General features: G+C 40.3%; 6 protein-coding genes across 12 annotated transcripts in view; 3 read left to right on the top strand and 3 right to left on the bottom strand.

Moving 5' to 3' along the window:
• Positions 1–1856: 1856 nt before the first annotated feature.
• Positions 1857–12584, bottom strand: LOC310717140 (teashirt homolog 1-like). The gene is made up of 3 exons (XM_083524824.1): positions 12104–12584; positions 3056–6288; positions 1857–2925 (listed from the first exon to the last, which is right to left on the bottom strand). The coding sequence occupies exons 1-2, from the start codon at positions 12141–12143 to the stop codon at positions 3323–3325; spliced, it is 3006 nt and encodes a 1001-aa protein (XP_083380950.1). The 5' UTR covers positions 12144–12584; the 3' UTR covers positions 1857–2925; positions 3056–3322.
• Positions 12585–15522: 2938 nt separating this feature from the next.
• LOC310717068 (prostaglandin reductase-3-like) lies at positions 15523–18267 on the top strand. The gene is made up of 2 exons (XM_083524749.1): positions 15523–15864; positions 17249–18267. The coding sequence occupies exons 1-2, from the start codon at positions 15620–15622 to the stop codon at positions 18153–18155; spliced, it is 1152 nt and encodes a 383-aa protein (XP_083380875.1). The 5' UTR covers positions 15523–15619; the 3' UTR covers positions 18156–18267.
• A 6005-nt stretch (positions 18268–24272) lies between these two features.
• Positions 24273–38207, bottom strand: znf407 (zinc finger protein 407). 3 transcript variants are annotated; one of them, XR_014530846.1, is made up of 10 exons: positions 38075–38207; positions 33105–35761; positions 32110–32224; positions 31139–31213; positions 28771–28937; positions 27822–27905; positions 27620–27740; positions 27367–27545; positions 24513–25817; positions 24273–24470 (listed from the first exon to the last, which is right to left on the bottom strand). XR_014530846.1 is itself a non-coding variant. In XM_083525497.1 (9 exons), exons 2-9 carry the CDS (start codon positions 35725–35727, stop codon positions 25018–25020), a joined length of 4164 nt encoding a protein of 1387 aa, XP_083381623.1. In that variant the 5' UTR covers positions 35728–35761; positions 38075–38207; the 3' UTR covers positions 24273–25017. The 3 variants fall into 3 exon arrangements, 2 of the variants coding, with proteins under 2 accessions (XP_083381623.1, XP_083381624.1); XM_083525497.1 differs by having other exon boundaries at positions 24273–25817; XM_083525498.1 differs by lacking the exons at positions 24273–24470; positions 24513–25817 and adding an exon at positions 25898–27097 and having other exon boundaries at positions 27208–27545.
• Positions 38208–39738: 1531 nt separating this feature from the next.
• Positions 39739–50720, top strand: rabgef1l (RAB guanine nucleotide exchange factor (GEF) 1, like). Of its 2 annotated transcripts, none has more exons than XM_083525885.1 (9): positions 39739–39861; positions 40970–41154; positions 41629–41801; positions 43729–43901; positions 44454–44535; positions 44648–44780; positions 44878–44969; positions 46620–46876; positions 47694–50720. In XM_083525885.1, the coding sequence occupies exons 2-9, from the start codon at positions 40976–40978 to the stop codon at positions 48030–48032; spliced, it is 1428 nt and encodes a 475-aa protein (XP_083382011.1). In that variant the 5' UTR covers positions 39739–39861; positions 40970–40975; the 3' UTR covers positions 48033–50720. The 2 variants fall into 2 exon arrangements, with proteins under 2 accessions (XP_083382011.1, XP_083382010.1); XM_083525884.1 differs by having other exon boundaries at positions 40947–41154.
• Positions 50721–50856: 136 nt separating this feature from the next.
• On the top strand, positions 50857–53336 carry LOC310717672 (high affinity immunoglobulin epsilon receptor subunit alpha-like). The gene is made up of 6 exons (XM_083526066.1): positions 50857–50998; positions 51086–51121; positions 51273–51572; positions 51655–51921; positions 52109–52408; positions 52878–53336. The coding sequence occupies exons 1-5, from the start codon at positions 50974–50976 to the stop codon at positions 52396–52398; spliced, it is 918 nt and encodes a 305-aa protein (XP_083382192.1). The 5' UTR covers positions 50857–50973; the 3' UTR covers positions 52399–52408; positions 52878–53336.
• Positions 53144–60948, bottom strand: part of otol1b (otolin 1b) — a 14406-nt gene continuing 6601 nt past the window's right edge. For 3 of the 4 annotated variants that reach the window (XM_083525862.1, XM_083525861.1, XM_083525863.1), the window contains 4 exons: positions 56153–56547; positions 55383–55472; positions 55178–55249; positions 53144–55083 (listed from right to left, as the gene is read on the bottom strand). In XM_083525862.1, coding sequence (XP_083381988.1) covers positions 54200–55083; positions 55178–55249; positions 55383–55472; positions 56153–56540 — 1434 coding nt within the window. In that variant the 5' untranslated portion in view covers positions 56541–56547 and the 3' untranslated portion in view covers positions 53144–54199. Of the gene's footprint in view, positions 55084–55177; positions 55250–55382; positions 55473–56152; positions 56548–59728; positions 59832–60948 lie in introns of those variants that run through there. The other variant, XM_083525860.1, reaches the window with a different exon arrangement.

Below are 60948 nucleotides of genomic sequence, written 5' to 3'. Positions count from 1 at the left end.
AGTTGCATAGGAGGATCCTATGAAGACTGTGTGTGTGTGTGCGAGCCACATTGTGGGTATGTTGGGAGCTCTGTGTAAGAAGCAGCAAGTAAGTGTGTGTGTGTGTGTGTGTGTGTGTGTGTGTGTGTGTGTGTGTGTGTGTGTGTGTGTGTGTGTGTGTGAGGTAATGAACGATCACATGAGGCAGATCAGGGTTATGACCAGTAGAAAAAAGTATTTTTCAGGCAGGAAATAAAAATGTACTGCTCTCAGTCAGTGTTTAAGAGCTGCATGTTGCACCAGCATCTAATGTGTTCATTCATTTTACAAGCCCATTCCTCAGTTGACAAATAGCACAGATGCTTTGGAAATTGCTGTGGTATACGAAGGACAAAACAATTCAGGATTAGCTGTTATTGAAAAAAAAAAGGAATTTCTGTATGGTAAGAGTAAATCCAGTACAGGTCAGACCACTTCACAACTCTGTTTCTGATTTTACCCATAACAGCACGACCCCAGCATGTTTTATGTATATCACAGATAAATGTCTTAGTGTTTGGAAAATTTACATTTGAGCCCTGATCCCTCTGGGACATATATTCACTAAAACACACTTTAAATTGTCTTCTTGTTCTTCTTCTCCAATTTCTATGTAAAGTACAAAAGTACAGCCTCAGTTCAAACCTAAATTGTGATATGAATGTAGGATTTGGGTCTGAAGGTTGTGTTCAAATCCCAGCACTAAACTGCCACTCCTGGGCCCCTGAGCAAGGCCCTTAACCTCATAGCTGTTTATTAGTATGAATACGATAAATGTATATATACATATATAAAATATTTTATTTCATTCTATTCCATACTATTCTTCTCTTTTATATATATCAGGATCAAAAGCAGGGCCCTGGAGCTGTGAGCCATCGTCGCTACTGGCTACACCACCACACTTGTTGTTATACAGTATACAATGTAATTAAAATTTAAATGCGAAATTTACCATATTGAGACAGTAAATACTAAATACACACATACACACGTGCGTGCGCCCTCACACACTCATAAAGACTAAAAGAAGTGTGGGCCCCTATGCAAGAAAAGCCGAGCTTCTTCACACCGGTGTGTGTTTCGTCTCAGTGGACATGACAAGTGTGAGCATCACGCACGCATCTGTGTCTCTCTGTCACAGTGGCATGGATGTGGCACCGCACACACACGCCTCCTGACAGGCCGTGGGTCCGGGCCACGTGTGGAGATCAAGCCCTCCTGCATGCAGATTGTGTTTAAATTATGCGCACCGTGTCAGGTTGTTGTGCTGGCCGTGACACGTGTCACCGAACCGCCGCGTCTCAGCTCGTGCTAACGATGCGTGTGTGCGCGGCCTGCAGCCAGCTACCCCACCCCCGCCCCATCAGCCCCACCGTGTGTGTGTGTGTGTGTGTGTGTGTGTGTGTGTGTGTCACAGACGGAGTGTATTCTGAGTGTCTCACGCAGAAGAGGGTAGACGGACAGCCGTGTCTGTACCTACTGGATAGGGGGTGGTGCTCTAACGAAAGGATAAAAACCAAACCTACACACACACACACACACGCACGTACGCACGCACATGCACACACAAATTGTCAGTCTGTGCATGTGTGTCCAGTGTATCTAATTCAGTGTAAAGCTTCTGTTTTGTACAGGTTACTGACAATTGTAGAGAGAAACGCACACTCCGCACACACAGCATACAATTTTTTTTCACAATCATTTGGAATTATGATCAAACAATGAGGCCAATGAAGTATAAATCAATATATCAACCAATTCGTTTTGGTTGGACTAGGATCCGGATAAAGTACAATGTGTCTAGGATCCTAACACACATAAACACACACTTATATCATTCTTATATTTATTTCAAATCTTCAAATTTCTGAGATTTAAGACACAAACAAGCAAAAGGTCGACGAACGGCACCGAAATGTGTATCCAAACCTTTCAAAATGCCCAAGAAGACTGAACATAGCATACTATTTCATATTTTTTTTCAAATTCTATTCAAATATCATCTGCCGTTAACTCGTTCATCACATGCAAATCGAAAATAAATACGTTTAAACATGAGTTAAAAAGCTTTAAGGTAGAAACAAACCATAAACAGCAGTTTTCGAACTGTAAAGTATATTTCATTTCGGTTGCAATGGCTTAGTGCAGGAAGAATACAGTGCTAGTGGGATTGCCTGACCGAGACTGAGTGCAGAAACGTCTTCAGATATTAGTATCACTAGACACTTATGGCCTGGACGATGGAGAAAAAGTGCAACGACATCCCTGTTCGTCCCTTACAACACGCTAACCCTTCATTCACGCTAGCAAGAAACATGGTACTGATGTTTTTTCTCCAGCTTTGTTAGCGGGTGTGGCCTGTCCATTTTCTATGAAGAAATAGTACCTTATGTACACCATAACCCCCATAACTTGATGGCCACTGATCAGGCATAACATTATGACAACCTGCCTAATATTGTGTTGGTTCCTCTTTTGCTGCCACAACAGTCCGTCGAACATTAAGAGCATGAACTTCTTCAGCAATTTGAGCTACAGGAGCTCGTCTGTTTAATCGGACCACACGGACCAGCCTTTGCTCCCCACATGCATTAATGTGCCTTAACTGCCCACGACCCTGTTGCTGATTCTCCAATGTTCCTTTCTTAACCCACTTTTGATAGACACTGACCACTGCAGACCGGGAACAGCTCACAAGGGCTACAGTTTTGGAGATGCTCTGACCCAGTCATCTAGCTATTAAAATTTGGCCCCTTGACAAACTCGTGCGAATCCTTACGCTTGCCCATTTTTCCAGATTCTAACACGTCAAATTTGAGAACAAAATGTTCACTTGCTTGTCTAATATATCCCACCTACTAACAGGTGCCATGATGAACAGATAATGAGTGTTATTCGCCACGGCTTGCTCATCAGGGACAAATTCACACCATTCACCTTAACTGTTGATTTGTGTAAAGCTGCTTTGAGACAATGTCTGTTGTGAAAAGCGCTATACAAATAAACTTTACTTGACTTGACTTATTCACTTCACCGCTCAAGACGTTATAATGTCATAATATTATGCCTGATCGGTTTATATGCTTAAGGTTGGATTGCTGCATGGATTTTGTAAAGGAAATAGCATGGATTTATCTGTCACTGCATCAGAACTCGTTTGCATAAACTGTAGAAAATATCGTACGAGGAATGCAGTGGTCATATATTGCTTTTTTCACTCGCTAGTGTGAATGTAGGAGAACAAAAACCAGAGGGTCCTCCGATGACTCAATGAGTCAAACGGCATTCTCTATTCTTTTCTTCACCTCGGCGACATCTTGGCCATTTCCTTGAGGCTAAAGCCAAGGTGAGATTCCAGATGGTTAATGTAAGCAGAAGGAGTCTTAAATTTCGAATCGCACTCTCCGCAAAGGAACAACGGATTTCTGGAGTCTAGGTTCTTCAGAAACTTGGTCCCGCCTGTTCTCCGGAGCTGGTACTTCACATTAGCAAGCCAGTGGGAGACGGTGGGCATTAAAAGACCGGTGAACTTGCAGATTTTCACACGTTCGTGGGGACAGAGATCGGTTACAGTGTAGCAACCTTCCGGCGTCTGTCGCAGACTTGATGCAAACTCAGCCTGAAGAATGAGAAGGTGCTGAGGGTTCCAGTTTGACTGGCGACCCTTATGTTTCTGCACAAACGTAAGGTTCTCTGTCATATCCTCACATGAGCTTCCATCTATGTCAGATTTTGCTAAAAGGCAAGATGGAGTAGAGGACTTGGGAGTGAGCTGACTAGTGAGGCTCTGCACCATGTCTGAGATGTCCATTAGGGCATTTTCTCGTAGGTTTAGAGAATCTGACAGAGGACAGAATCTTTCATTAGTTTTGCTGTTTGTAACTTTGTGGCTGCTGGGATTAATAACGCTTTCTTGACTGACGCTTCCAGGGCTGCTTTTGCATTTTCTGAGATCTATAGGCTGGTCAGTGTTCTCGTAGAACTCTGCATGAAGCATTCCATTTTGCTCATTAGATGAAGAATGGAATGCAGTTTGGTCCTCCATCCTGTTGCTAAACTTAGATAACACTGAAAGAGAATCAGAGGAGGACGTGACTTCCTTAGCTGTTTTGGGAAGATGTGTGTTCACAACTAATTGTAGTGAACTAAGGGGACTGATGAAAGGCCCCTCAGATGAATGATCATGAACCATCTTTAAACTGTGGCAATTATCGATGGGTGATTTGCATAGTTCTTGACTATAAATCTCATTCTGGCTTTGAACTGGCATCTCCACAGGTTCCACTTTGCAAAAACCTCCATTTTCTGTTGCATCAAAACCATTTTTGTTTTCTCTTGGTAATGGTGATGTTAATTTGGCTGCATCTGCACTCCCCATCCTTCCTTCCCTCTCTTTCTTCCCCAGGGTCTTTCCTGAGACCTTGGCCACCAGCTCTTCCATGGTAGATACACTGTTCCTGAGTGACAGGGGCACTGATTGTCTTGAGGGGGAGTAAATTAATAATCCAGGATCAGGTTCAAGTGGGTTGCTGTTAATGACCGCCTGCACATTTTGAACCCCAGGAGGAAGTAACGATGTCTTTGCAGCTCCCTGAAGTTGATAAGCGGCGTGGATGCTGGAGTATCCTCCCCAGGTAGGTGTTCCTGTCTGAGCCTTATTGATGGCACTAGACACTGTGTTCTCTAGAGACTTTAGAATATCCAATCCTGCTTTAGCAGTCTCCTCAAAGTCTTCCTCTCTTAGGTACTTGTTTGGCATGGAATCCAAACTGACCTCTTCCATTTCCTCCTTGATCTTTTTCTGCACAGGTTCACTAACATCTTTCAAATCCTTCCTGGCCTCTGAGCCAGAAGACAGCGCAGGGGACACGGACTGGAGTTTAACAATAGGAGTTGTCGGAGGTAATGGAATTGACTGTATTCTTTCCTCAACACATTCTTCCAACACTAGCTGCTTTCCTTTCCTCAGTGTAGTGTTGGTGACCTTCAGGAAGTGACCCGTGAGCATCATGTGGGCTGTGAGTTGCTGCAGAGTATCATGCGAGCTCCCGCACTCCATGCACTTTAGGATTTGTGCTTTGCGTTCCTCAAATTGCCACGTGTAGCTTGCACCGTTCTGGTATCCGTAGCGATTGTTTGGTGTAACGTAAGGATTAACAGTGGCCTTCATCTGAACCATTGAAGCCACTCTACTGGAGCATGTAATTGACTTCGGGGAACACGGTGATGTTGAGGAATCATGAAATAACCTTTTTTTTGCTGCTGGCACCAGTTTGTTGGCCAAGGCTGGCATGGGCTCCTTTAGAGGCACTTTCTGGTAATGCTTAGTCTTAATCATGTGGACACTTAAGTCCTGTAATGACTCAAATGAGTGGCCACAGAACATGCATTTTAGCACTTTCTGGGCATCGTCTTTGCCCTCCATTTCCAACAATGAACGCTTTCGTGGCTTGGACCAGTGTTTGCCGTTATTTTCTTCTTCTTTCTCTTGGTTGTCATCATGGTAATGACCAGTATTGCTCATGTGAACTGTAAGACCTACTAGTGTGTCATATGCAGCACTGCAGTCCTTGCATTTAAACTTGCTAGCGCCGGTCAAAACCGAGCCATAGAGTTTGTGGTTTTGCCGGTAAAGCTGCACTGTGCTAAAAAGGCTCGACTCTGCTGCTAAGTGCTGATGGGCTTGTTGGAGCGTTTTGGCAACAGCTGCCTGATGCCAGTCATATACTACTCCGGCACCATTAGAAGCTTTGCCATTATTAACTGTGCAGCCGTTCGAACTGCCTTCTGCCCTTCCATTAAGGATACCTCGATTGTGGTTGCTTGGTCTGTTCATTATGAAAGTGGCATTTGTACTCCCTACGCTAGCTGCTCCAGATGTCGCTGACCTGGTTTTCATGATATTCATCACAACATTAGACCAGGAAGCATCAGAGATCAGGTGCGCACACACGCCTTTCGTTTGCGCCAGGTTATCCAGAACGCCGTTATTCGAGCCTTTTAGCGCCTCGTCCTCTTCGTGTCCTTCTTTCGAAGAAACACTCTTAAAATCAGGAATCTGATCGCTTGCGTCACTGAGTGGGGAAAGATAGCCAGTATCTGGGATGGTGAAATTACTATTAGGGGAGTCCTGGAATCTCCGAGACTCTTTCGCGTCCTCTTCTTCATTGTATATGCACTCTCCGTCGTCTTCCAAGACAGGGCTGTCACCTTGAAGTCGCTCTTCTTCCAACGTAGCTGCTTCCATCTCGACCAATGGAAGGTAGGCTGAGAAAATGAGAGACAGAGAAAGAAAAATCAGTCCAAGTAAACAATGTATTAAAGCAATTTCTTGTTTTTGTTTTTTTTCCTGTAGCTTTAAGGCACGCAATTTACGGTTTCATTAATTTTTGCTACATTTATATTGTTGCCCATAAAATCACCTCATACATAATATCCTGAGCTTTGACAAGTGCAATAAGCAGGAACATAATTAGCACACGCTTTGACTCGCTAATATGCATGCATAATCAATGACCATCGCTTCTGGTGCTTAATCCATATACACAAACTAACAAAAAAATGTCTTGAAAGAGCAAAAGAGACAGAAAGGGCGATGTGTTGTTTCTTGTACTACCTTTTCTTCGACCGGCTCTATGGTGATACGTATACGTGTGTGTGTCTGTGTCTTAGCATCAGTCTCTCCTGATGGAACAGATGTGCTGATGAAACTGTTAAGTACACCTGATGTAGTGTTGCTGGAAACACTGACTCAAGGTGCCAGGAGTCTTGAGGTGATTCGCTGGTAAATATGTTTTTATCCCCTTATGTTTACACGACTTTATAGAATTTCTTGGAATCTGGTAAAGGGTTATGCTGTGTTGCATGACGTTTAAATAAACGCATGAGTAATCTTATAAAAACACACACACACACACACAAGTGTGAAATAAAATACAGTTCAAGGTGATGGCTAAAACAGAGCCATCTGCAGTGGTCAGACATCACCTGTCACATCTCTCTCTCTTTCTCTTTCTTTCTCTCTCTCTCTCTCTCTCTCTCTCACACACTCACACACACACACACACACACACACACACGCACAATGCTGTCTAACAGGGATGGATAAAATTCATACAATTCATAAATTCATATTCATTCATGGCATAAAAGTTAATAATGTGATACATTGATTCAAAAAATGTCAATCGCATACAAGTAGGCATTTGTATTGCGATGCAACGTTTTTAACACATTTGCATCTATAACAAACTATTTATTTATATATAAATATTAGTAGATGCACCACATTTATATTATTTAGAAAGTGACCTATAATTTGTAGATATTTTATTCGTAGTTTGATTTCTCCTCGCTAAACGGCATCTCAAGCGCGTTCCCGGAGCACCACTGCTGCTACGTGAATATAACGTGTTACAACACTGCCGAGACCGAGGCGTGTCCTGAGAGTCACACAGCATATAGATTAACATGGCAGAGGTAGAGCTGCATCCTTTCCTGTTCCAGCAGTTCCTGGTTTTATTTCATCTTTTTCTTTTTGCACTACAAAGGCTTGTTTGTGAAAGGGCCATGCGTAAGAATTCAGGAGACACTTAAGTACATATATGATTTGCTGCCTGATTGATCCAAAGAAATAAAAGCAAACTATTTGTACCATATTGAATTGCAAAGCATAATTTATTTTTTTTTCATTGCATCGTATTTCATTGAATCGCATTCTGCTGAATCGAATCGAAATCGGATCGCATCTCATGGGTAGCTGCTTCATATGTATCCTTAATGTATTTAAATAATGTATAAATTAGCTATTTATCGAAATTCTATTAGCATTGGTTGGAGTTATGGACATGTACATCCGCACTGTCTAAGCAAACTGTATTATAATATCTAACAATAAACTACTTTAACGATATATCGACGATTTGTTTCACTTCCTAATTACACTATTACAGTTATGACTAGAAGAAAAAGAGGTGGGAGAAAGACGGATGAAGTGAGAGAGACAAGCAAAACGATTATTTGTGTATTTGTGAATATATGACCTTGGAGTAATGATGATGAAGATGATGAATGTGTGGATGAAACTCCACTGAGATGCCGATTTATGTGAGAGTATGTGTTTTATGATGCTTTCTGTGTTACATCACCGTAGAGAGAGATGGGTATTATATTTCACCTCCAAACCCAGAGGAGCACGCTCCAGCTGAGACACACACACACACACACACACACACACACACACCAATTACACTGTCCCTAACAAGCTCATTAAGTGATGTCCTGTTCGAATTTCAAGTTTGGAAGTCCAGGCAAAATTACAGCTTGGTGAAACCACAGCAGAGCCCGATTTGTGTTGTTCCAGTTCAACATCACTTTCATTAACGACATAAAAGAAGTAACCGGATGCCAGTGTGGTGGTTTGGACCAACCAAACCCAGCACTGAACTCAATCCTAATACATAAGGCATTCAAATTCATCGACAAACATTTCTAAACAAATCCAAATCCTGCCTAAACAAATTGAAAAGCCATCCAAATCAAGCCAAAAGCACACCAAAACACAATCCCTACTCATGCCAAGGTATCTCAACCTACACCTCGACACAGCCACAGTCACGTACAGGATTAATCCCTCCATCTCACCATCAAGTGAAATCTTTTCATCTCTGATTACACCTAAAAGCGCGAGCCACAACTGTAAAAACACACACTTTTAGAGTGTGATGGGATTATTGTGTGAAGTGTTTTGCATGTGGATATCATTCACACACGCACCCCCCCCCCCCCACCAAAAAAAAAAAAGAACAAACACCAAAGGCAGAGAGCGAGAGAAAAAGACAGAGGGAGACAAACAGTGAGACCAGTGAGAACACCAAAGAGACAAAGAGACAGAGAGAGGTCGAGAAAGCAAGACAATAAACACATGCAGAAACACTGTTTGAAAACATGTAATGCAAAATGCATGAGATCTTATTGAACACACACACACACACACACACACACACACACACACACACACACACACAGCTTTCTGTTTCCATCATGTAAATGTGTAGAGCAAGCATCAGCAGCCACAGATGTTGTGGGTTGCATAGGGCTCTGCCTGAATGCCTACTGATAAATGTTCAATTACCCTCTCATTTACAGCCATTCACACACACACACACACACACACACACACACACACACACACACACACACACACACACACACACACACACACGGTAGCAATAATAATAATAATAATAATAATAATAATAATAATAATAATATTAAAAAGAAATTGCTATTAAATCCATAATAATAATAATAATTATTATTACATTTATTATGTTATTTAATATTTTTATAATATAATATAATATTTATAAAAGTATTAAATTTGTTTTTATTACATTTTAAGGATAGGAATTGAATAATAATAATAAATTATTTTAATTTAATAAAGAATTAATTATTATAATAATAATAATTATTATTATTATGATAAATTCCTCTCCTTAATTGAATGCAAATAAAAAAAAAAATTCTTTTTTGAACAAAATCTAGAACAGAATTATAAATGTATAATCTGCTACATTTCTACACCCTCGGTGTTCAAATTCATGTTTCATTTTATTAAACAGTGCCTTCATATTCATATTCATTATAATCCACTATAGAAAAACCTTACTGATTCGGCTTCTCATGTAATTAAGTTCTTTAACACAATGATTTGCAGAAGACTCGGGACCTAATTTCAAATTATTTTCGCCAGAAATATCGTATGTATATATACAGGATGTATTGTAGGATAAACTGGAATTTTATGCACAAATAAAATATTTACAAAAAATGTTTTTTTTTGGTTTAGACTATGTTTTATCTAATTTAATGTAGAAAATTATTTTTTAGGAAAAAAACCCAACATTTTATAAACTAACATGTAAAACGTGTTTGATTTCAATACCGAGTCAATTTCGAATATAACGTGGGTTATAATGAGCAGTTGGAATAGAAGCTGTTATCTTATTAATATTATAGTTTCATTATTATATTATCATTATATTATTAATAGTTAAAAGTGATTTTAAAACAAGATGAGAGAAAGAAAAGGAAGAAGAAGAAGATTCATGGACCATCCTGTATTAATTTTTTTTGCACAGAAAAATAATGAACAATAATCTGTTTTTTATGTTTATAATAGATGTAGATGTATTAAATGAATTGTCCTGCCTGCAAAAGTCTCTGCATTCGTTACATTGAGCTGCATTGATATGTGCCTTTGGTCCAGTGTCGGATTTTATGGTTGATCTAAAAGACCTTCATGTTTATGTTCTGTAAGGTATATTTAATGCACACACAGGAGTATGAGCGAGGCCTGCTACACGAAAGCTGGAATCCTCTTTGTTCCAGATATTACTGCACATCTAGTGTCGCACGTGATTATTAAAAGTTTTCGTTAACATTTCCTGTCGACTAACAGGGCCGGAATAGAGGTGCAATATGCATACTGAGGTGTGTGATCATACAGGACCATATTTTTCAATGATCGTCAGCCCAAATAATTTCACACGAGTTTAAAGAAATCTCAATGTGAGGAGATTTAAAAAAAAAAATTTTCTCTGAACAAAAAAGTCAATTTATGCATCAAGGCTACATTTTTAATTTGCTTATTAATAGCAATAATATGTTACTTATAACACCAACGATTATAACAATAGACGTTGATCAGATGATTTTGCGACTGCATTCGTAATATCAAGGTCAAACTAAAGAGTATCAGGTCCTTCCCTTATAATTGTCTTTCCACTCATCACTTGGTCTCGAATCTGGAAATTTGCATAAAGCCACACTGTCACAAACACGACACTTTTTTCTGTTCTGCTGAAATTAAAATAGAAATTATAATTCTGTATAAGTGTATTTCCCCCCAAAAGCCTTGTTTTTTTCATGTACTTCAGCATGGTCTCAAACTTGCAACCAGATTTGTATCCAGAAACAACAACAAAGGTCAATATTAGGGGTAAGAGTGCAGGTTTACAGCTCATACCTTTTCTTACAAATTAATTTATATAAAATGTAATGAAATGCAACCGCAAAGAGCCGGTGCTGTTGCTGTTGTTGCCCTTGTTCACCCCACCTTCCCAATCAAACACCACTTTAATCATGGCTGTGAGGCCATAAAATCTAAAATGGAATAAGGTTTGCACAAAAAAATAATAATATATGGACAAAATCTAAGGGAAAATCTATAATAATGTTGTATGTTGCTTCATAATTTATGTTTGGAAACTTTTAATTCTTTCAATAAATTTAATATAGAAAATTTTATTAAATTTCAAGTTTTGACTTGGGGCAAAAACTAGGCCCGGCAAAAAAAAGCGCAATTTATTTTCAGTATCTGAATATAACACAAAAAATTGCAAACAACATAAAAAATGTAAGAGAAATAGCATCGAATTGATTTCGAGCAAAACACGTGCCAATTCCAATTTATAGCTAAGTACATTTGTGTTTTACTTATATTTACTTTATTTACTTATGCACTTATTTTCCTGTTTTACACACAAACTTGAAGAATTCTATCTATCTATCTATCTATCTATCTATCTATCTATCTATCTATCTATCTATCTATCAAATACATAGAAATACACACACACACACACTAAGAATTCTATCTATCTATCTATCTATCTATCTATCTATCTATCTATCTATCTATCTATCTATCATCAAGTACATAGAAATACACACACACACACACACACACACACACACACACACACACACACACTTACACACTAAGAATTCTATCTATCTATCTATCTATCTATCTATCTATCTATCTATCTATCTATCTATCTATCTATCTATCTATCTATCTATCTATCTATCTAAGTACATAGAAATACACACACACACACACACACACACACACACACACACACACACACATACATACATACATATATATATATATATATATATATATATATATATATATATATATATATATATATATATATATATATATATATATATATATATATATATATATATATATATATATATATATTGACAGTAAGGCGGTGTGTACCTGCAGCTTTCCTGGGTTCTTTCTGTTTTCTCCTCGCCATCCTTCCCTCTGTGCAAATCTTCTTATGTAGGAATCACGACAACGCACACAACACACACACACACAGGCTCACTCTTTAAGTCAACGCAACATAAACAAAAGCAAGAACAACCAAAAAAAGTATAACAAATCAATAAAGCAAACTCCACTAAAGTTCACTCCTCTGTGCGTAAAGCGCGCTGCGCTGCGGTGCTGTGCGGTGCGTAAAGCGCGCTGCGCTGCGGTTTTTTTCCTCATCCGAACAGGATCAGCGCTTTAAAACATCTCACATGGGATCATGGCAGACTGATTAAGTGTCATCCTCCTCCTCATCGTCCTCCTCCTCATCAATGTCATCATCAACGAAGAGGGAAAAAAGCGGACAAAAATGAGGACTCCGCCACCAACCGGAATGAAGGGGAGGGGGTAAAAACTTTTAGAGCTTCTTTTATCCGCTGGTCCTTTAAACGTTGCTATATTAGACCAATAGTTTACAAATATCCTTTTATATATATATATATATATATATATATATATATATATATATATATATATATATATATATATATATATATATATATATATATATACATATATAGAAATAGTGTTAACTGCGGTAACAACTGAGTGTGTGTGTGTGTGTGTGTGTGTGGAATCCGTGCTAATGGCTCAGGTTCGCACGTGCACATTTACACTCATATACACACACACACGCGCACAAACACCTCGAGCCTTTCCCTGAGTTACACTCCTCCTACTGCTTATTTATATTTACACCGACTTGAATATATTTATGTATTTGTATTGGTTTATTGGCCTCAGATGGATGATTTGTATTAAATTCTGGGTGTTGATTTACAAGCCAACCTGCTTGATTAAAAAAAGAAAAAAAAAAATTGCAAACGATTGTGGATTGTTTTATTAAAATATGAATGCATGCATGCATATAATTTTGGGGGTTTGTGTTTTACCAAAACAGAATAATAAAAAAAAAAGATAATCAAACCCTGTGAACAAGTGTCCTCGCCACATAAAGTGCATGTGTGCAACCTGGTGCAAACAGTGCAAAGACAACACAAGACAGTTCAAGACAACACAAGACAGTGCAAAGACAACACAAGACAGTGCAAAGACAACGCAAGACAGTGCAAAGACAACACAAGACAGTGCAAAGACAACACAATGACAGTTCAAGACAACACAAGACAGTGCAAAGACAACGCATGACAGTGCAAAGACAACGCAAGACAGTTCAAGACAACACAAGACAGTGCAAAGACAACGCCAGACAGTGCAGGACAACACAAGACGATGCAGGACAACACAAGACAGTCTAAGACAACACAAGACAGTGCAAAGACAACACAAGACAGTGCAGGACAACACAAGACAGTGCAGGACAACACAAGACAGTTCAAGACAACACAAGACAGTGCAAAGACAATGCTAGACAGTGCAAAGACAACACAAGACAGTGCAGGACAACACAAGATGATGCAAGACAACACAAGACAGTGCAGGACAACACAAGACAGTTCAAGACAACACAAGACAGTTTAAGACAACACAGGACAGTGCAAAGGCAACACACAAAATAGCAATATAGCAGCAGTTCAGGAAAGATGTGCAAAAATGGCATTTAAACAGTTTGTAGTTTGTAGTAATGATGTGCCTGATTTAGTCTGATTTATATTAAGTTTGTAATCTTGTGTACCAGTGTAGATTTATTCATTGCTAGAGACTCAAAGCACTTTTGTACGTTGATCTGGATAAGGGCGTCTGTTTAATGCCGCAAATGTAAATGTACTAAAAGTTGCATGATTGTATACAAGCACACGTTTCCACTTAAGGTGCGAAGTAACATAAAGCAATATTTGTAATAAATTTTACTATCAGACAACCATCTTTTACTGGACACGTATAACCTGGTTGGTGCTGTAAAAACCTAGAAACCAAGAAAACCTTCCAGCTACTTGGGGGTTCAAAGAAACATATTTGCATATGCAATTAGAGGAAGCAGTGAGAATTATGTGGTTGAATTGGCCATCCAGATTTCCTGAAGCAGCAAAAATGTATGTAATGTCCATCAGGAAGGGCTTGGTGCTCAGGTCTAACAGAAGAGTCCTTTTTTGACAGATGAACAGTTGGTCTGAGAATCTGACAGCCACTATCCAGTTTAGCATAGGGCACTACAAGCAATGCTTAGCATGCGGTTTGGCACGGAACACCTCAAGATAAATCTGTTGATGTGCACAGGGAAGATTGACCTTGACCAGAAATCCTAGGTTCAACCAGTACAATGTCTTCAAGGACAATCTCCAATCTCCATCTTAGCAGCAGAATGTGTAGTTTTTGTATTTTTGTTTGAAACTGAGTAGAAAAATGCTCTCAGCTCCCAAGACCTAGAAATCTCAGTTTGAGATTTCAAGATCCCAGAATTCGGTTCAAGATCCAGATCTAAAGGAAGAAATGACTCAGTTTTTCATTCCACTTTGAGAAGCAGCTTTGCAAGGGAATGAACAACGTTCTCCAGCCTCTGACAAATCAACAGTGGAAAACCAAAGTCTTTCTCTTCCATCTCAGTAGAGAGTAGAAAATGGAAATATTTTATTTCTTCAGTTTTGGTGATGTTCAGGGTTGTATTTTAGGTCTCAGGGACAGTAGATGTATTGCATACGCTGGCTGTGTGGAAAAATTGCTGTGCATTTCTGCAAAAAATTATATACCTTTTTAATAGTAATTATGCAATATACTGATTTTCAAATCAAATCAAATTTTATTTGTCACATACACATACATACAGGGTACGACATGCAGTGAAATGCTTTTGACGACGGTCCAGCATGAGGAAATAGAATGGGGAGAAAAATAAAACAAAGAAAAAGAAGGCAGATAAATAAACTATAAAAACTATATATCGAATATAAGAATATATAAAGTATATCTAAGATGTATATGAGAGAAAAAGATGTATATACAAAAATATGCTTATGGCAGTAAGCAGTAAAACAGTATACAACAGTAAACAATAGTAAACAATAGTAAACAATTAAATAAAAAAATACATTAAATACAATAAAAATTAATTTAAAAATAGTAAACAATTTGTTTGTGTTATTTTATTGTATTCCCTGTTTGGTTGCTTTGTTGACAGGAAGAGGAAGTGAGTTGGTCCGTTACAAGAGCATAGGGACCTTTATTTATTTATTTATTTATTTATTTTTTAAAGACCACAAAAATACAGAACAAACTTTTGTTTTAATAAAAACAGACTATTTAAATCTTAAAATGTTTGTTTTGTTGTATTACTTTAAAAAGCTAAGCTAGCCAGGCTAGTAAAGATGGTGCAGGAACTGCGGCTGTGTCTCAAACCGAATCTTGTATTAAACTAGTGGACTATTTAGTGAGCAAGGGACAGGCGTCGGTTTGTTTATTTTGGACGTGACAATATATCCATATTCCGGGACTGGACTGGGAAAGTTGTGCGTGTGTGTGAACATGTCTGTTTCACTGTTGTGTAACCGTGTGCTCGGGTGTCGAAATGCTTTTAATACATTCTCACGGCGTTTTATTATCGACATGTCCTATTCACAACACTTCATGGATTATAAACGCTCGGCAATCCCGAGCAGTATGAAGAAGATGATGGTCACCAAACGGAGCCCCAACTTTCGAGAAGCCGTTTCCGTTCAGATACTTCCGGTTCCGACCCCGAACAACCACGAGCTGCTCATCCGGAACCGGTCAGTTTCCTGAACCTTACACAGCTTAGCATATGAACTTCATTCTATACTATACAAAAATGATACAATTTCTGAAATTGCAAATGTCCAGGTCCAGATTTATCCCTGATTTACACAAAAAAACATAATAAATAAATAAATCCCACCATTTCCCCCTATTTATACATTTTCAGAAATTAATCTGACCATAAGAGGTATATACACTAAGCAGGACACCACACACATTTACACACACTCTACTAATACAGGCTACAGATACTGTGATTTGTGGTGAGAATTGGGAGAAGGTGGAGAAGAGCCTGGAGAGGTGGAGAAAGGGGAATGAAAGTCAGTAGGAGTAAGACAGAGTACATGTGTGTGAATGAGAGGGAGGGCAGTGGAGGGGTGCGGTTGCAGGGAGAAGAGGTGGAGAAGGTGGAGGAGTTCAGGTACCAGGGGGTCAACAGTTCAGAGTAATGGAGAGTGTGTTAGAGAAGTGAAGAAAAGAGTGCAGGCAGGGTGAAGTGGGTGGAGAAGAGTGATAGCAGGAGTGATTTGTGATAGAAGAGTATCTGTGAGAGTGAAAGGGAAAGTTTATAGGACTGTGGTGAGACCTGAGATGTATGGTTTAGAGACAGTAGCAGTGAGTAAAAGACGAGGTGGAGCTGGAGGTAGCAGAGCTGAAGATGTTGAGGTTTTCGTTGGGCGACGATGGACAGGATTAAAAACGAGTTTATTAGAGGGACAGCGCATGTTTTGTGCACAAAGTGAGAGAGATTGAGATGGTTTGGACATGTGCAGAAGAGGGACATGGGGTATATCAGTAGAAGAATGCTGAGGATGAAGCCACTAGGAAGGAGGAATAGAAGAAGACCAAGGAGGAGGTTTATGGATGTGGTAAGGGAGGACATGCAGGTAGTTGGGTTGAAAGAGGCAGATGTAGAGGACAGAGGGGGAATGGAGACGGATAAACCGCTGTGGCGACCCCTAATGGGAGAAGCCGGAAGAAGAAGAAGCCTACACTATCCGGATCAAATTTGAAAACAAAGTTTACGTCTAAAAAAGCTTCGCGTCCACACTTGTTTTCAGTCGTTGCTCATCCACACTAAAACGTCTGATAACACGTACGTCGCTGTACTGTGCATGCACAGATCGCATGGTGTGGCTGGGATTTAAACTCATCACAATTGGATCCAAGGTCTTTTGCCTTAACCACTAAGCTTCCACCTCCATATGTCCACTTCATTTGCAGGTTATAATAACAGCAAAAACAGGTGTTTTTGTCAGGCATTGACAAAATCTTTGGCCTTATAATGTAGGGAATATTATCATTGTAGACTTCTATAAAATGTGAAGTTAAAACCAAGATGAAGAACTCATAGTTTCTTGCTGTCATTTCTTTTAGATACGTCGGGATAAATGCATCTGATATTAACTACTCAGCCGGCCGTTACGACCCCTCCGTCTCCCCTCCATTTCCAGTAGGTTTTGAGGGTGTAGGAGAAGTGGTGGCGTTGGGTTTGAGCGCCAGTTCCCGTTTCGCAGTGGGTGACACGGTGGGATATTTAAACGACGGCGCGTTTGCCGAATACACGCTCGTCTCTGCGGGAAAAGTGATTCCTTTAAAAGAGCCACAACCGGAAGCATTAGCAGTGATCGTGAGTGGAGCAACCGCCCTCATCGCCCTGCAGCGTCTCGGGGAATTAAAGCACGGGGAAACGGTGCTGGTGACCGCTGCCGCCGGAGGAACCGGACACTTTGCCGTCCAGTTTGCGAAGATGGCCGGGTGCCATGTGGTGGGCACGTGCTCTTCTCCTGAGAAAGTGGAGTTTCTGAAGAGCATCGGTTGCGATCGGCCGATCAACTACAAGAAAGAGGACTTAGCCGCAACGCTACGCAGGGAGTATCCGAAAGGCGTGGATGTGGTGTACGAGTCAGTCGGGGGCGCCGTGTTTGACCTGGCCGTTAATAATTTGGCTCAAAACGGGCGCCTGCTGGTGGTGGGCTTCATCTCTGGTTATCAGAGTGAGTCAGGTCTGCAACCTGTCAGAGGAGCCACACTTCCTGCCAAACTCCTGCAGAAATCAGCCAGCGTGAGGGGCTTCTTCCTGCCCCACTTCCTGTCAGACTACAGCGAGTGTGTGCTGAAAGCAATGCAGATGCAAGAGAAGGGGAAGCTATTGTGCGCCATCGATGATGGACAGATGGACAAGGAAGGGCGATTTGTGGGGCTGGAGTCAGTCTACAGAGCAATAGATTATATGTATGCCGGAAAGAACCAAGGCAAAGTGGTGGTGGAAATTAATCCTTAAGACACCTGGAAAAAAAAAATAAATGGGTCGTACAAAGATGTATATCTGGGAAAACCTTGTTAATCCAATGAAAAATATAATCTAAGTCTATAAATAAAGAGCTTGTAAATAATGCATTTGTGTGCGGTTTTATTTGATGGAGCTCAGGCAATAATGTGCCTTCTTTAAAATACAACATCTACTAGCAAAGAGGTGCCCAAATTCTTTCCTATGAAGGGCCATGGGCCAAAAGTAAATGTTGAATTATAATTGCAATAAATGGACATTCGGTGCAACTCGAATGAGAACGGGTTCCCTCTTGAGTCTGGTTCCTTTCAAGGTTTCTTCCTTATGCAAGTTTTTCCTCGCCACGGTCACCACCGGCTTGTTCATCAGGGACAAACTTACACTTATAAACTCATAAATAATCTTATTAATTTTTATTACCACATTATCTGTGTAGAGCTGCTTTGAAACAATGTTCATTGGTAAAAGCGCAATACAAATAAAAATGAATTGAATTGAAGTTTGGCTAAAGTGGATGAGACAGAGGGAGTCATGGATGTAAACATGACTGAGAACAGAGACATTCCTGATCACCTGATCATTATCTTTTCTCTGCTTGTGTTCTATAAGGTGAATGTTCAGCCTGGATACATAAATCTCTACAATCACACTCCAAAATCTAGTGTGACATCTTCCCAGAAGAGTGGAGGATATTATAACAGCAAATTGGACCTAAATGTGAAATGGGATGCTCAAAAATGCACATATGGATCATATGGCTAGGTGTCCACAAACTTTTGGTCATTCATTTTAGTAAATTTGATTGCCAAGGTTGTTTGTTGTTTTTCCTCTCTCAGTCTGGAAAGTGTGTGTGCAAGTGCATTTGTGTGTGTGTGTGTGTGTGTGTGTGTGTGTGTGTGTGTGTGTGTGTGTGTGTGTGTGTGTGTGTGTGTGTGTGTGTGTCTCGACTTGTCGTCGCTTGTTTCCTGCTCAGGTGTGAGAGAGCTAAACAGGTAGAAAAAAAACAAACCCCTCACTCTTAATGCACTCATACAAACACACTGAGTCTGACTCTGAATCTATCCCCATATACAGACCGTGCATTTTAGCTGATATTAACGCTATCTTTAATTTCCTGACGGCCGAGGATAGATTAATGCTAACTCCGAAGTTACACAAGGCTTCACTAATAGGAAAGGTAATTACTGGTGCACATGCGAGGCAGCTGTGTGTGCCCTCCATGCTCCCGACGCTCCGGGATACCCAGAGACCACACAGGCCATTATTACCTCTTTTTAAACGCCTGCTGTGTTACAAATTGTAATTTGCTCCGCATTAGCTTTTACTGCTGATGCTTGCGTGAACTTCCGTCTCTATCTAGTGCAACCCTGTCTCTTTTCTTGCGTCTATTTGTTTATCTTACATCAGTTTTTCTTAGACAGTAATCAGGAAAAAATGAAAAGCCATGAAAGCCTTGTATTTCTGTTCTTGGCTGGGTTTGATGTGTGCTTCCATTGTTGTAGCGCATCCACCCACAAGCTTTGACGTGTCAGGCTCTGAGATGCTTTTCTGCTCGTCACCGTTGCAAAGAGTGATTCTTGTAGTTGCTGTAGCCTTCCTGTCGGCTCGTCTCCAGTCTCCTGTTTACGTTCATAGGCTGGATATTTTTTGTTTTTCGCACTATTGTGTATAGGGACTGTTAATTGTGAAAATCCCAGGCGATCAGTAGATTGTCAAGCCAGCACATCTGACACCAATGGTCACAGCCACCAAGCTCCATTTTCATGTTTCAGCTAAAAACACAAGTTTTTCTGCAGGTATTAGCATGATTTGATGTATTGTGCTACTGCTACTTATGCATATATATATATATATATATATATATACTTACGATGCATACATAACATCTCTACATGAAGTAGCTGATATTATATCCGAACGGCTGAATAAATAAACTTTATCGAGTCTCGGTTCTTGAGATTTTCACCTCTTCATTGACTCCTGCATATGAGCTCTCAATGGCTCTTTGATAATGCCTAAGGATACAACTGCCATATACATAAAATTGAAAACGGCAATATAATTAATAATCGAATAAAAAAAGCAAAATCTGTGCATCAACGTAAAAGTGTTTAAAAATGTGGTGCATCAGATTAAAGTTGGCATTTGTATTTACAATCATTGTTTTTAACATATTGCAGTGGATGCGTTTTACTTTTATTATTTACAGTGACCAATAATTTGTGACCGATATTTTATACGTAGATTGATTTCTCCTCGCTAAACAGTTTCTCAGCACCACTGCTGCTACGTGAATATGACGTGTGGAGACCGAGGCGTGTCCTGAGAGTCACATAGAACAAAGATTAACAAGGTAGAGGTAGAGCTGCATCCTGGAGACAACCTGGGGCCAATTATTAGAAGTCAGAAGGCACTTACCGTATTTTCCAGACTATAAGCCGCTACTTTTTTCCCACGCTTGGAACCCCGCGGCTTAAACAATGAAGCAGATTATTTAAGGATTTTTGCGGAACGGGTTTAAGGTGAACCAACGAAATTTTATATTAAATCAGTTGCGCACAGCATCGGGAGAAAAGCTTCACCGATGGTGATTTTTTTTCAAATGCACGACGATGCCAAAAGAAAAACTCCCGAAAGAAATTGTTGTGAAAGGAAGGAGGAAGACAGTGAACAATGACTTTCTTGGTAGGCTACTGTTTAGATACAGGTCATGTAACAGACACTGTCTTTCATTAAAGCCGGTGTAAAGTTCATTAGTTTAAGTGTAGGCTTATAGACAGGTGCGGCTTATTTATGTTCAAAATTTAGTGGGTGCGGCTTATATTTGGGTGTGCTTAATAGTCTGGAAATTACGGTAAGTAAATTTATAATTTGGTGTTTTTCTAAACCAAAGAAATAAAAGTGCACTGTACCATATAAAATTGCATAGCATAATTTTTTCCATTGCGTTGCACTAAATTGCATTGTGTTGAATCCAATCGAAATTGTATCGCTCTGCATCGTAATAGGGGTGAATCGTATCGCATCGCATCCGTAGCTCCTTCGTATGTTGCCTATGCATCGAGATGCGAATCGCACCAGCTTCAGTTATTGAGATGCACATCCCTAGTACACACCGAAAAGGAACATTTCTAACACTTGGTATTCTGTTATTATATTCAGTGTTATTTTTAATAGAATAATCTGTGACAGGTCACTGTGTTAAAAGGCTCAGAGACACCACAGTGTGTTAATGAAGTCATTACTGTGTGTGTGTGTGTGTGTGTGTGTGTCTCTGTGGGCTTCACAGGACGCTCGCATTACCGCACCTTCACACACCAATTAATGTTACAGCAGCTCCAAACGGCAAACAGCGCACACCCACACAAGTATAATTGGCCTTCGGTTTAAGTACACAGGAGGTTGGTGGTTGGGGCTGTCATAGCACATATCCCATAATGCCTTGTGGTAAGCAGGCACAGTTAAGAAATCTAAGTTAAAACGGGATATTGTTATGTATTAATTCCTGATGTCATATCAGTTAATTTACGCTAAACTCAACACAAGGGGGCGGGGCTTTAGGGGGTCGAATTGTAGACGTGAACATACAGTCATATAAGTCGTACTGGGACGTGGCATTTAGCAGCAGTTTGAATCGATGCAACAGCTAAAAGGATGGCAGTTTTTATACACATTCACTTTTCTATTCACCCATCCATTGGATTATATGTATATTAATCAAAATACTTACCTATCTATCCATCCATCCATTCATTCATTCATATATCCATCCATTTATGTATATAGCAATCAAAGTGCTTATTCCATCCATCCATCCATCCATCCATCCATCAAAACATATTTGCCAGTTTTTTAAATAAAGGTAATAGAATTACCATTTAAAGAGTCTTTTTTCTGAAGCGGTTATGTGAGTTAATCTCGTATATTTATAGACTTTCGAAAATGTGGCTGATGAACTGCCATTTAAGTAAAATGACTTCTTGCTATGAAAGTTGGTGGTTCTGATGTTTATGCAATAAAATTAGCACACTGGCTTGTGTTAGGCCGAAACAGCGAGAGCCAAGAATAATGGGAAACTATGGGTCGATCTCCGACAAGAAACTACACTTTTACAGTGTGTGTGTGTGTGTGTGTGTGTGTGTGTGTGTGTGTGTGTGTGTGTGTGTGTGTGTGTGAGTGTTTGAAGGTTTACCGTAAAGGTGGACAGGAAGCAGAAGGAAGCAGAGTGTGACATGTGTCAGATCTCAGAAGGGGGGAGATTTCTCTCTCTCTCTCTCTCTCTCGAGCTTTTCTCTCTCTCGCCTTTCTCTCATGCACACACACACACACACCTACACACATTTCACCTTGCTGTCGCAGTTACTCTCTTTTTCCTTTTTTTCATCCAATTTGAGAGTTTTTAAAGGTCATGTGATCGAACAAGGTCAACAAACAAACAAAAGAAATTAGGACACAGAAGTGTGTGTGGCTCAGAAGGAGGTTTTTCTGTCAGTAGGGGGGAGAGGACATGAGAAGAAGAAAAGCGCACACAAATATATACAGTATATACACACACACACACACACACACACACACACACACACACACACACACACACACAGAAATCCGTTCTTCCACTGAAAATAAGTGATTTACATAAAACCACTGACTTGTACTGCACTGTTAATTATTCTGTTATTTATATATTATTAGCATGATGGTGTCACTGTTGAACTTTAACCTCTAAATAGAGTGCAGCGTAAAAATCTTTTAAAAGTTTGAAGGATAAAACACTTGCCGTTGCTGCTTCTTTTTTACCAGTGACATTGAACACAAGCCGTGTTCATCCTGCAGCTCCTCCATCCATCCATCCATCCATCTATCCATCCATCCATCCATCCATCGTAATAATGTAGGTTACAGAATGAGGTAGCAGAGAGTGAAACAGGTATGAAGACAGTGAGACAGTAGGTGTTGGGTGGTTTGTAACTCCACCTCATTAGTGAACATGGTAAGTGTTCACCTCGTTAAATTAACACACACCACTGAAGGCAGAAGACACACTGTCTCCAGAGAGAGATGCAGAATACTTCTATAAATTGACCATGGTTTGGTTTTAGTGGTAGATTTAACCCTAACCCTGATACGAGCCACTATTTATACATCTACTGTACATCTGTAGAGATCTACACACACACACACACACACACACACACACACACACACACGAGATAGACAGCGCGATTGAGAGAGCGACCGTGTGTGAGAGCGACTCGGACTCACAGACAGGATAAAGAAAGAGCGGATGGAGAGGAATAGTGTGAATATAATACAGCAGTAATGGGGGTCTTCAATGGAAACATGAATATACATGATTTATGCTAATGAGGAGTGTCTGTCTGCACCAGTTGGCTCTCACAGGAACATTACAGTAATGACTTCATTAAGGAGAACTGTGTCTTTTAGAGGCTAATTGAGAAGCTGAAACCCTTAACACCCCCCACCACCACCAAACACACACACACACACACACACACACACACACACACACACACACACACACACACACACACACTCAAGCATTTTATTGTCTCTTTTTTTGGGTTGCTTTTGAGTTTTGGGACTTTGATGTCACCCTTGTCGTCATGGTGATTCCAAGCTGCGAAAGCAAAGGGTTAATGAGACCGGTGATTAGAGGGACACGCATTCACAGGCTCAGGGTTACAGCACTGAGAACTGTAATTAGTCCATAGAGAGTCAAATAAAGCCATACAGGGTGGCTGTCCCTGTCTATTGTGTTTTGCTGTGTGTGTGTGTGTGTGTGTGTGTGTGTGTGTTAATGCTGATGAATGTCTGAACCATGATGTAACCTTTGCAGCATGTTGATGTCATTAGGTTGTGGTTTGAGTGATGTAAATGCTGGTTGGGGTTAAAAAAGGATTTTAAACATGAATTAATGTATAGTATTATAAGAGGAATTTGGGACTAAATGTTGGATGTAATGATAAAAAAAAAGCACGTACTTATGACTAACAAACCTTCAGCAATATAGTGTATTTCTCCATCACTTCAGTGTGTTTCAGCAGTGAGGCACATTTATGAATAGAAATTTTAAACCACACACACACACGGTTTACTCATTTATATGTTTATTGAAATTTATGTCCATTCTTTCATCCACCCACTATCAAGCAAAATCTACAAAAAATAGCAGGAAAATCCGTTTGTTTCGACACAATGTATGTGTGTGTACGTGTGAGATGTGTTGTGTCCCGATTTTAACTGTTTCAATCAGAGCAAACTCCTCCCAATGCTCAATGTACATGTACACTGAATGCCCTGCCTTCTAGTTGCTTTGGCATCTGGCTTCACCCCCTTGGATCAAACAAGGGATTTGCATGGCCGCTCCTACTGTGCTTTGAGCTTTAGGTCTGGCCTGGTTTTGCAGCTCTCTGGATCCACCTTCAGCCTCAATCAGCTTAAATGCCTACAGATCTATTGATTGGCCCCAAGCTATCTAGTTTCTTACAACCCCTTGAAACTTAAGTTCTGGATTTGACCCCATCCCCTTGGCTCTCTGAAGCTATCCACATATCCCCACCCTATCCAATGGTGCAAAACATAAGATTCATTGCCGGTTTTTAATTTCTGTGTTTAACTACATTGGTCAAACAGTCAACAATTTTAAATTCAATACAGAAGAAGTATTTATTTTTTTACGCATAATGATGCCTCAAAATTAAATAATAATAAAAATAATCCTTGACATCACACAACTGCAGGTTGTACTTCAGGTTAGGTGATAATATGTGGGTGGAGCCAAAAGGTGTGTGTAAAAAAAAAAGGGGTGGGTCTTAACTCTTCAGTCCTGCCTAAATCATTCCTGAGCATCTTGTTTAAGGCTGACTGGATCATATGTGACCTGAGCCTCACCGGACTGGTTTCCTGAATCATCCACAAGCCCTACTTCCTGTCCAGACACCACCCCTTCGCTCTGCGCGTACACGTCCCCTTCAGCCACCTCGGTCACAATGTAATGCGTTCCTTCGTCGTTCACGATCACTTGCGTTAACCCTTCTCTCATCATCAGCTGGCTGGCCGCGAACTGTAGGACTTCGTCAGGGGCGTGGCCCAACACCCGTACGACCTCTCCGTAAACCTGGACCGCCTCCTGCCCCTCCCCCTGGGCGTGTACTTGTTGTTGGGTGGTTCTGATATCCTGCTGCGTGGCGCCGTCCTGCTGGTCGATCTCAGACACGGCGCACAGCAGAGCATCTAGTGCGGTAGACGGCGCCGTCCCGTCAGGATTGGCTTCGTGCGACGCTTTCTCTGCCATCTGCAACGTTTGCTCCGCCCCAGAACCCGACGACTCCACCAGGACGTAGTTTTTGTGCGTGTAGGGAATGATGGATCCGTCCTGCGTAACCTGCAACAGCTCACCGTTGACAGAGGACATGGCCAGAGTCTGCAAAGTAGCCGCTGCCGACTCCTCCAGCTCCGCCTCCTCCATCTCGGTGCCCTGCAACTCCGCCTCCTCACCATATCCCTGGATGATAATGACTTGCTGCAAGGTTTCGGCTCCTAAACGCCCTTCGTCTGGCATGAAAGGGGCGTCGGCCTCCACATATGTTGACCCCTGCCCTTTGAGCCGGCACTCAAACGACTTCGAAACGATTCCTGGACACACATACAGAATATGAAGTCGTTTATAGGAAAAGCATGTATAGTAGAGTGCTCTAAAAAAGTCTCAGATTTTTTGTTTTTTTTATTTCGTTGCATATTTGTCACACTCAATTGGACGACAGTGTTTTAGTGCAACGTAAATTGAAATAAAGTTTGAATGTTTTGAGAATAAAGTTGAAATATTTTCATAATAAAGTCAAAATATTTTGAGAAAAACGTTGTAGCCCTACAAGATCAGTGTGTTAAAATTGAAGAGAAATCGCAGAGAACACGGGCGCACTCGACATCTACGACTTTATTCTCGTATTGCCATCGTACAAACGTTTCGGATCATCAAGAAAATTTTTATATTACACAAAGATTAAATGATGATTTAATTGGTTAAGGGGAAGAAAATCCCAACTTTCTGTGCAACTATGTACCGAATGCAATCTTTGTTTAATGTGCGGACCAGTTTAAATCTTATTTCCCTCATGAACATATTAAGTGGCGAACTGCAAGTTTGTTTAGTCTCCGCCTGGCACTGTGGCTACTCGATCCGTACCGGAAACACGATTTGTTCTGTGCATGAGCGAACATTCCGATTTTGTTGTGCGCACGCGTGAAATCGCTGCCACTTCCTGTCAACGTTTTTTATGACAATCTAGCAATATGGACTCTTTTGCATTTAATGTACAGCTTTAAAGAAATTTCTGACACTTCCAAATGTGAACCACAATGAACGAAGGATGGATGGAAGGAATGAAATCATTTATGAATAAATTAATTAAAAGAATAAATAAATACCGAGGAACGTACTGATCCGTGAGTTCTGTTTACCGTTACACCCCTATTGTACAGAATATTTAAAAGAAAAAATAGTGAAAAGATTGAAGAAAGTCAGGGGAGTTCCTTCAAACACATGGGCACCGGTAGGAAAAACACCGGCAGCTCTTTCTCTCCATCTCACTGTCTGTCTGTCTGTCTGTCTGTCAACTTCTACTTTGTGTGCATAAAACGCTTGCGTGTGAAGGCAAACTCGGTTGCACGAGGTGTCACGCTGACGGCTGTCAATCACACAGACTGACGGAGTTTAAAGATAAAAAAGTCAACACAGAATGACAAACACACACCCAGTGGATTCGCAGCTGTCAATCATCCAGAGCCGCAGTATACACACACACACACACACACACACACACACACACACATGTTCACAGAGGTGCCTCTCGTTTTTTCCTTCGGTGTCTATGTGTGTGTGTTGAGAATGAAAGGCTCCGTAAAAACACACACACCTACACACACCTACACACACCTACACACACCTACACACACCTACACACACACCTACACACACACCTACACACACACCTACACACACCTACACACACCTACACACACCTACACACACACACACACACACACACACACACACACACAATACCAACCTGCTCATTATGAGCCCTTTTTAAGGCAAGATGAACAGATGAATAAAGGGAAAGCAAAGCAAGTGGAAGTAGGTGACTAAATAAACAGGAGTGAGTGAGTGGAGTTAATGTGCTACCTGCATGAAGGTAAGCGAGGTCAGGGTTCTCGATATCGATGTGTTTGTCCTTAAGGTGGTTACGGAACTCGGATGGCGAATTGGTGCAGAAGTCGCAGCGAGGGCAGTTGTACATCATCACACCCTCGTGTTTCCCCGTATGAAGGATGTGCTTACGGATGTTCTCGGCACAGTTTGACCTGAAATTTGGAAGTTTAGTGGTCAGGAAATGGGGGGAAAAAAAACGGATGTAAGGATTGTAATTGGAAGTTACCTGTAGTCACACCAGGGGCAGCGATACGGTTTCTCCCCCGTGTGAACGCGTTTGTGTCGGGTCAAATGCGACTGAGTAGTCGAGGCAAAACTGCAGAGGTCACAACGGAACGGACGCTCACCTACACGCACGTTGAAAAAAGGAGAGTCACTCCGGGGTATATGTATGAAAGATAACGTATAGGGATGTGGACACGTGTTACCTGTGTGTTGGCGCCGGTGTTTAGTGAGAGCGTGACGAGTTCCGCCAGCGAAACCGCAGAGATCACACAGAAATGACTTTTCACCTGAAATACAGAGAGTTTAATTTAGATTTGACATACAAACCACTCAAAAAAACTTAAAAAAATAAATAAATAAAATGAACACATATAGATTCCTATTGAACATTCACTCTGACCAACACATTGATGTATAGCCAACAATACAATACATTAAACATACATATGAAGCAGCTCCTGATGCGATTTAATGCGACGGGGAAAAGAAAATTTGTAATTATGCAATTCACTACCGTACAGATTGTTTACTTTTATTTCCTCACTTTAAAACAGACAGCAAATCATATGTACTTAAGTACCTTCTGACTTCTAACTCATGGGCCTTTTACAAACAAGCCTTTGTAGTGCAAAAAAGATCAAATTAAAACCAGACTTTCCTGTTCTGTCTAAAGGAAGTTACAGCTCTACCTCTGCCATGTTAATCTATATTCTATGTGACTCTCAGGACACGCCCCGGTCTCCGTGTTGTGATACGTCAAATTGATCTACCTACAAAATATTGGTCACTTTTTAAAAATAAAAGTATAGCATCTACTAATAATTATATATAAATTTATATTTTTTACCAACGGAAATGTGTTAATAAATGGCGCATCGCGATACGAATGCCCACTCATATCCTATGCACTTTTTACACAGAGGAATCACGTTGTTAACTTAATGAAATTAGCCTCCAGTTCGATACTAAGCACACCCCCTTACCAACCCTTAATATTACTACACCTCAAATGCAAACCGTAACCCATAATAAAAGAACCACACCCACCTATAAAGTAATACTTGTTTAAATTCTATATACATTTCTGCTGAATCTCAATGATTTTACACAGTGTAAGATGGAGGTAGAAAGAGTGTGTGTGTTTCTGTTTACCCGTATGCGTCCTGTAATGGTCCTTCATGGCCGAGTGTGTGAGGAAGGCATAGTGACAAGATGACCAAGGGCATTTAAAGGGTTTGTCTCCAGTGTGAAGCTTCATGTGGTTATTAAGGGCCCATTTCTCGCTAAAACTCCGCTCGCACAGTTCACAATCGTACTTCCTGCACACGCGCACACAAATAAATCATTAAACACAACTATAATATAGTATATAGTTATAGTGTAAAATATATATTAAGTAACAATGCATTGCAGTGTCTAGTGTCCATTGAGACTGACTGCAGATATAGAAAGAAAGAAAAATATAGATAGAGAGATTGAGAGAGAGAGAGAGAGAGAGAGAGAGAGAGAGAGAGAGAGAGAGAGAGAGAGAGAAAAGCCGTATACATGATTATGTGTATGTGAAAACGGTAAGCGCCGATTGGTTCAACACCACTGATATGGCCATATAATAAAGCAACAGTGAGTAATGAGCTTAATATCTAAATATCACACACACCCCCAAACACACTGCTGAATATGCAGCAAATTAATGCTCATTGTGTTTCATTCCAGCGATAATCACAGTGTAATAAACACGCTATATAAAAAAAAAAAAAAAGGGTTATTAGCGTAAAATCATTAAGGTGTAATGATTTTTCAGCTCCCACAATCCGTTGCATTAAGGGTCAGGAGTATAACTGGGACTCGGGTTTGTCATATTTCAGAATTTATATATACCTCTGAAAACTGTCACCCACAAACATACACATATCTTACTTGTGTAAAAATAGCCATCGGTTTGGGCCGATGGATGGGCGGATGAAAGTACACGATGCTTTTCTATCACTCTCTGACACACACACACACACACACACACACACACACACACACACACACACACACACAGTCCCCTGCTCACACACTTTCTTGAACTCCATTATTTCTGAATCTGTATTTAACATTCAACCTGTGACAGAAGGGAAGTACCACTGTTCCCGTTGCCATTTGTTGATAACACAGCGTGGGACAGGAACCTTTTAGCACCATGTTGGTCTGAAACCAAATTTACCCGCTTGGTCACAGGAGATCAGTGTGACACCCATGACCTGGGCGACTGAGAAATCAGCAGGAGGACTTCTAAAGGAACAGGAGGATGATATCCTGCTAACTTTGGACCTAACCAGTACTTCTGAGGTCTAAGAAAAATGAAAAATAGGAGGCTGGTCCCAACCCTGAACAATCCTGCCACCAACAATGCAAGTAGGTGGTGCATAGCTTCAATAAAAATACCCAGATATACGTAGACTCATGCAGGTCTGTGCGACTGGTTCCACTGTTCATCACAGTTTGAGGTGGTATCAAAAAGTTTCAAGACTTTATTTATCTACGTTTACACACTGTCACTGAAGCATGTCTGGCACCTTCTGCGATTCATGCTGAATCAAAACGGCAACCTTTGAGCTGGATTGTCATCTTCGGAAAGAGGGCGAAGTCCACAGGAGCCAAATCTTGTGAGTATGGTGGGTGTGGAAGTGAAATCATGTCGTTCCTGATGAGAAGCTCAGTGACAGGGTGCGCACATGGTCAGAATAGCAGAGGTGGTAACGCATATGGTCAGAATAGCACAAGTTGCTCAGCTTTCAATGTACAGAGGATGTTTGTCACACCTACTTATGAAGGTCGGTGCTCCCTGTGACTGTGCATGCCTTGTGCAGCCTTGTGCTGCCATCTGTTGGCGTGTTACAAAACTAGTCAAGAAAATTTCTGATACCACCTCATATACAATGATCCGGAATTGGGGTACCTCGGTGCTGCGATGTTTAACAGAAGACCATCACCAGCAGTTCCCATCTATTATCTCACCACAATTTCAAGTTACCCCTTGAAAACCTCAGCAGGGATTTGCAGGGGCCACTGTCTCTTTGCATCAATAAATTCTCCTGATCTCCAATTACCATATTGACTACCATGGGCTACTACTACTATTGGTTATCGGCAAATATCCATACCGATAGTTTTTCCGGGTTGCGTCTGCTGCTGGAGCGGCTGAGAAGTCATTAAACAGTACAAAAGAGGCGAATCACTGATGCCACGTGAGGTTTGTTTTAACACGTGAGACTGCAAGCTTCTTGAGGGTGCTAAGAAAAACTGCCTGCTGCCAACCCAAGAAAATGATACCAGGGCTTAAGCAATGGGCTGCCAAAGCATCTGTGACCTCCTGAGGTCACAGCAAAAGCAGAGTGACCCTTCTGTAACCAAGTTGCAAATAGCTGTTATGTGTCTTTCCACAGTTGGTAGGATATCTCATATTTTACCAGATAAAATATTCAGTGTGTGTTCATAATACATTTTTTGCATACATGAGAAATGTGTGTGTTACCTCTCTTTTGGCTGGCCTAGTCCATGTTTTCCCAGCAAATGTGTGTTCAGGTGTTTCTTCATCACGAAAGCCCACCTACAACAAGATCAGAGTGTGAAAGAATGTGTATGGGCAGGTTAAAGAAGAAGAACCCTTGATTTGTGTAATATACAATACAGCACAGTAAAATTCTTTCCTGCTTTGTATATCCCAGCTTGTCCCAACTGGCATGATACAGAACCTGAAGCAGAGAGCATTAAGGGCCTTGCCCAACAGTTGCAGCTTGGCAGTACTAGGGCTTAAATCCCCAACCTTAGAGCTAACACGTTTCTCAACCTCGTTCTTTCAGCACCACTGCTGCTACGTAAATATGATGCATTCAAACACTACGAAGTTTGAGGCTCCTAAATTGACATGGCAGAGGTAGAGATGCATCTTCCTGAAGACAGAACTGGGAATGTCTGGTTTTATTTAATCTATATTCTTTCTTTTTGTCTGTTTGAACCAAGGACATAAATGTAAACTATCTGTACCATATGCATCGAGATGTGAATCGCATCGGCCTTAGTTATGGAGATGCACAAGATCCCTGTTCTGTTCTCATGAGTCGGTTAGTTATCATCAATTATGTTTATCTCACACCGATAAAAACTCTGTGTTTTGGGTTTAAAATGTTTACACTTGTCCATTGTGGGCACTTAAAAAGGCAGACTAATACAACAATATGTATGACACACACAATATTATTATGGTCCAAATGAACCTTGGTTAATTGAGCAGTGGGTTATAATTAAAGCAATAATGTATGTATGAAGACAAGCTCAGCAGTGCCAGGCAAGAAAACGTACATCGACAAACCAGAAGTTACTCTTCAAAAAAAAAAAAAAAAGAAGAAAAACACTCATCAGTGCCTCTGTGGCCTGAAGCTGGAATGAACATCATCGCTTTCAGTCAAAGAATGAATAATTCATAATAAAAAGATACCGACTCACCCACAGAGGTGACACTTGTACTCTCTCATGCCGAGGTGTCTCTTCACGTGATTCCTGGCATCTCCGAGTTGGGCCGTTGCAAAATTACAGATCTTACACATGAATGGCTTTGAACCTATAAATATACATACGTACTAAATAAAAAGTAAACACGTGTTCAAAGATTTAGACTAAAAAAAAAAATTGTTTTTACTGTATTTATCAATTCACTCATTTATTTACTTTATTCTGATTGAAAGGTATGAGGCAGTGATGCACCCAGGATGGGACACCAGTTTATTAGACTGCACAAATATATTTACACTGTGGGGGCAATTTAGTAGGGGTGTAAATGTACAAGTATTCTTACTGAACCGTTTTGGTACAGTTCCTTACAGTGCCTCACACTTCTTTACCCTGGCTACCCGCGCCGTACCAGAAAGATGATTTGTACAGGGAATGCGCAAAATCGCTACCACTTCCTGTCATTGCCAACGCTTTTCCCAAGCAGGAATTCCCAAGCAGGAATTTAATTTCAAATTTTAGAAAACTTTAACTTTCTTTCGGCTTCTCCCATTAGGGGTCGCCACAGCGTTTAATCCGCATGTTTGATTTGGCACGTTTTTTCGCTGGATGCCCTTCCTAACACAACCCTCCCCATTTATCCGGGCTTGGGACCGGCACTAAGAGTGGCTGGGGTTGGGGTTGGTTCCCTGACCGGGGATCAAACCCGGGCCGCAGCGGTGAGAGCGCCGCATCCTAACCACTAGACCACCAGGGAACTGAAATTGAATCGTGATTAACACCCCTAAAATTTAGCGTAGCCAATTTTGGAAAATGGAAGGAAACTGGAAACCCAGACAAACGAGACAAAAGTCCCAGACAGAAAGCAACCCAAGGTCAGAATCGAACCAGGGACCCTGGAGCTCAGGGGTGACAACGACCTGCACCACCATTCTCTTGACAACACATTGTATTGTATTGTATTGTATATAGTAAGAAGGCCGAGTGTGTACCTGTGTGTGTGCGGACGTGAGCGAGGAAGGCCATGGAGTTGCTGCTCTTGCACACCTTGCCGCAGTATTTGCACACGTTCCCAGGGTTCTCCTCACGTTCACGGTTGATCTGCTCCGTGTCCTCCATCACGTACTTGTTGACCTCGCGCAGCAGCTCCTCATGTTTCTCTTTAATGTGAAAGAACAGCTCTTGCTCCGAGCTGCAGTGCTCATTGCAGCGCACACAGCGAAAGATGGTGCCTCCATCCGGCCGCTCGTCCACGCTTCCGCGCTCCGTCCGCACGTGCGCCGAGCTACTTAGGTGCTGCTGCAGGCTGCTGTCCGAGTGAAACGACTTCCCGCAGAGCAGGCAGTGAAAGGGTTTCTCCTTTGATGAGTGTTTCATCATGATGTGGACGTTCAAGCCGCTAAGCCCCTCCGCCAAGAAGCCGCAATCGCCACAACGGACCCGCGTGCTCACTTCTTGTCCCTCCAACATTTTTAGCATCTTCGCAGCCTGCTGGAGGGATATGTACGCCTCTCCTTCGTCTTTGTCGTGCGGTCCACCTGCTGGCCGTTTTAAGGAAAAGACGCACTCGTCAAACGCCGTCGCTCTGCACACGCGGCCCTCACTGGAGGGACTTTCACCATCTGTCTCGCACACGTCCTCCTCTTCCTCCTGTTCCTCATCTTCTTCGTCATCGTTATTGTATTCCTCGTCACCTTCCTCTGCGTTTGATGGAACAGCGAACTCCGAGTCCTTTGAGCTATTTGTGTCTTCACCGGACTTCAGCTGTGGGGTCCTATTCAGCTCTTCCTCACCACCACTTCCTTTTCCTTCGTCATTTTTTGCATCATTAACACTGGAGGCTCGTTCTGTATCTGTATTCGAATGCTTGTTGTGTGGGTGAGCGTTGTCAAGATTTTGCTGAGCGTTTTCTTTGTCGGCGCCATCCGATAGGTTCCCGGATTCAGCTTGTCGGCTTGCATTCTCACCGAGTTTCTCCGCATCGGGTTGGTGCGTTTTGTTGAGGTATCGCTGCCGTTTGAATTTGTGTTTCTCGGTTGCAGTGTGGCGGGACATCTCTCTGCGGGTCACTGCGTAATAACTGCACGCCAAGCACACAAACTCGAAATCCCGGGTGTGCTTGCGGCGCACGTGTAGGGCTAGCGAAAGCGCAGAATGAGCGACGAAGTAACAGTGATTGCACGAGTACACCGAGTCGTACTTGGGTTTTTTGCAGGGAGGGTCACTTCCGGTTTCCTCTGCCTCGCCTTTTTGTTCTACATTTGCTGTTTCCTGCGTTTCAGCGTCCGGTGCGTTGGGCGTTTTTTCACCACTCTGAGCAGTCTGCTCTGGATTTAGTGTGATTACTGCCTCCTGTCCGTCGCCGTCGCTCTGCACGCGTTTAATATGCTTTTTGGTTTCACAGTGCCGGTCCATGTCTCCTTTGGTCACGCACGAGTAGTCGCACAGTTTGCAGTGGAAGCCGTATAGGCGGCTGTGTTTGCGCCGGATGTGCACGCTCAGGTTTGTGGGATTGGATGCCACGAGGCCGCAGTGACTGCAGCTTATTACCTGAGATGACTTGGGCCTTCCGCGTTTCCGTTTGTGCGAATCGCTAGCGTCCGCTACCTCTGATGAAGCGCGTTCGGCGGGTTCCATCTCTTCAGCGTCCTCGGTGGCACACTCGCTGACGCCTTCATCGTGTTCGCGTTGCACGTCTGCGCTTTTTGGTTCGTCCGATAAAATGACGAGCACTTTTTCAACGCACTGCTCGAACAGCGGGCCGATTTTTTTCTCTGCCGTCAAGTTGAGGTGTGACTCGTCGCTCAGGTGAGCGTTCATCTCCTCGACCGTGCAAGTGTAAAAACTGCAGCACCTGCAGTACAGACGCTCAAAACGCTGTGTTCCACTGTCGAGCTGGTCTATTGCAGGTATACCAAGTATACCAGAGCTGAGCTGCTCTACAGTGGGTGTCTCTGTACTGAGCTGCTCATTAGGGGCTGCTACAGAGCTGAGTGGATCTATAGGGGTTACACTAGAGCTGTGGTGGTCTATAGGGGCTGCTGCAGAGCTGATTAGATCTATAGAGGCTACACCAAAGCTGTGGTAATCTATAGGGGGTGCTGCAGAGCTGAGTGTATCTGAAGGGGCTACACCAGAGCTGATGTGGTCTATAGGAGGTACTGCAGAGCTGATTGGATCTATAGAGGCTACATCAGAACTGCAGTGGTCTATAGGAGGTGCTGCAGAGCTGGGTGAATTTATAGTGGTTACACCAGAGCTGAGCTGGTCTATATGGGGCGAGTCAGTGCTAAATTCTCCAGTAGGGGGCGTTGCTGATTTTGGTTCATCTGTAGATGATTTCCCCTCCGCAACCTTTTCAGCTGCACCTGTCGCACCCTCAGATTTAGAGCTATTGTGTTTCCTCCTGCAGTGGATTTTCAGAGCAGTAGGAGTTTTAGCCACAAAATCGCACTCACGACACGCACGCCCGTTATTCTCCTCTTTAGGGGCTACAGTGTGAGTGCGTTCACTTGGACTCGGAGTTCCTTTATTTTCACCATTATCGTCTTTATTCTCAGGCCGCTCCTCGCTCGTCGCTTTCCTTGATCGTAACTTCCTCTGCAAACGATCCATGTCTTCAGTATTAAGAAACCATTTCACAAAGCAACTGTAGGAGAGGCAACAAAAGAAACAGTACACAAGTCATTCAACACAACTATCGAACGGCAAATAGTTAAACTGGTGCATGTATTTATTTTAGGGTTTAAGTTTTGCTGCCCTCTAGTGTCAAATGGTCGACCTGGCAGAAAAAATATAAAAATAATTTTTAATCCAAAACTGTCCAATTGCTTTGGTGTAACCAAGATAAAAACGCACCATGTCACACACCATGTCAATGTCTTACACAACTCATTTCTAATTTTATGAGTCTTCTGGAACTGTGTGATTGAAGTATCATGTCAAAACCAACCTACCTACTGTGTGTATAGTTTGAAGCCATCACAAAGTTCACACACATCACACACAGCTCCGTTATACAGACAAACTTGACTAAGTTTTTTTTTTTTTTTGCAGTCTTAATAGTTTCCAATTATTTTTCTCTAAAGATTTTTCTAATTTTAAAGCTGGACTGTGTGGTTTTGTACTCATTCAGCCACAAGAACATGAAGATGAGGATCTCTGTGGTTGAGTCAGTGTTCCAGTTTCATCCCTTCGACTCCAACCATGGCAAACCATGTCTTCGAGATTGAGCCTCAAGTAAGGAAACTGAATGGCTACAGCAATACAAAGATGCAACCGTGTTTCTAACTTTGTGGCAACTCCAAAGTGTGTGATGTTGGGGTGTCCGTATACTTTTGATCTCAATTGCATATCTTCATTTTTCATGCACACGATTATTCTCCGCTATTTGCATCAAAAATATATAAAATTTTTCTGACTGCACAACTGGATTGTACAGAGGTTCTCTTTTTTTTTTTTTTTGCTGGTCGGAAAACCACCATTTAAACAATTGAAAATAGATCTGGTAGCAGATATGACCTGTTGGTGCTTCTGTGTGAGACCCCATGCCCCTCCTCTGCACATGTCCACTCCTAATGAAAACCTCAACATCTTCAGCTCTGCTACCTCCAGCTCCACCTCCTGTCTTTTACTCAATGCCACTGTCTCTAAACCATACATCACACGTCTCACCACAGTCCTATAAACTTTCCCTTTCACTCTCGCAGATACTCTTCTATCACAAATCACTTCTGTTATCACTCTTCTCCACCCACTCCACCCTGCCTGCACTCTTTTCTTCACTTCTCTAACACACTCTATATTACTGTGCACTGTTGACCCCTAGGTACCTGAACTCCTCCACCTTCTCCACCTCTTCTCTCTGCAACCGCACCCCTCCACTGCCCTCCCTCTCATTCACACACATGTACTCTGTCTTACTCCTGACTTTCATTCCCCTTCTCTCCAGCGCATATCTCCACCTCTCCAGGCTCTTCTCAACCTGCTCCCTACTCTCACCACAAATCACAATATCATCCACAAACATAATAGTCCACGGAGACTCCTATCTGACCTCGTCCATCACCACTGCAAACAGGAAAGGGCTCAGAGCCGATCCTTGATGCAGTCCAACCTCCACCTCATACAAAACTCCTCTCTCCACCCTGTCGTACGCTTTCTCTAAATCCACAAACACACAATGCAACTTGCGTTCAGAACGTGAAGAAACTCTCTTCACCTCCACTACACTCTTACTGAACTCCTCCTTCAGGATCACCCCTACACCATTTCTCTTTCCATCCACACCATGAAAGAACGGTTTAAACACCTCCAATGTTCCTGTTCTTACTTCCTTTCCACTTGGTCTCCTGTTTACACAACATATCTACCTTTCTCCTCTCCATCATATAAGCTACCTCTCTCTCTTTACATGTCATACAGAATACACAGGGAAATTAAACAGGAAACAAAGAAAAACATGATTATGCATGGCCTCTTAGAACTTCTATAGGTTTGACCTGGAAACAACCAAGATATTAATCATATACAAGGTCCAATTTTGACCATTTCTGATGATTTTAGATTGAAGAGGAAAAAAAACAAAACATAAAAAATCAACCCCAGCTCCCATGTCTACCAGGACGTTTATGTAAAACGCAAACGGTAGTGCAGTTTAAAGGGTGTATGCGCTTCCTATTGATACAAACGTATGACTGGCGTAAGATCTGTCCAATAGAAACGCCGGACGCGATGCCGCTTTACAGTAGGAAGCGCCAGAGGCGGGGCTTTGGAGTGCTCAACGCTCCGAAAACGACGGCAGCGCAGAGGCCCAAAAAGGCCCCGAGTTGCGACCTCCGTTACACACGACTTTGCGGGCCACAAAACGACGCAAATGCGTTTTCGAACAACTACCCGCAATGCGGAAATATTCCGCGCTGTTAAAACCGCTACCAAAAAGCAAAGTTCCCCTTTAGTTTACCTCAAATAACTCCGACTTCACCGAGTCCGCGCTTCTGAGCCTGGTCACCAGCGGCGTTCCGTAGTGAAGCCGTGACGTCACAAACCCGAGTCCGCTGTAGGGGTGGGGTGCAGGGAAACAAAATGGCGGAGATCCAAAATGGCGGCGAGTTTCCTAAAGAGTGGTTGATGACATTTCTTGTAGTTAATTTAGTTACACCTGTTAATAATAAATAAATAAATAAATAGGATCATCACAAGAGTTTAATTCAAGTTGAGTAAAAGGAAAATGTTTTTATATAATTAATTGGGCCTGATACACCACTAGCAATACTGTCAACAAGGCCAACTCTCAGTTGAACATGATCAGGTTCTACAATCCATGCAGTGGTAAAAAATCTGCAGTGGTCTACGGAAGTCCTATGAGGCCATGCCTTTTCTTTCTTGTTTTCTCGTGATCATAACTTCATTTTCTTGTGATCTCAAAATTACATTGTTTCCTTGTGATCACTAAGCGTATTCGGCATAAGAGCATATTCCAGAAGCACATTTTAGAATGTACTCTTATGGCCAATACAGAAAAATTAAGTACTAGTCTACAAAAAACAATGTTTCTCATGTCAAGATCACGAGAAAAATAAGACGTGATTATGTGAAAACCACCTTTGTTATGTCGAGATCATGAAAAAAATAGAGTTGTCATAATGAGAAACATTATAACTATAATAATATATGAGAATAATATTATAATGCATGACCTCTTAGGACTTTCACAGTGGACTGATTAGTTATAGGAGTTCTGAACAAAATCTCTTTACGTTTAATGCTCAGGTGACTTCCACATTGGCCAGATCATTGCAATTCTGTCTGCAGTAGATCTCTGCTTCACACCATGCCCTGATATTGAGTATGAAATATATCTGTTAGAGCTGTTATTCCTGTCTGTGGAAACGTTAAACAATTTGGAATGTATATGTATGACTCAAACTTTTGTTTCCTAGACAAGCAACAAAGACGCACATATGAGTAAGATTTGTACTGCGTAGAGCGATGCAAAAAGTGTAAAAGCTACTTCAGTACAGTAAAGAATTACATTTACTTCATTACCGTAATTCGTAACTGTACTGAAGTAGCTTTTACACGTATCTGTACTTTATTGAAGTATTTCTATTTGGAGATACTTTTACTTCACTACGTTTCAAAGTCAAATATCTCACTTTTTACTCAACTACATTTTTTGTTCCTTTATTATTTAAGAGCGGATAAAAACTGCTCAAACACACCACTGATGTGCTGTGTTTTTCTTCCTGATCAGCCAGGACACCACAAGAGCATCTTAGATAACATTGGAGGCCCCTTCTAAACATCTCGAAGACTTCATTTTAGTTTGAGCATGATAACACGTTCTGAAAAATAAGGACCAGTTTCATTTTTGTTATAAAAGGTCACAGAACTGCTGTATGAGGCATTGGAGTTGATGGAATTGATTTTAATTGATATAACTTTAGATATAAGACTGCATTAGTTTAACAGAAGACCGATTCATGTTTTTGATTTATTTCAAAATATTATGGAATCATAAAAAAAAAACATGGCCGATTGTAATTTAATATAATGGTATAATGCAGCATTTTGTTTTCAGGTTTAGGCGGCCATGTTAGAAAAGGTTGACTTTTATTTTGACAGGCTGCGTTAAGTTGTCACACCGGAAATGGAACAGCTGGCTTGGCTGTCTCGGCTGACTTTCAGGCGATCTTTATAATTGTATAGGATTTTGAGGGAGCGGATTGACAGCGTTCAGGGTGTCCGGTAATTGCAGCATGTTAAATATTAATCTTTAATCTTCTATGTATTGTCTGCGTTGTGTGTTGATTTATTATTAGTTTATAACCAAGCAGCGCTGAACTCGCCTGTTTCCTGGCTATTATAGTGTTAGCTTATCCCAACAGAAAATAATATAGCAAATATTAGCTAATTATTTAGGTATCTCACGATCTTCAAACAAACTACTTAACTTTAATGAACTGAAATCTGTCATGATTACTGATTACTGAGCGTTATGTACATGAACGTTGGCCATAATGTCAACGGTAAGGGCTCTAAAGCTGTCAGAAGCGGCTCGATTCCAAATTAACGCTCCATCACTAGACACTACCTACACCGACGTGCTTCCAGAGCTCCGTCACGCGCCCTAATTAGTGCCTTACATGTAGATTAGGGAGTTATTTGGGACTCGGTTAATGTCAAGGCAATGTTCTGGCAGGTCATTTTGTCTACTCAAATGTAATTTTTTCATATAGAGTTAAACATTTTTTTTGCTTCTTATTAGTGTCAGAAATATGAAAAAGTAGAAGATTGTAACAAAACGAAGGTTAAATAAAATTGAAAAAATGAGAGTCGGATTCGATTCCGATTTCAATTCCAGGTGTTAAGAGTCGATTCCTAGTGTTGAGAGACGATTGCAGACAAACAAGCTACATTTTTTTTTATTACTTTTTAAAATGAAATATAATAGATTCGCGAATGCTTCTTGCATAAAAGAAATCATTTTAAACCGCCCTTGCCTACCTTACAATTACCTTACAATTTGGGTAAAAATCGACTCTAAAACATTGAGTCGATTCCTAGTTGACTCACTGAGTTGAATTCTTTTATGCTAGAGCATTAATGAAATGTACATAAAAAATAGGAGCTGTTTTTTTTTTTTTAATACACGCTTTTAGCACATCCTGATACCGTGCACTATTGCGATCCAGTGTACATTTTTAAACAAAAATCAATTTGGCCATTCATTTTGAAAAACAAAACCCTAATTATGATTGCATTGGGGCAATAAACATCTTGCATCTTACAATATGAAAGTGTATGCTAATCAACATTTCTTTTTGTCCAAGCTCACTTTCGTCTGGTTTGACAGAGAAGAATGAGTTCAAAAACCGAACGCCGAGGAATCTACGTGGATCAGGCGGCCCTGCTCTGCAAGAAAGGCTGTGGATTTTTTGGCAATTCAGCCTGGGGAGGTCTGTGTTCCCAATGTCACCGTGAGATAAACCAGAAATCACGGGCCAAACAGATCGAGGAGGACTATGCATTAGCAGAGAGGTGAGAGTGAATAAAGTTTAAGAAGGGAAGAGGGTCGAACAAGGAATGTGTGTTTTTTTAATACTCATTATTATCCTGAATCCTGAGGATTCTGGGTAGTGTTTACACTCGTCGCTGTCGGTCGAAGCGAGACTGACCAATTGTGGGTGTCTGTGAGCTTTTGTATGTAGAAGAGGACCGAGCATTTTCTTCCATGTCTGTTACTCTGTCCTGTGATACATTACTTCATATAGATGTACCTCTTCACACGGTTCTGAGGAAGCACATGTAAACTTTCACCCTCACTGGTAGCTTGCCAGTGCATGAGATTTGAATAAGTGACCAAATTGGTGAGAAAAATTGGTGAAAACTGGAACATTGCATAACCACAAACCCTCATTTGCACATTCTATTTATATAACGTGTATAACGTACTGTCCACACATGCCGTTTTTGTGAATTTACTGTGTTTAAATTTTTTGTTTTGTCAACCAGACTGCAAAGAGAAGAAGAGGCAGCTTATGCCGGTAGCAACCAGGGGGCGCAATCAGGGAGCTCGTCCACCCGGGTGGGCAAACCAGAAGAGAAAAGGAGCAGTCAAAAATCACGTACTGTTTCCACTGGGAAGAAATTTTTCCACACGTTTGCAAAGACACCCCTTGGAAGAGGTAAGTCTTTGCGTTTGTATAAAAAAAAAAAATAAATAAAATGCAGTGTGTGAATACCATGAGTTCTTGTGATTAAATAAAGATAAGATCCTGGGTATTGGAAATGAGGCATGAAATGAAGATGTTCACTTTTGATAAAAAGTCTATGATTTATGTTTGAGCACAGCGTTAAAATCGTATGACTCATGTCTGTAAAGCTGTAATATCTTTAAGGGACATTCTGTTCACTTAAAACAATGGGAGATGTGATTACACATGAATTCCTGTCCGTTAGATTGGATTACTTTTAATTCTACCTTATCTGCCTGACTCAAGTTCTTAAAAACTGATCTGCAGTACATTTAAAGAACGAAGGGCCTCAATACCCTGCTGCTAAAACCACACCAATGTCACTATGAAACTTTTACAAAAGTGTTTGAGACTCGTATGTGGAAAAATAGAGGAATAAAAACACCACCAATAACGACTGGGATAGACTACCAAAGACTAGCAATTTGCAGTTTTTATTTACTAAAGAATGACACATTTGAATGAAGGCTTGTTTATAGTTTTGTTTTATGTTGGAAGTGGAAATAATTTAGTTCCTGAGTCAAAAAAAGCCACAAAACAAAGGTTACAGAGAAACCACAAAGCATACATATCAGTCCTGAAGACTTTCCAATAGTGGAAAACCTCTATCACATAAAAAACATTTTATTAATGATTATATATTACTTTTAAAATGCATAGACACAAACACAAAACAGGCGAACACAGTCAGATAACAAGCCAATGACAGGAAAAGGGTAAAGAGCAAACACATTAGCACAAGCGGTTTTTGCAAAATGGAGAATATGGGACAGCTTATTTGATTTAAAAGTGCCATTTGCTTTCAGATCCTGATTTGCCTTTTCATTCAGGTCCATGTGAATGAGCAGTTACCACAGAAACAACATATTAAACCAAGTGCGCTAACATAAACCTGTGATTAGTCACGCAGCGGTAATTAGACACACAGAATGCGGTATCATTGTATTTAAATGCCTTAAGTGACTCATTGACCAGCTCTATCTCAGGGAATGATGTTGGATATGTTTCACGCCAGTTCACTTGTGGTATCAGCTGTTCTTCGAACAGATTGTTGCTTTGTTATTCCGATTCAATCACGCTGCATTCCCAAGCACGATCACGTGTGAAGTGATAAACACGACGGGTCAGTCAGATACTGTTTCTTTAACAGTGTTCTTACTGGAGGGATAATGTTGGACATGTGTTTTTTCTTATCCATTCAAGAGCTGTAAGGGAAAGGGTGTGTGCACCCAGGAGTTCATGCTCTTACACTGTCAGCATTCTTTGGCTTTTAAGTCGAATTGCACTTTGTTTCCTGGCAGGAAAAGATGTGCAAACGCTTATTTTATTTTCTATGAAGCATTTTTTTAATCGGGGTCACATAAATTCTCTGTCAGAAGTTTGGAAACTTCTAGGCTTTTATTGTTTTTGAGACACACGCACGTTCGTTTTGTTTTAATGAAGCAAACTATCACAAGGTCACAGAAGTTTGAAGAAGCTAAATAGGAAGCCAGCAGTGTGTATATCTGTATAACATCTGAATATTTATATATTTCTTTGGTCAAAGTAAATCTTCATACCATTAAATGTCCTAGTTTGTTGCATATAAATGAAAGGAACCTTCAAGTGTCTCTCAAATCCCATAAAATATTAGGTTTCCAAACTTTTGAGAAGCACTGTAAGCGAACGACATCTGACAGCATATTATACTGACATTAATATTCATTTGTTATTTTAGTGTGATTTCAACCGTCGAAAAATCTATTTTAAGCTCATTATGTTTGATGCATTATTGCCTGATGTGCTATCTGAAACATAGAATATAGTGGTAATGTATGACGCAATATACGATTAACTACTTTTTGTTTCCCCTCACCAGATGTCAGTGTTCCCAGCCAGCCAGCTCCCACCACCTCCATCAGCAAGCAGCCGGTTGTAGAATCAGATCAAGCTTCGAAACAGTTCATCGATTTCCTGAAGCCTATGCAAAAACCTGGACGTGAAGTTTTTACACAGTGCCATGCTTTCGTTCACAGCGTGGCTTACAAGAAGGTACTTAAATTGTACTTTACCGTTTTTTTAAGAAGCAAAGTCTGTATATAAATTCTGTGAAATACAGTGCAACTATGAATATGTATGTGTTTAGTGTGGATTTAAACGTAAAGTGGGTGTGGCCTAAACTGGAAGCTGTTTGTTATTTGCAAAGTTTGTACCTGCCAGATTCATAGCATAGTATTATGCTACCATGACCCTGATCAGGCAGGTACTAAGGATGAATGAATGAAAATATAAATGCAACATACAGCACTAAAAGTTTGAATGCAAGCTTCAAATCTCGCAACATGAGGAGATATTCATAGTCAATAACGAACACGGTAACATCTTACGAACAAATTCATGGTACGAACTCGTCCATAAGGTGGGGATCGTCTGTACGCCGCTTACACCAAAGCATTGCTACACTAATAACAGTACCGCATGCTAACACAGTTTTGCATCATAGGTGCCATTTTTAACTAACTAATGTATGTTCCCAGTTGAACTAGAATGCATGGTGTTTGTTAGTCAGGTGATATACACGAGTTTCTCCTGCATTGTTTTTAGGATCTCGGTGCAGAGGACCTCTCAGAGTCTGTGCAAGACTTTTACCAGAACCTGGCTGATCGCTTACACAGCGTCTTCAAAGGTACTCGAGTACAGGACTAACAGAAATGTACAGCATTAAGACCTATAAGGGTTTATAAGTGATGAGATTGCGAATGAGATTTTACATGATTTTTTTTGCGTGTGTGTGACAGGAAGTCCAGAGCGAGTAGAGGCAGTAATGGATGAAGTAGAGAAGTACATAACGCTGCAGTTGTACGAACAGTCGTTTTGTCCTGAATCCACAGATGACGAAGTCAAAGATTTGGCAATTCAGAAGAGAATCAGGTAGACAGATCAGAGGAGAGCAGTAGCCAGTCACCTACTAATACCTTTAGCAATTTGTGTATTTGAAATCGAATTAAAAGCGTATGTGTGTGTTTAGGGCTTTGCACTGGGTTACAGTTGAGATGCTTTGTGCCCCAGTAAAAGAGGAAAACCCTGCAGTGTCAGACAGTCTGGACAAGGCCATTACCGGTAAGTCTGTTTTTACCACCATTTAGTGGTTTTCTTCTTTGACAATACAATGATTTGACAAATGCAAACCACTTTTTTAATTGTTAAACAGCAACGCATTGTACCTTTTATCCATTTTTAGCTACGTTTAATGTTAATGTTATCACTTACTTTATAGCAGCAATAAACAGTTTAATACTCAGCAGATTCTCTCTCGTTTATTTACTTTGTATTGAAGTGATAGCAGTCTATTGATAGCTCTATTCATATCTGCTTTATAATGATTGAGACTGTTACGTCCTCAACCTTAAGGCTTTTCCGAGCAGAACCTGATACGGACTCTGGAGACTTTTTCCCACCAAATGTTTGTAAAAATGTCTCCTGCAACACTTTTTAAACCTGTGAATGTGAAACTTGAGCCTCACAGTTTTCCTGGAAGTGCATTTGTGTAAACCTGAGGTTTGCTTTGCAGCAGAACACTGAATATTATTAGATTCCTTAATTGCTTTGCATTGCATGTTACGTTTATAAGATAAGCACCTTTTATGCTTTAAGCATGAGTGAAGGTTCGGGCTGCAGACTACTTATTGCAGCTAAAAGAAGACCAAACAGTTTTATTGGTTTTTTTCCATCTTTTTTTTGGAGGAATACTGCTGTAAAAACGTATTTTTTTAAATTTATTTTTATTTATTTTTTATTTGTCACACTTAAATGATTCAGATCATGAAGCAAATCTAAATATTATACAACGGTTAACCAAATGAATACGAAATGCATTTTGTATACGATGATTTCATTCATTAAAAGAGGAAAAAAAGCTGTCCAAACCTACCTGACCCTATGTAAAAATGTAATTGCCTTTAAATATAATAATTGGTTATGCCACCCTTGGCATTAACAACTGCAATCAAGCATTTGTGATAACTGGCAATGAGTCTTTTACATCACTGTGGAAGAATTTTGGCCCATTCATCTTTGCAGAATTGTTATAATTTATACACATTGAACCATGAACGGCTAGTTTAAGGTTATGCCACAGCAGCTCAATCAGATTTAAGTCCGGATTTTGACTAGGCCACTCCAAAACCTTAATTTTTTATTTATTTATTTTTTGAGCCATTCAGAGGAGGACTTTCTGGTGTGTTTCCGATCATTCACCTGTCACATACCCCAAGTGTGCTTGGGTTAAGTGGTAACTGGAGGTTATGGAATATAAGGAAATAAATATGAATATATAAATGAATAAATATAATTATATAATAAAAAAAATTATAAATAATAAATGTAGCACTCTGTGCAGCATGCGGTCTCACATGTAAAGACAAAACGCATGTGGTGTTTGTGTTTCGCCACTAGAGGCCGCTTTTAATATCAGCAGACCAGAAACCGGAAAACTATCGATATGGATTTTTGCTGATGGATTTTTGCTGACAACTTTTGCTGTAGTTTCGGCAATCAACTATAGGTGCTGATTAATCAGCAAAACGATTAATCGTTCAACCTCTAGTGGTAACCCAACGTGTGTGATTTTGTGTGCTTGGGTTATGTGGCAAGTCTGGGTGTGTGTTTCTGCAGGTTATAGAATTAGGTATTTAGATTTTAGAGATTTTGTTTTGGGGTGATCCATGCAAAGCCCCACTGAACAAAGCACCTTAATGCTTCCTGTTGCAGATATAATCGAGATGGACTCCAGGCATGTACCGAGGGATAAGCTGGGTTACGTCACCAGGTGCAGCAAGCACATCTTCAGTGCGATCAAGCGCAGCAAGAGAGAGGCCGCCTCAGCTGACGACTTTCTCCCAGTTCTTATCTACGTGGTGCTAAGGGCCAACCCACCCCGACTGCAGTCCAACATCCAGTACATCACGCGCTTCTGCAACCCCAGACGCCTTATGAGCGGAGAGGATGGATATTACTTCACCAACCTGGTGAGCCTTTGAACTTTGAGACGCTTGTAGATTCTAAAAAAAGAACGCTTTAAACGGGAAGTTAGTTCTATGATAGATTTTAGGAGGTGGTATCAAAACGTTTCAAGACTCACTCTGTTTACACGAAAGTACTTTATTTATCTACGTTTACACACCATCACCTTCTAAATAGTCCCCTTGCACACCAATACAGCACTCCAAGCGTTCCTGCCACTCTGAAATATGTCTCGGAAACCTTATTTCCTAAAGCATGTCAAGCACCTTCTGCGATTCGCGCTTGATCGTGTCAAAAAATGGTGACCTCTGAGCTGGATCTTCATCTTCTGGAAGAGGAGCCACATTCTGGCGAGTAGGGTGGGTCGGAAGTGAGATCGGAGATCGAATCGTTCTCCAACGATCATCATGCACAAGTTGCCAAATGGTTTCGACATTTTAGGGGGGTTGAGTTTGTTGGAGGTCTTCCTGATCTCTCGCCGTCTTCCCACGACCTTCTTCCGCTCTTGAAGCAAACGACTTAAAACACCTTGTATGGCGCGTTGCAGTATCGCTGTATGTCGAACGTACGTCACGTCAAAAGGCTCTGTGGCAGATTTGCCCAGTTTCACGTGGAATTTCACGTTTGCTCTTTGTTCCAACTTGCTGTCAATGATGAAATCGTGGTCAAAAAAGCACCAGTTAGCGGCAAGTTGTCTTAAAACTTTTTGATACCACCTCGTATAAAGAGAATTTTGACGGCAGTTTTTCACAAACGTTGAGCGTCCGATTAAGAAACATATTAAAGGGGGCATGACTGAATCTCTCTCTCTTTCTTACTTAGTGCTGTGCAATCGCTTTCATCGAGAAGCTCGATGCTCAATCCCTAAACCTGACCCCAGAGGAATTTGAACTGTACATGTCTGACCAGGCTTCCCCTGAAAGGCCACAACCTTCTGGAATCTCTTTTCCCTCGTCCTCTTCATCACAGAGTGGACCCAGAATGGGCAGGTTGGAGAATGACCTCATCGATTGGGGCGACGGCGTAGAGGCCCCAGTTCAGGATGTCCTCGGAGGGCTTCAGCCGGACTCTTCCGCTCCTTCCACCTCTGCAATCGACTCGGACAATGTAGACAGCGAGGGGCTTCCTCCTCCTCTACAGCCTCAGGTTTTCGCAGGGTAGCTCTGTCCCAGATCACTCCACCCACTTTGTAACTGTCCTACTGATTGCAGGCTCGTGTGAAGTGGGAGACGACTTCACTCCGTCAGCAATTTGTCTCCTCGTCTTTCCGTTAGTAGAGGATTTGCACATGTTTTATTCTTGTTTTTAATTCTGTTACAGCTGAACGCCACGGGCTCAGCATTTTACGATTTAAATAAAACTCCATATGTTGTGATTGAGTGACCACGTGAGAGATTTTCCGTCACCAGTGACGCAGAACAATCGTAAAACTTCAGTGTGTAGCGTTTAAAAGGTGTTACTTTTAAGCAATATTTAAATCATTAATTGAAAAAAAAATATGTGATCGGATTCAACAGGCTAGTTTACGACAGCGTTTTAGTGCCACATACATTTAAAAAATATATATTTTAAAGATGACGAGAATAAAGAGGTAATATTTTGAGAAAATTAAGTTGTAGAAATACGAAATTAAAGTGGTAATATTGGAAGAAAAATCATAGAATTTTCAGAAATGTTTTGCTGTTTTGCAAAAAAAATGAATGTGGAGGATTTGGTTAAATTCTACTTCAGGTTAGGATTTAGCAATAAGGAAATCGTTTCTCTTTTGGAGCATCAGCACCGAGTTATAATTAGCGGGTAAGTAGGAAACGTAATTTATTCAGAAGAAAAAATCAGACATCGATGGTTACATCTGCGTTCTATTTGAAGAGATGTTGTTTCTCAAGAGACTAAGAGGATGATGATCAAAGAAATTGATCCTAAATGATTCAGTACTTCAGCTGGGGTTCCCAACGCGTTGTGGTGTATGGACTTTCTCATATTGCTACGATTTTATTCTCGTAAATTCGTATTTATTCTCGTACTGCTACGACATTGTTTGTGACTTTATTTCCAAAATATTTCGACTTTGTTCTGCTACTTCTTTATTCTTTATTATGGCACTAAAACACTGTTGTAAGTTCACTTTGGTTCTCATCGATTTTATTTTTTTTTTTTCATGCAGAAATTAGCTCCGCCTCCTGAACCAGACAAAAGGCACATTTAATTTATTACATTTACAGACTATAAATGATTACCCGCCCCTGTAAAGGTTGCGAGCTACACGGTAAGAAGAAAAACGACACCTAAATTTGTGAAGCAAAATTCTAAATGGCCACCGGATATTTCGGATGGTGATGCATTAGATGTGTTATTCTCTAAGTTACTGGTAATGGAAGTTCGAGGGGTTTAAGCTCCGGTATTGCCGAGCGGACATATTTGGGCCCTTGAGCAAGGCCCTTAACCCTTTCTGCTTCAGGGCTGCTGTATCGTTGCTGACCCCAGCTATAATAATAATATAAATATTGGTTGATTCTGGACATTTATAAAGAAGTGACCCAGATTTAAAGAAAGAATAAAAAAAATGACAGCTTTACTAAAGGTTTCTAAAAATTCAAGAGGCCATATTTAATCAGTAAACATGGCTCCTGTGTGACAAAGCCAAGTTGGATTCGATGTCTGCAAGGCAGGTAGAGCAGGTTATTCTGGACCATTTATAATGAACGTGGCCTCTGTGTGCATTCACAGCTCACTGAGTGTCAGCCAACTTCTTATATCTCGAGGTAGCTCCAGTATATTTATGCACATTTTTTTCCCGTTTGCTTCAAGAAAAATTCAGTTGGACAAAAACTGAAACTGTATTTAATGCAGCGTTTTTTTCACTTCGCAATCTTCCTGTTTCTTTCTATTTATAAGAAAATACGAGTTTGTAGAATTAAAGTATTAATCAGGGATGTACCATCTTCTGTACAGACGATTTGAATTTATGCAGGATTTGCTCTTATACACAGATTTTGTTATTTATTAGAGTATGGATTTTGTTTATCCGTATTGTGGTCTTGCAGTCGATTTTTCTTCCGTGGATTATAACCACAATTGAAGCGGTTCGAAATGAATTCTCGCGTCGTGTCGTCCGACATGCGCACCGTGTATCGTGTTCTAATGATGTAGTTTATGAGGATGCACTGTGAAAAGGTTTCATTTAGCAAACACACCAGCTCATTCCCAAAAGTGCATGTCATATAGTACAGATTTTTCTTTTCGTTTTAATACACACTACAGCTTAAATCCCACATTCAAATTGTTTCTTTTTTTTTTTGTATTAGGATTTGCTGAAACAGCAGCCCAATAAATTTTGTATCAATGGCTTGAACTTTTGCCACTTCCTGATTTGTGTTTTAAAAACTCATTTGCATATATGCATAACCGTTTTGCATATTCTGCAGTATGGGATAAAGAGCAGACTTTTTTTTTTTTTTTTTTACGGTTTTTAAGTAAACCTTTTATTTAAAATTTTTATTTTTACATTCTGGGAAGATGAACGCCAAATGCCTCTTCTTTTATTTGTTCTGAGTATGCTTTAAGGTCTGTGACCTGAAATGCTTGATGATATATGACCTGAACTGTAGTTTAAAAAAAGGTTATAGGACTGGGCATGGTTGTATTTACTTGATAGTTGTAGAGTGCATTAATATTCTGTAATGTGTGCATTAAAATTCTGTAATGTATGCATCTGAAAACTATGATCTGTCATTGACGAGACGTTTTTCGCCACATGCATCCACTGCATATATTACTTCAACGTTGTTTATGCAGTGAAATCTTTACAAAACTTGAGAATTAAAGCCTGAGAAGAAATGAAAGAATAAATTGTGTGGGGTTTTTTTTATTTCTAATGTACTGAGCAGGCATTTCCAGCTATTCTTTCACTTAGGTTGTACAAGGGACTATGTGTTTTGCTGAAGCTAGCTTTTTTCTTTCTGTTACGGTAAAGGAAGAGATGCTTTTCCTGTTTTTGTGCAGTTGAGCCATAAAAATAGGGGAGTTTCTGGATCTCTTTCAGACAGCTTAGGTGAGATTTTTAAAGCAGATCGCAGATCCAAGAGCAGCGAAAGCGACAATTATGACCTTCTTCCACAACGTCATCGGTGAGTGTGTGCGCAAAGATGTCTATCATGAGCAAGATGTTTATAATGAGGTTTGTATTGACACATTTTTTTCCTTACTTTCTGCAGTTTTTTTAACCTTGCTTTCAAGTGTCCGGCTCGATGGTACGTATTACGACTTCGTAAATATGGTACAGTGGTTACTAAGCATTAGGCGAACTATTTAAATGAGTTTAAAGTGCCAAAAGAGTGATCTTGCGAGTTATTCTTGGTTTGATTGGGTTAGATTTGAGTCACTAATTCCTTCAATTTACAGAAATAGACCCCACTCCACCCCCAGTGAAAGCCAAAGCTACAGTGAGTTTGGGAGACCACCATTTCTTCTCAGGGCAAGATGTGGAGATGACTTGCAGTGTCCCACATGACCCTTTGGCCAGTTGGACGTACGAGTGGTTCCACGAGGGTAAACTCGAAGGCTCCTCAGAGGTGTACCAGTTAAAGAAGGCACGAGTCCTTCAAAGTGGAAATTATACCTGTAAAGGACAGAAGGCGATAACAGATTGGCCGTACACCGTGGAGACGAATTCAAGTGACCCACTTGATATAAAAGTTGATGGTAAAGATACTTAAAAATGTGTTTGAGTGTATTCTTTTGAGCGTAGAATTTTTTTTATATTATTATTTACACTCTCCTCTAGGTGGATGGGCTATTTTACAAACCTCATATGAGCCATTGCTTATCCAAGAAACAGCAACTCTGACCTGCCGTGTCCGTGATGGTGCCTTCCTGTTAGATGCTATCTTCTACAAGGGTGAGGTGGAGATCCAGAGGCAGAAAGGCAGCAACCTGGTGTTAAGCAACCTTACACTTGAGGATAAAGGCATGTACAAATGTACGGCCATGTGGCTTGTGAACCAGGAATATCAGTCTTCCCAGTCTATGCCTTCTCTTTTGAATGTATTAGGTAAGACATAAAAAAAAAAAAAATTTGATTCCATGTTAACAAAATCCTTTGTTTCTTGGAGGCATGAAAGTGCTATGAAATGTTGCTAAAATTGTGCAGAAGCTCGTATTTATTTAATGATCTCATGACTCGCCCAACATGTCTAAAATATAACATGCCAAAACTTATCTTACCTGTTTAACTACAGATAAATTGGAGACTCCTGAAATGAAGTTTGTCTCAGGTCGGGGTTTGGTAAGGCGTGGCACCAAAGTGAGCTTCAATTGTATCACCAAAGTAAATGCTAGAGAAGCAGACCTGAATCTAGAATACTTCTATCTGAAAGATGGCGTGCGGCTAGGACCTGCTTCAGCCCAAGACACGTACGTCATCTCATTTGTGAGCAAAGATGATGCTGGAGCCTACACCTGCAAAGTCCGTATAAGGTCCCTGAATTTGGAGAGGTGGAGTAATAAGCTCTCACTTAGGGTCTTGTAGTCCACAAAATGTAAGTTTCTGAAGGTTTTCTTTTTTTATAATCTGACACGGCTGAATATTTTAGTGCAGGTTCTTAATTCATTATATTTGATTAGATTATAATTTCTATTATAGGTACAATCTGTCAGCAAAGAAATATGTGCTAATTTAAAAAAAAAGAATTATTGGAGAATTTCCATGTTTTACCCAGACGTTGACAACTAACTTGTACACCTCATAGTGTGTGTGTGTGTGTGTGTGTGTGTGTGTGTATATATATATATATATATATTTGTATATATGTGTGTGTGTGTGTGTGTGTGTGTGTGTATGTATGTATGTATGTATGTATGTGTGAGTATGTATATATATATATATATATATATATATATATATATATATATATATATATATATATATATATATATATATATATATAATAAATATATAGGATTATGAAAAATGGTCATGCTTTACCAAAATCACTGTATTCTTCTTAGTTGCCAATAGAGCCATGATCCAGACCAGGAACAGGCAAAGCAAGACAGCTGTTCATCTTTAATCCAAGTTCGTAATGGTTTTAGTATATTCCTATTCCTTTGTTTTCTACCTTTCTCATCTCCCATCCATGTTATCACAATTTCGATCCTCTAATATAATGTGTATGTTTTATACTAGATTTCGATCATGCAAATTTTATTTTGATTTAGTGTAAACCTTTACACAACATTTCATCATCTGCAATTTTGCAAGGAGAGAGACAGAGTTTGTTTTTCTATTTGATTTTAATACACATGTATGATTGGCTGATTTTTAAATCTGGGAAAAAAAAAAAAAAGCAATACATTTTTTTCTTTATAAAATGTATGTGTAATAAATGATTTTGTTTTACAAGCTATCAATAAACAAATGGACCTGCTTCTACAGCATATAACAGGCTATTAAAGATAATAAAGTAATACACAAGGTTCATCATTGGTGATGTACAAAGATAATGGTGATCATTGGCGTATAGTAGCTTTGCTCAAATTGAATAACAAATATGGGGTTATACAGCATATGTTTGTAGATGACAAACTTCTGATTATTTCAAGTCAAGAAGCTTTTATTTTAACTAATGCCTATTATAATGCATACAACGCCCAAATATGGACATACTGGTTATGTTGTATGGTGTTTATCAGAGCTTTGTTTGCTTATTTTATTAAATAAATTCACAAAAACAATATAGTCATATCTGACTAAAAATAGCAGGAATCGGTATTTGGAATATGTATAAGTATATATATATATATGTGTAAGTGTAGCCTGATAAAGATATAAACACCAGGTTACTTATGGTAAGTAGTCATAGTGTTTAAGTGGTGTGTGTCAGGACTGGGATCCTGCCGGACCCAACAAAAAATGTCATGGGAGTGGCCGTTTTTCACATTCCCAAACACAAGGGTAGGCGGCATGATGGAACACTGCATTTGTTAACATGAGAGCATGTTAGATGCAGTGGTTTGCGCACTGTACAATGAATTCACAGCATTTATACATTCATCCTTGGTAACTGTTTCCTCCTGGTTCAGCTATATATGATTAAAAGTACTGTTTTGTTTATATTTTGGGAAATATCAGAGGTATGTAAAAAAAAAAAAAAAAAAAAAAAATCATTATTTTGCAGGATTGGTCCAGAGAGTTTGCACGAGCAAAAGGGATTGGTCAGAATTCCTTCAAATGTGGTTAGGAATAGGATTTCTGTATCTCTGTATTTCAATCCTACAGTTAATGGTTATGTAGATTTCAGTGCAACATCTGACTGTGATTTGTCTTGATGTCAATCAGGATAGAGCAAAAACCCTGAAAAGGTGCTGTCGTCTTCACTGCTTGAATAGGCCCCATTCCAATCCCTAAGGGTCTCCACCCACACCTGGTCTCCAGCAGCAAGCTTTAGAAGCACCAAGCTGGAGGCCTGGTCAATGTCCTGACCCTGAAGTGCGTCCCGCGACCTCAACTTCCGCACTCCATTCACAACCAAGGACGCACGTAAAGGCTTGTTTCTTACAGTTATCTGGTAGGAGAAGACATAAACCCCTGGGTAGGTACAATTAAACTTGCTAGTGGCAACGTCGTAATGGTTTTCTCCATTGTAGAAGATCTTGTCAAAACGCACTGGAAAGCCCGAAGGTGGAAATGACTTGCTTGGGTAAAGACCTACACTGAAGGCAGAGCGTATTTGGCCCACTGTGTCCCCTGACGTCCCTTTGATGCCTTGAAGGCCACGTTCACCACGCTTTCCTGGGGGACCTCTTTCACCTTTAGGACCTCTTAGACCTCTGATACCTTGAGCCCCTTCAAGACCTCGTGGTCCTGGCTCCCCCTTGATTCCCGGGTTCCCAGGTTCACCACGCTCTCCAGGTATGCCAGGGTTTCCATGCATTCCATGTAGCCCTGAAGAACCAGGATCGCCTCTAATCCCTGAGGGCCCGGGTTCGCCTGGTTCTCCTTTTTGTCCTCTCTCGCCCAGTAGTCCGCATTCTCCCCGTTCACCCTTCTCACCTTTGTCTCCAATTATGCCTTGTGGTCCAGGCGGTCCGTCTTTACCTGCCTCACCTCTGTCGCCCTTAGTTACGTTTTCACTAGGCTCTCCTTTTTCACCTTTTGCACCTTTGAGTCCTGGCATACCACCTGCACCTTTTTCCCCTTTAAGTCCAGTATCACCTATATAAAGTTAAAAATGCAAGTAATACAGTATATCTTCTTGTAATAAACATGTTACATGTATCTTATCATCAGAATAATGTATGACATATACCTTTCTGTCCAGCCTTCCCTGTATTGCCTGGAGAGCCTGCAAATCCACTGCTTCCTTTCTCACCCTTTTCTCCTAAAGAATTGTTAGTGGGTACATGCACATTGTCACAGTATGATCTAATATATCATATTAATCATAATTGTCTAACAAAGATTATCTGTGGTTGCAAATGTTCATTATTACACCTGCCCTTTAAGGTTCTCACCTTTGTCACCTTTCAATCCTGGTGTCCCATTTGGACCGATTGGTCCTATAGCCCCTTTGAGTCCTGGGTCCCCTTTTTGTCCAGGAGGTCCTACACATAGATAAGATTAGCCTAGTTCATGTTTAAAGTAAATCATAAAAGGTGGTACCAAAATGTTTTGAGACTAGTTTTGCAACATGCCAACAGATGTCAGCACAAGGCTGCACGCAAAGTCACAGGGAGCACCGACCTTTATAATCTAGTGTGCCAAAAGACATTGGCCTGTGTACATCGATAGCTGTGCAACTGGTGCTAATCTGACCTGTTCTGATTCATGTATACACCGTCACTGAGTTTTCCTCACATGTAAGTTTCACTTGTTGGAGGGCAACGTGATCTCACTTCCGCACCCACTTCGCCCTCTTACCAAAGATGAAGATCTAGTTTAAAGGTTGCCGCTTTGACACCCTCGCGGTATCCAGCGTGAATAGCAGAGGGTGTTTAACACACTTCGAAAAGAAGACTTCCAGGACACATTTCTGCTAGGCAAGGGGTCTGTTTTAAAGGTAGTAGTGTGTAAACATAAATAAATAAAGTACTTTCTTGTAAACAGAGCTAGTCCCAAAACCTTTTGATAAGTTTCACCTTGCAAGTTCACGAGCTTAATATACTCAAGTTATCTTTAAAATAACCAATTGCTTGCTTCAAATGGTGATTGTGAATCTTAAGCTTGGTATGACAAGTGTTTAATAAACTACAAACACAGTGTGTTGCATTATATATCCACTAACCTGGAGGTCCCATGTCTCCATTTGGTCCAGCAGGTCCACGCTCTGGAGGGCAGCACTCACAGACGTTGAGGTAACATTCTGTATAGTCCAAAGTGTAGTTATCCTGCAAACTGTTTGGTGCAACGGTGGTGTCTGGGTGGTAGCCCACATATGCATTAGCAGGGACTGTGGTACTAACAGAAGAACCACGGTCTTTCGCCTTGGTATAATCCACTATTCTTGCAGTGACTGTGGATTTGCCATGTGTGGTAGTGTGGGCCAGATCTCGAGGAGGCTTTTTGGTGTATTGGTACTTGGGCCGTGGGGTTATTTTAATGGCATCGCTCATGGGTGACAAAAGCAGTATAGTCACTGCCAGGATGACTGATCGAATGCACAGTACAGCCATCTGGGATCTGTGCATAATGAAAAAAATAAAGAATTTTCACAATTTTGCTTCAGTAAATTCCAAGAAATGACCAACCCTTATTTATCTCTTGCTAAATTTAAATGCCCACTGGATTTCTGGCTCACAAAAACCCTGACAGGGTTAATTATTTGTCCTAGTGAGTCATCCAGAACAATAAGGGCTCTATATCTATAGTTATCGCTAGGTTAGCTAATAAAAAAACTAATATTTCATAACTTTTTAACTAAAATATTTTATTCAGGCTAAAATGTGTGGTGCAATAAATAGTGAAAAACAAATATACATTTTGTTTTTATGCATGACAAAATTAAATCCACAGATTTTTTAATGTTGATGTAATTATTTGCCTAATTCAAAGCAAAATAAAACGTGTAAAAAATAAAACGTTTTTAATAACACTAGAGATTGAGCTCAATGACAGAGAATGGGAAGTAACAATGAATACAAGTACTTCATTACTGTACTTAAGTAGATTTTTCTGGTATCAGTACTTCATTTAACTATTTATTTTTTGGATATTTTAACTTTTGACTCTCATTCATTAAATTTTTTACACAAATATCTGTACTTTCTACTTCTTACCTTTGTAAACCAGGCTCTATAAACTATTACTTGAGTTTTAATCTATTTGGTGACGTGAACAATATTTTATCTTCACATTGCGTGCCTTTTCAGCCCATCAACCTATTTCTTGTCGTTGCACGGCTTTTTAGATTTCCCACTGGTTTATCATTTCCCCACTTTTACGCACCATAGCCTACGAAGCTAACAACAAGCAATTCAGAAGGCAGCAATATGTATGGGGCTAACATGGATGAGATGTTCCTGATCACCTGATCATTATCAGCTTTTCTCTGCTTGTGTTCTACATGATGGATGTTCAACCTTGAAAACATTTAATAGGTAACATAATTAGAAATTCTTTTATATTAATACATTAATATGACGTGACGTCCAGCTTACCAGCGTGACACTAAAACAGGTAATAAACTTGAGTAAAAAGTGTAGTCAGTACTTCAACTTTTACCATAATCTTAGCAGAGTATCTCTGATACTTGAGTAAAGAATGTGTGTACTTTTGCCATCCCTGCTTAGAGATTGTAATCTCAGCTCAATGAAAACTCAGTTGTATAAATCGATTAATAGTTAAAAATTCTCTCTGTATAATGACATATGCTGAAAATGTTTGTTGGGTTTTGCTGATATACAATTCTGAGATTATACATTTAATTAACAATATTGAATATCCAATAACAATAAGGTGATAATGGGGACCCCAATCCTAATGCCCCAGAACTGGCCAATGCAGAACCCTGTAACAGTGGCCAGGTTTCTTTACCTCTCATGTGTACCATGACATGGGATACAGCACCCTCATGAATCACTCCATCTAGTAGAAAGCCAAAAAACAAGAAAAAAGACACAGGCTGCCAGCTGGAGTCAGGGCACTGAGACTAGTCATTCAATATGGGAAGAATTTCTTCAGCACTTTTATCAAACCCCAGTGAACGACCAGGTGCCAAGCTTTAGGGTTTAAGCAGCAATCGTAGGGATTTGGACACTGGATGAAAACGATGTTATGTTACCAAAAGCAGGCTGAATGATTTATGCTGCTTCATTTTGTCATTGAACTCACAGCTCTATTGTCCACATAGACATTATACTGTAGATAATGGAATGAATGGTTTGATAATTATGTCAATCTTATGCTGTGTCTCAGTATGGTTCCCACTGTGGTTCACCACCTAAAAAGGATTTTGGACTAAAGTGTTAGAAAGTGTCTCCACCACCATTATCAAACACCCACTGAAGTAAAATCAAATGAATGAATGGTGTTCCTCATTCCATTATGGTTCAAGGGACTTTATGCTAAGGTGCGCCGAAACTGTCCCTTTAAATAATGGTCAATTACATTTAATATACCAGCATACCCTTACATGGATGCTTTACCTATAATGGTATACCATTGCTTAAGGCAAAATAGTCGATAATGCTGGTGCAAGTGTATCGGATTGAGTATTATAGGTGGAATTGTAATAACACCCCTGTGTGCCATTCTTTGATGGGCTGTCGATCATCCACCAAATAATTTGTGTTTATTAGTGGTTCTATTTTCACACTAAAGCACTGGGGGTGGGGTACAGAGGTGGCAAAAGTACACACATCCTTCACTTAAATAGAAGTACAGATACTCATGTTTTAAAATACTTAGGTAAACGTTAATCTACTGACTACACTTTTTTATTCAAAGTTAAAGTATAAAAGTTAGGGCTCTGGTACAAGTACTCGAAAAAGTAGCCGTTACTACTACTACAACTTAAAGTACCATATAATAATACATTGTTTTTTTTTTAATACTCCAAGCAACATTGACATGGAGAAATATGGATGCTTCATTCAAATGTATGTTTTTATTAGAGAAACCAAACTCAACATTAAGCATGAAGACAAAAAAAAAACTTATAAATGTTTTAAAGTAATTATGGGGGTTAAAGTACGTAAATCATCCGGACAGCAAACAGAACTTTTGATATGTTTCCACACGGACGGTTAATGAGGTGATACCAGAGAAACTGTACCTCTTCTAACTTTCATACAGATTACATAATCAGATAATATTTGTATTCGATGTGAACTGGTTTATGTAAAAGAAATTTTGAGCTTTCGATACATGTATTTATTATGTCTGTGAGGCAAGTTTTCACTGAGATTCAGGTTGTTTGATTTATGTGTTTGTGAGGGGAGATGACAGACATCAGTGAGTGCTTCCTGTCTGTTTGTTTCATTTTACAAAAGCACAGCGTTTTGATGTTATTATGAGTGTACACATAAAAGGAGACCCTTTACAGATTTGAAATATGTATTTATTTTATCCGTACGATAAAAATAGACAGTAATTTAGGTTAGTTTCGGCGTTATCATGAAAAATGCCACAAAACGCGTCAGCACGTTTGTCGACCCCCAGAGGGTTAATTGTGTGAATCATGGTGGATTTTGGTGTTTAATTTGAGACTTGGCACATAAATCAAATGTTTACTAATTAAAAATAGTTTTTGGTGGAGTTTAATTATTTATTTTATATCTGAGTAAAGAAAGGACGTCGTGAATAAATGTATGTTTATATACTGTATATATATTTTATAAAAATTAATTTCAAATTTTGTTACCTAATGAATGTATCCAGGCTGAACATCAACCATATAGAACACAAGCGGAGAAAAGATGATGATGATGGTGATCAGGAAGGTCTCTGTTCTCAGTCACGTTTACATCGCTAATTTCTTGTTGCCTTGTGCCTGCTCATTGTTTGATACACCAGTGATAGATAAAAAAATATTACAAATATTGCTGTAAAAATCTAATGTGAGATTAAAAAGTTGCCAAAAAAAAGAAATAGTAAAGTAAAGTACTGATACCAGAAAAATCTACTTAAGTACTGTAAGTATTTGTACTTCATTACTTCCCACCTCTAGTGGGGTATACATTCATTGCAACAGATGGGACACGGTCAGTAATTGTTATACCTACAAAGTCATCTAAGGTCTAATTTTAACTCTTGGCTATTCCTCCTCTCTGTTTTTTAGATCTCAGATTTACCCCATGTGTTAGCTCAGGGAATCAGAGATGTATTCCAAGCTATTTGGTGTTACTCCAAAAAAGCTTTTGCCCAAAAGAGCACTGATAATCTCACCATAGCCTAAACCTGAGCTGTTTCTTTCTTCTTTTTTTTTTTTTTTTTTTTTTATAGAGGAAAGCGCTTATCTAATGAATCATCTGTTCAGGTAAAATGAGCGAAGAACATAATAATGAGTTGGGGTTCAGAAGGGAGAATACATGCAGTACACCATATTACTCAAAAATTCTAATATAGGCAGAATCTCTAAAAATAAAAAAAATCAACAGCTGGGAGGCTAGATTTTCCCTTTTCATCGAAAAAGTGCCATGCAACTAAATTATACAAGATCTTGATACTGAAGAGTCTTTCCGGAGTGAACTACTCCACACTGACCTATTGGTATTACTCCACTATTCAACAGCCTCAGCCATTGTGCTCACTTTACCTTCCATCCACTCAACCCTTTCACTTAGCAAAGGCCCTCAGCTTGCCCCCTGGCCACCCCATACCCCTGAATTTCTCAAGCTTTGAGAAGCTGTGAGACAGGGAAGAGCCTCTATCACAATCCAACCCCAACAACCACACAATCAGTCGCAGCTAAGATTCCAAGAAGAAATTGTTTTAATCAAGTCTTCGAATGCAAAATTTAAACTTGGACAAAAACTCTGCTTTAGGTGTAGCTGCACTTAGCATATGTCTGCATGTTTGCCCTCCTTTCCCCTTTTGTAAAGGGAGGGCATGTCTGCCATCTGAGCCCAAAGTGTGTTTAGC

Source organism: Silurus aristotelis (assembly GCF_946808225.1).
Source record: "Silurus aristotelis genome assembly, chromosome: 22".
Lineage (NCBI taxonomy): Eukaryota > Metazoa > Chordata > Actinopteri > Siluriformes > Siluridae > Silurus > Silurus aristotelis.
The sequence above is the reverse complement of the archived record's forward strand: the minus strand, read 5'-3'. Positions and strand labels throughout refer to the sequence as shown.

Coding starts and splice junctions, on each gene's coding strand:
- LOC310717140 (XM_083524824.1), bottom strand. CDS start 12,143: ATGGCGAGGAGAAAACAGAAAGAACCCAGGAAAGCTGCAG. Junction 6,289..12,103: donor AGAACCCAGGAAAGCTGCAG/GTACACACCGCC, acceptor TCATTTTCTCAG/CCTACCTTCCATTGGTCGAG.
- LOC310717068 (XM_083524749.1), top strand. CDS start 15,620: ATGTCTGTTTCACTGTTGTGTAACCGTGTGCTCGGGTGTCGAAATGCT. Junction 15,865..17,248: donor GAGCTGCTCATCCGGAACCG/GTCAGTTTCCTG, acceptor CATTTCTTTTAG/ATACGTCGGGATAAATGCAT.
- znf407 (XM_083525497.1), bottom strand. CDS start 35,727: ATGGATCGTTTGCAGAGGAAGTTACGATCAAGGAAAGCGACGAGCGAG. Junction 32,225..33,104: donor TCACGTCCGCACACACACAG/GTACACACTCGG, acceptor GTATATTTATAG/GTTCAAAGCCATTCATGTGT. Junction 27,546..27,619: donor TGCCCCTGGTGTGACTACAG/GTAACTTCCAAT, acceptor TCCAAATTTCAG/GTCAAACTGTGCCGAGAACA.
- rabgef1l (XM_083525885.1), top strand. CDS start 40,976: ATGAGTTCAAAAACCGAACGCCGAGGAATCTACGTGGATCAGGCGGCC. Junction 41,802..43,728: donor AAAGACACCCCTTGGAAGAG/GTAAGTCTTTGC, acceptor TCCCCTCACCAG/ATGTCAGTGTTCCCAGCCAG. Junction 44,781..44,877: donor GCAATTCAGAAGAGAATCAG/GTAGACAGATCA, acceptor GTGTGTGTTTAG/GGCTTTGCACTGGGTTACAG.
- LOC310717672 (XM_083526066.1), top strand. CDS start 50,974: ATGACCTTCTTCCACAACGTCATCG. Junction 50,999..51,085: donor CTTCTTCCACAACGTCATCG/GTGAGTGTGTGC, acceptor TACTTTCTGCAG/TTTTTTTAACCTTGCTTTCA. Junction 51,122..51,272: donor TTCAAGTGTCCGGCTCGATG/GTACGTATTACG, acceptor TTCAATTTACAG/AAATAGACCCCACTCCACCC.